The sequence below is a fragment of the Ochotona curzoniae genome, unplaced genomic scaffold (assembly GCF_017591425.1).
Source record: "Ochotona curzoniae isolate NIBS_2020 unplaced genomic scaffold, NIBS_Ocur_1.0 contig_64, whole genome shotgun sequence".
Taxonomy (NCBI): domain Eukaryota; kingdom Metazoa; phylum Chordata; class Mammalia; order Lagomorpha; family Ochotonidae; genus Ochotona; species Ochotona curzoniae.
The window spans coordinates 44619795-44691114 of NW_024466502.1; the positions used below are offsets into that span (position 1 = coordinate 44619795).

Sequence of the window (71320 nt, forward strand, 5' to 3'; positions counted from 1 at the left end):
GACTTTTTAAAGACAGGTGGTCATGTAGGCATCAGGGTGTGGGGTTTGAGGAAATTACATTTCAAGAGTAAGAGGGATTCTCATAATCCACAATTTGTTTGTCCAGCAGGTTCCTTTCCTCAGTCAGTTAATTCCTGTTTTCCCACCTGAGAGGAAGCACCTCTCTTTCATCTATTATCTAAATCTAAAGATTAAGGAGTTTCTTGCCTGTTCATTTCTATATTAACTGCTCCTGGGACCCTCTGGCAGAATTGCAGCTAGCTCTGGCTCCACCTTGGCAAGAGTTCCCAATGTCCTCTCTTTATCAATTCTTTTCCTACAGATCTGATCAATTGTCCTCCTACAGCTGGTATTGTGATGCAACACATTAAGTCACTGCCTGCAATGCCAGCATCTCGTATGGGTGCCAGTTAGTACTGGCTGATCTACTTCTGATCCAGCTCCCTGCTAACATGCCTGGAAAAGCAGCAAAACATGGCCCAAGCACTTGGGCTCCTGTCAGCTAGGTGGGAGACTTGGAAGACGTTTCTGGCTCCTGGCTCAATATAGCCCAGCTCTGCTAATGCAGCCAATCTGGGGAGTGAACCACTGAGTAAAAGATTCTCTCTCTCTCTCTCTCTATGTAACTCTTTCAAAATAAAAAAATCTTAAAAACAGAAAACAAAGAAACAAAAAAACAGGTAGCAAAAGACATTTCAGCAGACAGCTCAGTACTATAGCATAAAGAGCATGACAATTTTGGTGGGGGGCAGCTGATGAAGTGACTGTGAGCTGTGTCCCTGGATACCCTCACACAACAGTCACCCCATCAGCCTCCTCCCATTGAGACTGAGGTGCAATAAAGAAAAAAAGCAGACTCATTCTTCAAGTCACTTCACTGAACTTATTACATTGGCCTAATTTTACCCTAATTATACATAGCATCCTGATTCCTTGCATATTTCAGCTGCATTTAAGGTCCAAGGCTCCTCTCCCCATTACACATTCACTCGCAGTTCTTCATGATGGTAACAGTCACACAGATAATCCTCCCAATGCCCCTCCATGCCATTTAAGCTTCTACAAGATGACCTTTGATTTACACACTAATAAATCACCTGATCACATTTTGGTCCACTTTTCCTGCACCTGTCAGCAGCATCTGACATAAATGATCAGTTTTCCTGAAACACTTCCTGCACTTGGTTTCTGGAACACGAAAACCATCCTGGTTTTACTTTCACCTTTCTGGTTTTTCTTCAATTTCCTTTTTTTGGTTTCCCCGATGCAGTCGGTCTTGGTACCACTTTTTTCTGAACATACTCATGCCCTCTGTGAGTTATTTCAGTATCTTAGATTGAAATATTGCCCATACGCTCATGGCACCCATCACTGCTAACTTCCACAGTACAGATCTCACTGCATTGATCTATTCGTGTGTTGGCGGACAGCTGGATTGTTGCTATCTTTGGTAACTAGGGATAATGCCTGCATAGACATTAGTGTACAAGCATGGGTCCCTGCCATCAATTCTTTTGGACACAGACTAGACATAGGATTACTGGCTCTGATGTCTGCAAAAGGCATGAACACATATAAATGTATGCATACACACAAAAAAAACACACAGATACACATCGAGCATGAACTTAATGGGACATATAAGAAGAGAGAAAAAATGAGGAGTGAGGATCAGGAACAGTGAAAGAACACTGACAATAAGCATCCAAATAAACAGTAAACTAAAAACTGGACCTATACAGCTTTTATAGGCAACTGGTTATTTATGCAATTTGATGTTAACATATATAAATATTATATTAAGACCTTTTCATAAAGACACATGCACATATACACACATACACACACACACAGAGAGAGAGAAAACTTACTGCTGGCTCTCCCTTAAAGCCCATAATAATAGGGCCTACTCAGAGCCAAATCCAGGAGCAAGGAACACAATCCAACAGGAGAGCACGATAATCAGGGGTGGGGACAGGCTAGCCAGGCAAGGCTGCAGTATTCATCAGCATTTGTGTGGACCAGGTCTTGGGGCAGACTAGGCTAGGTCAGGCTGCAGTACCTGCTGGCATGCATGAGAGCCAGGACAGGATGTGGACTGTGCCTAGCTGGGCTAGGTTACAACACCCACCAGCAAGAGCTGAGATTGTACGTGAACCTTGTCAGGCTAGGTCAAAGCACCCACAAGCAAGATCTGGAGCTGGGAACGGACCTGCCTAGGAAACTTTGGGGACTCCTCTACTCAGCTGCAGCTCCACTGGTGAGCGCAAGAGCCTGGGGCTATGGGCAGACTGGGTTGGGCAAGGTTGAAGCACCTGTTGGCATGTATGTAGGCTGAGTTTTGAGGCGGACTGGACTAGGCTAGGGTACAGCACCTGTTGACACTCATGAGACCAAAACGGGTGTGGAGCAGGGCAGGCTATGTTGTGGGCTAGGCAGTAACACCGCTGTACCAGTAAGAGCCGCAATTGATGCAGGCTAGTTGGGCAAGACCACAGCACTCACTGGTGAGTGCCAGGATGGACGGCAGCCATGTCAGTCTGGGTAGCAACACCTGCCAGCACACATGAGATCCACTCCTGGGAGTAGTCTTGGTAAGGGATGTTGGGAACTCCCCTGCTAGGCTGCAGCTACTGCTGCTGAGCACAAGAGCCAGGTCTGGGAGCACACACAGGCCAGGCTGAGCTGTAGCTCCCATTGGCATATATGTGCACCAGGTTTGTGGAAGGAGGGCAGACTCGGCTAGTCCACAGCACACATTAGCACAAATGAGAGCCATGACAGGGCTCGAGTTAGGCCTGGTTAGTACACAACATTCTCAGATTCACGTGAGAGTTGGTGATTGACCAGACTGGGCTAGGCTGCTAGATCTGCTGGTGGGAGCTGTGACTGCGGGTGGGCCAGATTAAGTCAGGGGGTGGTTCTCATTGGCAAATGCCAAGACTGAAGACAGGTCATCTCAGACTGAGCAACGACACCCACTGGCATGTGCTGGGGCTGGGAGTGGGTCTTGTAGGGGAACTGTGGACATACCCCTGCTGGGCTGCAGCTCCCACTGGTGAGCATGACAGCCTGGACTTTGTGTGCCAGGCTAGTCAAGGCAGCAGCATGCACCAGCATATATGTGGGCCATGCCTGGGGGAGTGGCAGACTGAGCTGAGCTGCAGCACCCATGGGTGTGTACAAGAGCCAAATGGGTTGTAAGACAGACTTGACTAGACTGCAGCACATTCTAGCACATGTAGAAATTGGGGCTAGGGGTGGGTCTGGTTGAGGTTATTGGGTTTCACTCTGACTAGGCTGCAGCCCCCGCTGGTGTGTGTGAAGACCAGGCCTGTAGCAGTCTGGACTGGGCTGGGATAGATCACAACACCTATCAGTCCATGTAAGATGGACTAGGAGTGGAACTAACACCTGCATCCAGACAGCAGCATCCACCAATATGATACAGGTGATGGATTAAACCAGATACTGCACTGACTGGCACACACAAGAATCAAGTCTAAGGTCATCCCAGGTGAAGTTTCTTGGTGGATTCCTCAACAAAACTCTAGCCAAAGGGAAAATCACAATATATGTGGTCCAACCTTAGAGTGCATATGTCAAAACTGGGCCTCCTCAGTCGCTGATGTCTGTACAGCACACATGCCCAGATGCATATGGGACATGACAGCCAGATCATCTAGGCCAGCAGAACATCAGTTGCCTCGAGCCTTGTCAGAGAAAGGAAAACAGAACATGTTGGACCACTGCCCTGGCCAAGCTTTGCAGCATGTTGCTAGATCTCTGGACTCACTTAAGGTAGACATGGTCAGCCCATAGTGCCTGGAAAGATTCTCTCGCCAACATTTCAAAACTACCAAAATGACTCAAGTAACACCCTTGGAACACTCTTCCCCACACTGAGGTTTCTAAGGAATCATCAAATGCTGTCTAGATGTTGATATAGGTTTGATAGCAAGGAGTGCCCCTCTCTCCTCCTGGAACACAAGAGAAAAAAAAAATTTTGAAACATTTGTTCTACCCACCTTCCACCATATCTCAACCATCCCCACTCAACAATGTGTAACCCTCTCAACAATGCAATCTTAAAAATAAAAATTAAAAAAATTAAACCTTAGTATAGCATTAACACTTCTGTAGACCTGTTTCTTACCATATTCAACTCAATGACCAATTCCATTTAAGAAACAGAAACAAAATAATGAATGAAGTTGGGGAAAATAATGGATAAATAATACAAGTGGCTAACCCAATGCAGGAATATATTTGAGTATGGATTTAGCAGTTAAACTCAACATAGGACTTTTAATCTGTTGACCTGAAATATCATTTTTAAAATTACTTAAATTTTGAAAGACACAAACCTAGAGATTTGACAGTTTGTCAAATCTAATGTTGCCAGTTAGGTATCAAGTCAACCTACAAACTGTAAACAAGCTGTGTTATACAGATCAGCTCAGGCATGTTCTGGAGACATAGAGTTCTTCTTTAGAATACTGCTCCAGTCTCCTCTATCAGAGACAGGAGAATACCGTATCTTAGACAAATTAAGATGGGGTTAATGTTCTACAAAGGTGGTGAATGTTTGTGAGACTAAACAGGGCATTAACTAGAAATATAGTATACACACACACACATGCGCACACGTGCGTCCTCAGTCTGGTTATTTCATCACCACCATCTATTTCGTAATACCCCAGAGGACAATGATAGAAATAGTTCAGTAATAGGGGACCCCAAAGTCCCCAGAGTCTCCCAGCCGTGAGAGTCAGAACAGCACTACACAAATTTCAGAGGTTCAGGGATATGGCTGTGTTCCCAAGAAGAATGTCCTTTGGTGGTTCCTGGGCATACACGACCTCGTCCTCTCCCAGCTCCTGGGTGTCCTTATGCTCTGGAGACCCAGTGAGCCACTAGCAGTTCAAAGTTCACCAGAGTTAAAAGTCGTGGTACTGAGCCAGTGCAGTGCTGAGCCAGTACACACGTTGTTCCCTTCTGCTTCCCAACACTCACTCAACTGCCTCCTATTAGACGTTTAGGATTAAATATAATGGGAAACTCTTCCTGGAATTCTATCAACTGCTTCTTTTTGCCTCTTCTCATGCCCAGCTCTTCCCTGGCTCAGGCCAAAGCTGCTGTGCTGCATAAGACTTTCCCCAGCACATCATACTGAAATCCCTGGCACGTTTGACCTCTCTCCCTCTCCACACTTGAGCCCCTTGAAGACAAGATCTACGCTCTTGATTTTTGAGCCTTAATTCAGTCTTTAGCAGCTGGTGGGAAATCCAATGCTAAATTAATGAAGAAATTCAACATCAACAAAAAATAACTACTGTTTCAATGCCAACTCTATTCTAGGAGCGTGGATCCAGTGGCAAGCACAAGCCACCACAGCATTATTGCTCACAAGACTGACCTCTATTGGGAAAGTAGACATGAGTTGAATGTACACATTAATGAGTGGCTTAAATGCAAATGTGCCATTTATAGATGAAGACCACAGGTAACGAGCACAGTTGTTTTTTTTTTTAAGATCTATGGCCTATACTGTTTTTTACTCATTTTTCTGTTTTGTTTTTTTTTTTCAGATGGAAAAGAGCTAGAATCATCCAGGTGAGTGGGAAAGGTGAAATATGAAGAGAAAAGAAAACAAATAATAGGCTATACTTGTTGACTGCATAAAAAGAATCCTGTAACCCTGATGGAAGGACTAATCTTGAATGAGACAACAGAGCATCTACAGAAGAGGTAGGGAGGGGGTAGGTTCTGAGAGAGTAAATTGAAGGAAGTCCTATCTAAAGTCCTATCTCTCCCGTTTCTCTATGGAAGAGAATTAAACTCTATATTAGTAGCAGTACAGAATGTGGGACTCAGATATTTGAAGAATGCAGAAAAGATTTGAAGTTTTTGTTACAGAGTACAGGAAAACCAGTTAACAGAAATGTGGCAAGACTGTTGCGTTGTACTAAGAAGAACCTATCAGGTGGTCAGTGCTGTAGTATAGTAAACTAAGCTTCTGCCTGTAGTGCGAAAACTCATACGGGAGCCAATTCAAGTCCAGCTTCAACATTTCCAATCCAGCTCACAGCTAATATACCTGGGAAAGGAGCAAAAGATGGCTCAAGTCCTTGGCCACCAGCATCCACGTGCAAAACACCGAAGAAACTCCTAGCTCCCAGTTTCAGAATAGTCCAGCTCCATGCAGGCTTCTGGTCTCAGACCAGTCCAGCTCCCATCATTTCAGCTATCTGGGGAGTAATCTGGTGAATGAAAAACCTCTGTGTCTTTCCTTCCCTCTCTGTAAATTTGCCTTTCAAATAAAAATAAATAAATGGAGTCAGTGGAGGAGAAGAGGGAAGAACAAGAACAACCCATCTGAGGTTGGTAGTCCTCCCTATATGGTGACAACATTCTGTCTACTGTGCACTTTTTTCCTGACGGGTTCAAAGGCTCAGGGTCACCATAAAGAAAGCATACCAACATGTCCACTCAGCTTGGGAATTTGCCAAATTGCAGTGAGGAAGTAGAAGTAGGTCAAGGGAGTAAAGGGTATTTTACAAGAATGTTATTGCGGCGCCAGTGCGGAGGCACAGCTGGTAAACCAGATGTCTGCAGCACCAACTTCCCTGTGAATGTTGATTTGAATCTTGGCTGTTTCATTTCTGATCCAGGTCCCTGCTAATGTGCCTGGGAAAAGCAGCAGAAAATAGTCCAAGTCCTTGGGCCTCTGTCATCCAAGTGGGATCTGGCTTCTACCTGATTCACCCCTAGCCTTCATGGTCACATGGAAAGCAAACCAGCAGAAGGAAGTATGCTCTCTCCCCCCTGCCCCCTGCTTTCAAATAAATTACGTAAAATTTTTAAAAATTAAAGAAAAGACGTTACTGGAATAAAAGATCACAAAATCCAAGAGGAAAAGCCTGACAGATTAAATGGAGTTGGGAGGAGAGATGCTGGCTGACTGGGGTCCAAAAGCACAGTTGAGAGCGGTTAAGCAGAAGCCAGAGGAAAGACAAGGGTACAGGCAGGGGAAGAAGCACGGCAGAGTCATCTCTGAACACATTCTCCAAACAGTCCTTTCCCAGCAATGCTGAAGACATTATAATTGTGAGGCAAATATTAGAGGAAGTAACATAACAGCAAGGCAGCGAAAGCCAAGACACTGAGGTAGCAGTAAAAGAATCATGTCTCTTGAGCATCCTTGCTGTTCTTGCCTGGCTAACCACTGGCACAGCCCCAGCCACTGCCCCACATTGTCTCCACTCCCAGGTTCTGTCCTCCCAGTGGCAGCCCCTGGCTTGTCCTATGGGGAGGAAAGGCACGCTTACAGATCAAAATGTTCAAATTCATTACTTTTGAAATTGGTGGTTTCAGTTGATGACAAACCGCCAGTTTATCAAACACACCCTCTGGACCAGCTGTGACTATGACCAGGAAAGGGCTGATCTCAGGAAGAGCCAACTTTAATTAAGAGGAGATGAAAGGATGAGGAGAAAAAGCAATTATGGAATAGCCAAAGATATGGTTGAAGAAGTAAGTATCCATTCACGTAAAAGGAGAGGGCGAGTGCCTCCAGGACTGTGCTTTCCCGGTGCGCTGGGAGCCAGCGAAAGCCTGGAATGGGTGTCCTGCTCACCAGCTTATGCTTAGGGCCCCACACTATCCTGAGCAGATAGCAGGTCTTCAGGACATATTTGTCAGAAGTGGGAATGAGGCTTACTTAGCGTAGTAGTTTAGTGGCTAAAGTCCTTGCCTTGCATGCACTGGAATCCCATATGGGCACTGGTTTGTATCTCAGCTGCTCCACTTCTCTTCCAGCTCCCTGCTTGCTTGTGGCCTGGGTGGGCAGTTGAGAACAACCCAAAGCCTTGGGACCCTGCAGCTGCTTAGGAGACCCAGAAGAAGTTCCTGGCTCTCAGCTCCTGATTTTGGATCAGCTCAGCTCTTGCCATTGTGGCCACTTGGGACATGAACCAGCAGATGGAAGCTTTCTCTCTACAAATCTGCCTTTCCAATAAATAAATAAATAGATAGATAAATAAAATTCTTGTTGTTCTAGTTCTAGTTTAGAAGGGATACACAGGGGTGTGAGATTTTTAAATCTCCTTTAGTGGAAATAAAATAGATACGAAGCACAAGGTAAATTCAAAGTCTTTGCAAGTGTCCTTGTCACCCACTATCCAGCGTCATTGTCCTAGAAGAACGAGACACCCCGGAATGCCTCCAGTGCTGGAGTCAGGTGGGCAGTAATAAACTAGGGGAGAGAAAGAAACACTGTGAGAAGGCCTGATGTCAGAAGAGGGTATAACTGTACTCCCTGGAACTCAAGAGAGAAAGTTGGCCCCTAATCACTGTTAGCCTAAGTTTCAAAGGAAGGAGGGAGCCATGCTTAGATAAGGTGCTTGCTAATTCTTAGGAGGACAGGAAAGAAACACAGCATAATGTTGACAGGAGCTTTCTCTGGCTGGTAGAATGATTTTCCTTCTTTGTGTATTTCTTCATGTCAGCATTTTGTATGATGAATACGTCTAATTTTGGCTTTGTAAAAAAACTATAGAAAATATTTATGCCTCTTTTAAACTCCTCACAAGTCCAGAATAGTTATTTTGAGAGCAAAATTGATTGAAAACTAGGATTATAAATTTCAAAAGAAATAATTTCTAATAATTCCAGTGATAATGAAGTAATTATGAAGAATTAACACAGTGCATTTCATAAAATGAAAACTGCTGGAAAACCAAACAACACACAAAACACCAGCTGTGTGACTTAATGTTGCTGCTTACTGCAAAACGCCATCAACAGTACATAAAGGGAAAGATTGGCGCATCACGAAAGCTTCTTGCCTATAACGGGAGAAATATACAAATTTTAGGAAACATCATGACATGTTAGTGAAGTGGAAATAACTAAATAACTATTGTTTTCAAATAGTCTCAAAGTGGCACTAGTCTGAAATTGGAGAACATTTAAAAAGGAGAATTTTTCTTCACTTAGATATCTGCAAGGATATATTCCCTGTTTTAATACAACTAAGAACTAGAAATGTGTTAGTCTGCCTTAGATTGTGATTCATATCAAATGCTCCCCAAAATCTCAGTGGCTTAAAAAAATTCTTATTTTTCATTTATGTCAATATTAAGGTTGCAAGTTGACTGTGACCTTCCTCCATATTTCTCACCCTACCATAAAGGCTGAAGGAGCAGGCTCTGTCTGCAGAGGCCATTGTTAGATCAGGAGAAACAGAGTGAGTTAGTGAGGGGAAGCGAAGACTTTGAAAGCTCTTGCTAGGAGCTGACCCTCAGGGACCAGCATTGTGCTGAAGTAAAGCCACGACCTGCAATGCCAGCACATCATATGAATCTATAGCAGGCTGCTCTGCTTCCTATTCAGTCAGCTCCCTGCTAACTGACCTGGGAAGGCAACAGAAAACAGCTCCACCCACGTGGGAGACCTATACGGAGTTTCAGACTCCCAGTTTCAGCCTGGTCTGGCCCTAGCCATTGTGGCCATTTGGGGTGAGTCCAGTAGATGGAAAATCCTCTCTCTCTCTCTCTCCTTCTCAAATAAATATTTTTTTTTTAAATTGACCTCCTTTGATCAAATGTTGTCCGATGCCTAAGGCAATGATGTATATTACATTCATGTCCATGGACAGGGATGTGTAACCATTTTATAGGGAAAGAAGAAATACAGATTTGGGAATCATAATAAATATATCACAAAGTATATGTTATTATTGAGCATTTATTATAGTGGTAAGCACCGGAAAATTCAGTGAAGATGAAAAAAACTGGTCACTTCCATCTTTAAAAGCTTGGCAGATAGCTACCATACCACCCTCACAACGAGCACAAACTATACCAGATACTCCCCTTAGGGAATCCCATCGAATCCTTTCACTAACTCCATAAAGTGTTCGTGAATATTGATGATTTTTTTTAATTTAGAAGAAAATCGAGACTAGTTCATTTACCAGACTGTTCCTCCACTCTTACATGAGTTGGTAACTGGCTTGCTTTGACCGACGGCATCTCAGCAAATGTAATGAGCTGAGATTTGAAAAGTGCTCATGTTCTGGGCCCAGCGGTGTGGCCTAGCAGCTAAAGTCCTCACCTTGAACGCGCCCCGGGATCCCATATGGACGCCGGTTCTAATCCAGGCAGCTTCACTTCCCATCCAGCTCCCTGCTTGTGGCCTGGGAAAGCAGTTGAGGACGGCCGAAAGCCTTGGAACACTGCACCCGTGTGGGAGACCTGGAGAAAGTTCCTGCATCCTGGCTTCGGATCGACATAGTATCGGCCGTTGCGCTCACTTGGGGAGTGAATCATCGGACGGAAGATCTTCCTCTCTGTCTCTGCTCCTCTCTGTATATCTGACTTTCCAATAAATAAATAAATCTTTTTTAAAAAAAAAGTGCTCATGTTCTGAGGCTCACCCTTTTACTGCTCTTGGAATCATGCTTTCATGGGAACAAGCCCAGGCTATCTGCCTGCTAATGAGTGACCTAGCCTGGCATTCAAGATAGAAGTGAAGGAGTCTGTCCTAGCAATCAATTACCTGCAAACAGACGCGTGTCAGGCCCCAGCAGGGGCCAGCTGGGAAGGCTTCCCATGGAGCCTAACGGAAGTCATTTATTCTGTTCATTTATGCAACATGCATCTGAAAAACATTTTCTGGATGGCTAGCCTGGCATGTATCAGGTGCTTTACTATGTCCATATGAGTCATATTAAAAAGACAGAAATAGTCTCCAGCATCAAAGTTTACAGAATTACGGCATGGGGCAGAAATACAAAACAATACACACATAAATAATTCATTATTTTTACATTATGTTATGTCGTGATAAATACGAAGATAGACAATATAATTACGTTATGTAAATCTGTAGGATGGAAATTAGAAGAATGTTACACAGAATTTTTAAATTTTTACTTATTATCATTTTATGATACAGTTCCACAGGCCCTGGGATTTCCCTTATCCCCTCCCCAAATCCCTCCCCCCACACTGAGTTCCCCTAAATCATTACTATAGTATAGTTCTTCATAAACAGTCATATGTCCATCATTGCGGGTATGGACAACGGCAGAGTCCAGCATCCTATTGTCAAGACATAGTAAACAATTTCCTTGGTAGTCCATCTTTAGTATCGAAGTAGAAATGCATACGCAGAATTTTTTTTAAAAGATTTATTCTTTTGGGCCCGGCGCGGTGGCGCAAGTGGTTAAAGGTCCTCGCCTTGCACGCCCGGGATCCCATATGGGCGCCGGTTCTAATCCCGGCAGCCCCGCTTCTCTTCCAGCTCCCTGCCTGTGGCCCGGGAAGGCAGTCGAGGATGGCCCAAAGCTTTAGGAACCTGCACCCGCGTGGGAGACCCGGAAGAGGCTCCTGGCTTCGGATCGGCATAGTATCGGCCCGTTGTGCTCACTTGGGGAGTGAATCATCGGACGGAAGATCTTCCTCTCTGTCTCTCCTCTCTGTATATCTGCCTTTCCAATGAAAAAATAATAAAAATAAATCTTTAAAAAAAAAGATTTATTCTTTTTATTGGAAAGTCAGATATACAGAGGGGAGAGAGAAAGATCATCTTCTCTCCACTGATTCACTCCTCAAGTGACTGCAACAGCAGGAGCTGAGCCAATCCAAAGCCAGGAGCCAGGAGCCTCTTCTGGGTCTCCCATGCGGGTGCAGGGTTCCAAGGCTTTGGGCCGTCCTCGACTGCTTTCCCAGGCCACAGGCAGGGAGCTGGATGGGAAGTGGCGTCCATATGGGATCCCGGCATGTTGAAAGTGAGGACTTTAGCTGCTAGACTACCGCACCTGGTCAGAACCCAACTACTTTTAGCCTTTATCTGTCTCCCAGCCTCGGCGTTGGCGGGAAGCCGGAGGCAGAGCCAGAGAACTGCAGTCTTTTTGTTTGTTTTTTATCGTTTGACTTTCCAAATTATATGCATTATTACTTGGGTACAGGTAGAAACATATATATATGTTAAATATAATATATATATTAATATATATATATATTCAATTCTCCCCAACCAGAAACTAGTGCTTTATTCTAAATTTTACTTACAACTAGCGCTGCCTTGGTTGGGAAGTGTTTCCTTTTTAAAATTATATTCGATGCAACATGTGCCAACATCCAAAGTCTTACTTCTCGAAATAGGTAATTTATCCTGGTACAGTTTATTGACAAGTAATCACAGCATTTAACACTGGGATGTTTTCCAATTCTACACACTTTGTCCTGGTCCCTAATTTGAGCTACAGGGGGACGGAAGTTTCTAAGAACTCAAGCGTGTAGACGCGGGGCTGGGGGACCCGAGGGCCGGGGTCACTCCGTCCCGCAGGCTGAGGTGCCCGGAGCCGGGGCGGACACCGTCAAGGTCAGCCCCCGCGGCGACCCCGGTTCGAGAAGCACGCCGCCCCGTAGGCTGAGGTACCGGGAGCCGGCGCGGCCCCGCGCGATGGCGCGTCACTTCCGGCCGGCCGCCCCTCCCTCCGGCGCGCCGTGATTGCCATGGCGGAGCAGCGGGGGCAGCGGCCCGGGGTCGGCGTCGGGGTCGTGGTGACCAGCAGCAGGCACCCTCGCTGCGTCCTCCTGGGCAAGAGGAAAGGCTCGTTGGGAGCCGGAAGATTCCAGCTTCCGGGAGGCCATCTGGAGTTCGGGTGAGAAGCACCAGGCCAACCCCGGGGCAAACGGCACATGCGCGGGAGAGACGTGCTCGCGTCGTGCTTGCGTGTGTGCGTGTGCACGTCCGCCCCGACGCTGCGTCACTCTGTTCTTACGCTCGGCCGGGAGAGGGCGCTGTGCCGTGGCAGGGAGTCACCTCGCGCAGCCGCGTAGGCGATGTGCAGAGTGGTTTGTGCGCTGGTGTGTTTTGGTGGTGCTTACACCCCTGAGGAGGACGTGTCTGAAAACGTCCACCAGGGCCTGGTGTCAGCTCAGACACTTGCAGGCCTGCCTGTGGTTCAGATGCAGTGTGTGCTGCTCTCCGGCAGGTGGAACTTCCCAGGGCCTCCGGCGGTTGCTCTTGCACATGGAGGCTGGGCGCAGTGCTCTTTAAGGCTCCGCTTGTGCCTTGGCACTCTGCTGTGACCATATGCCAGACCGAACGCGCTGGAGGGTTTGCTGAAGGAAGCCTGGCACGGTGCTAATAAGTGCATTCTGGAATAAGGCTAAAGTTGCAAACAGCAGAAAGCCTCCGGACCCAGGGCTCTTCCTCTGGTATCAGAATTTTCGCATGGACATCCAAGTGGAGAAAGAGACCCTCGCGCCCCCTCCCACAGAACTTGTTTTTGTTGCATCGTCACTGCCTTTTCCTCCCTTGCCAAAACCCAGATACATGCACACATACTCATTATTCCCAGTCTATCTTAAAAGACATTGCAGATTGCTATCGTTGCTAAACAGACCTACGTTTTTTACAAAAAACACAGAATCACTTCCTGTGTCTGCTGGTTTGCCCTGGCTGCAACAAGCAGGCCTTGGGCCAGGCTGCGTCAGGAGCTCCGAGCTCCTTCCAGCCTCCTTGTGCTTAGGGGTGGACCCAAGAACCCGCTCCCTCGGCTGCTGCCTCCCAGGGGCACGGTAGGCCAGGCGTGAACCAGGCCTTCTGATGCGCAGGGTGGGCGTCAGAGGCGGGGACTTGGCCACAGTGCGGAGTGCCCAGCCCCTGCCTCGTGCACTCTCCAGTACCATCTTCACCGCCTCAGTACTCGTTGTCCCGGTTGGTGGATCTGCAAAATGTTTTCATGTTTTCTTACTGTTTAGTACCTGTCAGGATCCAAGGAAAGGATACAGAGTCTTTCAGTCTAACCGTAACCCTCCTCCAGCCCCGTCCCCCCACCCCCATACATTTAATTGTTCAAGAATTTGATCATTTAACCTTGAACAGTTTCACGTTTCAACTCTTTGTTTTATCAAAGTTCCTACCCCAGAATTTCACAGCAAAAAAAAAAAATTTTTTTTTTATAAAAACCGAATGCAGTTCCTTGATGTGTTTGTGTGTTGAAGTGAAACCTGGGAGGAATGCGCTCGCAGGGAGACGTGGGAGGAGGCGGCGCTGCAGCTGCGGAACGTGCGCTTCGCCTCGGTGGTCAACTCCTGCGTGCAGGCCGAGGGCTACCACTACGTGACGGTCCTCATGAAGGCAGAGGTGGACGCGGCTCAGGACGCGGAGCCCAAGAACGTGGAGCCCGAGAAAAACGAGAGTAAGACAATGAGCCTGTCATAATCCTTGGGGCACAGCCTCTTGCCGGGGATGTTAGATTCTCTTTGTATCATAACAACTTCCCTCCCCCCCACGCACATTATTCATCTGTTGGAATCCCCAGGGAAGGTCCTGGCGAGTGGGGGACTTGGCGAGGTAATAAAGTAAGGAGGTGAGAAACCTCCCACGTGGGTTGAGTGCTTCTAAGAAACACGTGGGGAGAGACCTGTACTGGATGAGTACGCGGAGGGAAGGTGCTGGAACCTGGAACTGGAACCCGGAACAGGCATCCAGTCGGCCCAGCTTCTAGACCTGGGGCTCAAGGGGGCCTTCTGTGGTCCCTCCGCCTCCTAGTTCATGGCAGTCTGTGCCTGCGGCCTCAGCAGACCAGGACAATAGACACATTTAGAGGTGTTTGACTGCAGAGGGCTTTCAGGAACTGGCCTGGGTGTTCGTGGCCTGGTTACAGCTCCATGGCATGGGACAAGTTTCATAACGCTTGGGCCTCTCTGTTCCTGTGAGAGAGCAGTAGCCCCCTGGGATGGGGTGACGTGGCATGGCATGGGGAGCACACGGAACACCCTGTGAGGATTTCTATACAGACCCAAATCACCATGAAATAATTCTAAATCTGCATTTCACCACACCATGAGCTTTGTCAACTTGACTTTATATTCAAAAAGCGTTTTAAGCATTTACCGTTCTCTTAAAATCTTCATCCTAAGTGCCAGGTTGCTTATGTGGCCATGCCAATGCAAAGTGTCACTACTCAAGTTTATCTTTTTAGCAGACATTCACATTTAAATTCAGTTCTGTTTTTTCCAAATCTAGGTTGCCACAATACATACCTTTTGTTTCCTGTTAGCGAAACGAACTGACTTGGCATCTTTCTTGTCTAGGCTGGGCGTGGGTTCCTTGGGACGAATTTCCTCCAGCAGATGAGCTTTTCTGGGCGCTGCGCTGCTTGAAGGAACAAGGCTACGACCCGTTCACGGAAGATCTGGATCATCTGGTAGGGTACAAAGGAAGCCACCTCTTAGATGACCAGAAGATTTCTTGATATCTTTTTTTTTTCCCTTGAAGGACAAAACTAAGGTTTTGTTAGAGCATGAAAAAATATATACATTTCAGAACAACTCCATGGCATCTAAAGTGTTACCTAGATTTCTAGATTATTTGCAGTCTCTTCATGTGCTCACAACCCTTGCAGTCAGTACTGGAGAGAAGGTGCCGTGGAATAGGATGTTGGATCTTATTCACAGAGGGATAGGCGCCTTCCCGTGGGTCGAGGAGCGCCGCCAGCACGCGTGGGTGAGAGCAGTCACATGTGCCGAGTGCATCAGCTCAGACCCCTCAGCGCAGACACGGTCATTCAGACACGGTGCGCCTGGTGCGGGCTTTATCCTGTTTGTTGGTTTTCTTCTTCCCTTTTCTGTGGAAATGGCGTTTGTGGTTTTCAGTGGGACAGCCTCAGCTGGAGACAACAGGACAGGCTGGCAGGGAGCATTTTCCAGGCTTCTTCCGTGGGACTCCAGGCTGAGGGAAGTGAGACAAGTCACTGTTTTTATTAAAATTGGGAAATGTGCATTATGGCTTCTATTTTCTCTACATCAAAGTAAGTGAAAGTGTTAAGTCTGTACTTGCTTCTCCAGACATTGAATTTCACATCTACTTATGGCGTGGATTAATTCTTCCACATGTCCTTAATTCCAAATTCCATTCCAGATTTGCCCTATTATTTTGTTTACCATGTTCACATATTTGGCTTTCTGCATTATAATATTGCTTAATCAGCTTTATATGCAAATCTTCATTTCATTTACCAGAAAAGTGTTTCATAGGCAAAAAGAGCGAAGTAACAGATAACCAAACTTTTCTCCAACTTCACTGTGATCTGATGTTTCCTGCGCTCTACTTTTTCGTAGTGAATTCACTTTATGCCCGTTATTTAAAATAGATATGTATATTTATTTATTTGAAAGGTAGAGTTTACAGAGAAGGCAGAGAGAGAGAGAGAGAGAAATCTCTCCCCTGGTTCATTCTTCACATGGCTACAGTGGCAGGGCCAGGCCAGAATCAAGTCAGGCTCCAGGAGATCCATCCAGGTTTCCCATTTGGCTGCAGGGATCCAAACACGAGCGTCATCTTTGGCTGATTTCCTAGGCATACTGGCAGGAAACTGGATCAGCAGCCAGGACTGGCATTCGTATGTGATGCCAGCTTCACTCGGTATGCCACATAGCAGGCCCTTCCCTCACATTACCTACAGCCCAGAGCTTTGCTGTGCTGCAGCCCCAGTCGCACTGCAGGCCCCAGAGCCTGAGACTTTCTGCATCTGTTGATTTGATGGGTTCCAGACTGAACTTCCTCTGGCATTCCTCTCAGGAAAAGGCTGCTGCATCTGCCACTTTGCTCTAGATTGGTTTTCTTCCCCACACCCGCACTCCCTCTGTCTTGGCCGTTCTGTTCCTTTCATGTGTCTGACTCTTCCCCCATCGTGTTGTCCCAACCCTCTCTCCCCTGGGCCAGGTCTTTACACTGCTCCTCCTTAGCTCAAAAAAACATTTATTTATTTGAAACGAATAGTGACAGAGAGAAGGAGAAACACAGAGTGGGATCTTCCATCCACTGACTCAGTCCCCCAAATGGCCACAATGGCCAGCCCAAAGCCAGGAGTCGAGAACTCCATTTAGGTCTCCTGGGTGGGTGGCGGGGGTCCAAGCACCTGGGCCCCCTTTCATTGCTTTTCCAGTGCATTAGCAGGGAGCTGGATCAGAAGTGGAGCAGCCAGGACTCTACCTGAAGCTTGCTCGTGTGGACTGCCAGTGTCGGTCTGTGTTAAGAGCTTCATCGGCTGGGCCACAATGCTGCCCCTCCTACAGCTTTGAACCTCCAATTCATTGATGTTGATTTTTCATGTGGAAAATACACGTAAAACCTAGCATCTTGACCAACCAGTTTAGTTTGGAAAGCACTTCTAAGTGAGTTCAGAAACACATTTTGTTGTGTTTCTTACCTTCCCAGACTTCAGAAATTGTCCATCGCTTGTGGGTTAACACCCCTAGCCTTAACAGGAGGCCTGTCACCCTTCCCAGCACTAACTTGTACCCTGGCCCTTCCACAAACCCTTCTCACACAGCATATCCTCCACGGCTTCCTCAAGTACCATGCTGTCTGCCACCCTTTGGGCAGCATGCCACCCATGGCTTTTGCATTTCAGCCCTAGTGTCCCTTCTTGTGAAAAACCACCCACACTGAGTCAAGCAGATTTGGCATATCGTACTCAGTGACCTTAAAGTAATGCGTCCTGGGCGACAGTTTTATCGTAGCTTCTGAATTAGTAAGGCTATGGGAAGACTTCTCGCCTAACATGCCAGTAGCCAGACGGTGGCTAGGAGTACTGAATGCCACTACATACTGGTTGAATCGGAAGTGAACTTTCTTTTCCTTCACTGTTTCCTCTCTGGACTAGAATGAGATGAGTAGCATTCAGGATATTCAGATAGAAGAACTGCATTCTGGAGAAGGGCTGGAGTGTGAAATAATCATAGAAGAAAAGCCCTGGCTAAAAGCGGGCACACGGTCCACAACTAGATGTGGCCACTGAACTCCAGTGCCAGCTTATTTCTGGTGAGCATATGGAAGAAGGCAGGTTACCATATCCTAGGGAAATTATTAACTATGTTACATATGTGAAATGTACCTTATAATGGATTCTGTATTTTAAAAGGCAAGTATGAGGGTACTTCAGAAAGCTCATGAAAAATTAAAAGGTAGGGCCTGGCACCATACCTAGTGGCTAAAGTCCTTGCCTTTCAACACACCGGAATCCCATATGGGCGCCGGTTCTAATCCCGGCAACTCCATTTCCCATCCTGCTCCCTGCTTGTGGCCTGGGAAAGCAGTTGGGGACAGCCCAAAGCTTTGGGACCCTGTACCCATGTGGGAGATCCAGAAGAGCTCTTGGCTCCTGGCTTCAGATCGGCGCAGCACCAACTGTTGTGGCCATTTGGGGAGTGAATCATCGGACAGAAGATCTTCCTCTCTGTCTCTTCTCCTCTCTGTATATCTGACTTTGCTAAATAAATAAATAAAATAATAATAATAATAAATCTTAAAAAAAGAAATTAAAATGTAAGCTTATTTTGGTACAAAAAAATGTTGCAATCATACTTAGTGCTTACATACTGTGCATTTTCCACAAACTTGATAAAGATCCTTCATGTGCATGGATTTCAGACTTTTTTTGCACTAAAATAGACTTATCATTTGTAATTTCCATGAATTTTTTGAAGCATCTTCATAATTATATGGCCATGATACTTAAGAATACTCTGAAGTTATACTCTGTTAGCAGGATTCATATATCAAGTCAGAAGAATTAGATACATCTGATTCACAAAATGCCATGAGACATTTTATTCACAAGATGCTGGGGATCCAGAGAAACAGACTCCAGGTAAGCTGCTCTTGGCAGCCCTGCGAGGGAGCCCAGTTGGATGTCCAGCAAGTAGTTGCCATGACCTGGCTCTTCTCACCTTGGGGGAATAGCTGGGTGAACTTGGGCCTTCAGGTTATATGAGGAAGGGTTTCACTTGTCCACTAAGGAGTTGCAGTAAGCTTACGGGCTTGAGAACCGTTGGACACACACCTGCCTTTTTTTTCTCTCTGTGCTATTTGCTACCTGTGAAAATAAACCAAGTGCTCTCAACCACGCTGCTTTGTGTGTGTGTGTCTAATCAATGCTGGTGTGAGAACCCTGGCATGGCAGAACTTGGAAGCAGGTCTCCTGCCTTAACATCTGTATTTGCACGTGTTACCACCACTGAGTGGATTCAGTGGAAAAAAAAATAATAGGTGTCCAACAGGCTCAGCAAAAGGATGTCACATGGGTAAGGACCAGTACGGAGAATTAAAAGGGGTCGGAGAGATTGAACAAGTGGTTTGGAGCCAGAGAAGTGGAGTGGGCCAGCAGGTGAGACTGGAGCTGTGGTGTGAGGTCCTGCACGCTGCCCCTCCTACCCCAGCAACTGTACATGCTGTTTTCTCCACGGCATCACAGGTGAGCAGTCTGGGCGGCTGGCTGGTTGACACAAATGGCTGAAAGTGAGGCAGCCAGGAGCAATAATTGCTAGAACCATGGTACAAACACCAGGAGCTCAGTAACTCGATCTATCCCTTCAGTTTGTTTCACGTAGAATCTGATAGTATAGACAAACAATGTAATTCGTAAGGCTTTATTGAACAGTCTGCTGTACTAAGCAAACAAGGCTACACTAAATGTGTAGCACAGTAGTGGACATATTGGTAATGGCTCTATAAGGATTTGAATCTACTTGAAGGATAAAAATTACGAAAACATGATAGTACATTGAAGTGACCAAATTTTCTAAACTTCTAAAATTATAACATGCACACTGGATCTCAGTTATCATTATACTTCTTTATAATATAAAATGAGCACACTTACGTGATCACCACCTAGAGTAACATCTTACCAGCACCTCAGAAGTATCGTCCACAAGTCCCCACTGTCACCGTCACAGATAAAGGTAGGGTTGAATTTGCTATAAAAAGAATCACATAACACACGGTTTTTGTATCTAACAGCTTTCAGTCAATATTGGTTTTTCAGGTAGTCCACTTTCAGTCTGTGTAGAATCCCATTGTTTCAATATACCCATACCTATGTGGTGTTGATGTTCTTCTGGGTCTTTCCAGTGAGCAATTAGAAATTAAATTGCTGAGTACAAGCTAATGGGAATCAAATCAATAAAATTAGATAAGTCTCATACATTATTATGAAGGTATACACGGCACCCATGGCAACTTATTTCTGTTGAATATAATCCAGGAGTGACAAGGCTGGGTCAGAGTATATATGTCTTTGCTAAAGAAAAAGAAATAGTATTTTTATTTACTTGAAAGGCAGAATGACCGAGAGTGAGAGACAAAAAGAAAGCTTACAGCTGCTGTTTCACTCCTCAGAAGGCTGCACTGGCCGGGGGAGCCAGGGTGGCCAAGAACCTGGAACTCCTTCCAGCTCTCCCAGTGACTGGCCCGCATCCAAGCACTTCCTCTACCTTCCCCCAGCACATTTGCCAAGAACTGGGTTGAAAGCAAAGCGACATTCGAACTGGTGCCCAGATCTGGGATGCTGGCGCTGCAAGCAGCCGTGTGATAATGCTAGATCCTACTGAAGAAATGTGCTTGATTTATAGAGTTGTGCTTCAGATCTTGCTGGGAGTAATTATCTAACAAACAGTATGTAAATACTGGTAACCTTTGAAAATTAAAAAAAAAATTCTGAAATACATTTACAGCCATGTCTTGTTCATTTTTAATATTTATTTTTCATCTCCTTGAAAGGCAGAATAGCAGAGGCTGAAAGAGAAAGATCTTCCATTTGCCAATTCACTGTCTAAACACCCCAATAGCCACGGCTGAGCAAGGTCAAAGCCAAAAGCCCAGAATTAAGTCCATGTCACCCTTGTGTCGGGGACCAAGCACTTAAGTCATCTGTTGCTTTCACAGGGAATGTTAGCAGAAAACGGGGTCAGAAACAGAATATCAGAACCAAAATTGGCTCCCCAACAAGGACTGCAGGCATCCCAAGCAGTGGCTGAACAGGGCTCACCCCAGATCCAAAGGATTTGGAAGAAGGCATGGAACTGAATACAGAAATATAATTTCCTTGAACTTCATTTCTACACTTGATCTTAGCCAAAAGGCCGAGTAGTGATTCTACTTCATTTCTTAAGAGATAAATGGAAAATTCCTACTTTTTCCAATCCTTGTCCCATTTAGGCTCATCAGAAAGAATTTATATATGAATTCCTCTTACATATTTTGCTCTCTGTAGGTTTATTTGTTATATTCAGTCTCTGTTTGTTTATAAATAGAAAACCCCTAGAGAGAAGAGTTAGTAAGCACTGTGCATGACAAGGATGGGGAGGCTCTCAGGCTTCGGGCCGTGCTCGAACCCCCTGTGCCCAAGGCTCCCCGTGGGTCCCCTGGGATCCATCTCTCACAGCCACCTAGGACCAGTCACCAGGCCATTCGGCCATGCTTACAGAATCACCAACATGGCCACTGTGATCTGCACACATAAAACATCTTAAATATGAGCTGTGCTTTTCCTAAAGACAGAGAGATTCACGCCCATGCCTTTAACACTTTGAAATGGACTTCCATGATACAATTTATACTTTATCGAAATCAAACTGTCAGTATACAGCAAAGGACAATCAGTATACTCCATGGACAGAAAAGCTACCTGTCAAAAAAGATTGAGTGGAGGCAATTTTGAAAAAGTTCCATTCTTATGCCACTAGCCAGTGATGCTAGGCCACCGCACTGGGCCCCAAGTCCTTGCCTTTCATGCGCCAGGATCCCATATGGGCACAAGTTCTAATCCCAGTGGCCCCGCTTCCTAACCAGCTCCCTACTTGTAGCCTGGGAGAGCAGTTGAGGACAGCCCAAGGCCTTGGGACCCTGCACCTGCAAGACCTGGAGGACGTTCCTGGCTCCTGGCTTCAGATCGGCTCAGCACCAGCTGTTGAGGCCACTTGGGGAGTGAATCATCAGACAGATCTTTCTTTCCTCTGTGTATATCTGACTTTGCAATAAAAATAAAAATCAATCTTTAAAAAAAAAACTTTTTTCTCAAATTCTTCACTGACTCATACAGTAGCGTCATTTTCAAGAAGGTCCTTGATTTTTTCATTTCTTCAGCAACACATTAGTCAGTAGCATTAACTTCATGGCATTGTATCTTTCATTTCTTTTTGTTGTTGATTTTTTTTTGTGGCTTTTCATTTAAGGTCATGTATAGTAACTGTGTAATGACGTCTACCATATCATATCTAATAGCATACTATTTAACTTTATGGAGTACTAAATTTGCTTTTCTTCCTATTGTTGATTTTGTTTTGTGGCTTTTCACTTGAGAGGACATTACAGTGACTGTGTAGTGGAGACTGTCATGTCCAGATGGGAGGATACAGGACAGTGTGCATCTCTACTTCCAGATCGAGGATGGACTCCTAGTGAAATCATGACAACTGGATGCTGGACTCCATGTCTACAAAAATGGACTTATGAGTAAGTCCATTGGGCTCTATATGTACCATCTTGAACCTGGTGCAGTAGCCTAGTGGCTAAAGTCCTCGTTTTGAACGTACTGGAATCCCACATGGGTGCTGGTTCTAATCCCGGCAGCCCCACTTCCCATCCAGCTCCCTGCCTGTGGAAAGCAGTCGAGGACAGCCCAGAGCTTTGGATGCTGCACCTGCATGGGAGACCTGGAAGAAATTCCTGGCTCCTGGCTTCGGATTAGCTCAGCTCCGGCTGTTGCAGCCACTTGGAAAGTAAACCAGCAAATGGAAGATCTTCCTGCTGTATTTCCTCCTTTCTGTATATCTGACTTTACAATTAAAAAAAAAAAATAAAAGAAATGCCATCTTGGAGTCATTCCTCCCTTGAGCTCTCTCAATATGCCAGCAGACCTCTTTCTCTTAAACAAATCTTGCTTTGCACATTGTAAAAAAAAAAAAAAATAGCATCTCCACAATTTTTTTAATAACATGTTATTTTCAAATTTCACTTTTTTTTTTTTTAAACAAGAGAGCATGCAAGCTCTCACCAGCTGCTTTCCTGCCCATGTGCCCTCAATGGCTGAGCCTGGGCCAGGATGAAGCTGGGAGTCAGAACTCCAGTATTTGAGGCATCGCTTCCCTGCTGTCTCAGCGTTACAAGGCAGCTTGGTTAGCAGCGACAACTAAGGTTTGAGATGTAAGGCATTCCAGCATCTACTCTAAGCACCTGCTGAACGTCTGGATGTTTTTAAAAGAAAATACACAAAAATGCTCATTAACTTTTGATAGCATGCTACAGTAATTTTATTTTCTCCTTTCTGCTTTAATCTGTCAAATGGTCTTATAATAGATGTAGCATATTTGCAACCAGAAAAATAATAGTCTAGAACAGATAAAAGTTGTGTGGGCTTATTACTGAAACATAAACTGAAGATGCTGGGGAACTATACCAAGAGGGAAAGCGAGGGCGAGAGATGGTCACCTCACATTCTAAAACCTTTCTTCTGAGTTTAAAAAATGGTATTTGTTTATCTGAATGTTTCGGAGAGTGAGCTTGTTTGCTGTTTCTCCCTAACTGGCCATAGTGGCTAGAACACGAGCTCCCAGCTCTCCGTATGGGGCCAACGGCCGAGGCATCTGAGCCATCTTCCACTGCTTCACCCAGGACGTTAGAGGGGAGCTGGACTGCAAGCAGAGGACCAGGGATTCCAACCAACACCTACATAGGAGTCTGGCATTGGAGGAATTGGCCTTACCGACTTACACACAGTGCTGACCCTACAACTGAGTCTCGAAATCAAATACAGGGGTTAGCATTTTGGTGCAAGTTGAGGTTCTGTCTGCAATGCCACCATCCTGTATCGACACCAGTTGGAATCTCAGATGCTCTACTTCCAATCCAGCTCCAATCCAGCTCACCACGCGCGTGCCTGGGGAAGCAACAGGGAAGACAGCCCGCATGTCTGCACGCCTGCACCCACATAGGAGACCCAGATGAAGGCTCCTGGCTTTGGCCTGGTCCAGTTCTGCAATGCCACCTTCTGAGGAATGAAAAAGTAGATGGCAGATCTTTGTCTCTTCCTCTAACTATTTCAAATAAAATCATTTTTTAACTTTTAAATTAAATTAAAACCAAACATAACTATGGTAAATAATACAAATTACAAATAAAAGTAAATTTATTTACAAAAATTACAATAATTACAAGTGGTACAAATTGAGACAAAGTCTCCTGTTTACAACAAAAGCTGAGCCTTCATTTTCAAGTGAGGACCTTTCCTTTGAAACCAGATGCACAGTCAGTAATCTGCTGCTTCTGAAAATGCTTTCTAACTCCAGGAAGCCTTTTAGTACATATCATGTCCCTCAAATGCAGTACAAATACAGTACAAACAGAGCACAATGGCATAAGCAGCAGGGAATAATGTGATTAATCCTCAAATATTTGTCTGGTGAATTAGAACTAAAGCCATGGTTTTTAGCTTTAGACAGTCCACTTCAGATTTTAACGGGCTGCACAAATCTACCCTGGATATCCCTTTCAGATTTGTAATTATATTTCTCTGCTATTGTTTAAGAAACAGAATTCTACAGGATTCAATCCTGTATGGTTTCTTCAATTTCTTTTTTAATCAGAGTCACTACTACTGCTTGAAGAGTCCGTTGACATAACCTCTACATCATCTTCATTTTCTTTATTATGCCCAGGAGGTTCCAACAGAAAGTCATTACTGTGATTTGGAGGCAACATGTTCACTGACATATCATTTGACTGCCACGGATACTGAGGCGCAAGGACATCTGCAGAAGAGAGAGGCACATGAGCAATAGACCTACTCAGGAGCAATCAACCTGCTAGTTAGTCTTCCCTTTATGCAAATAAATGAGTACAATTTTTTAGGTTAGAAATAAGAAGACATTTGGCCAAGTTAGTAAAGATCAAATCATTCAATATTAAACCAAAGTATGATGTAGCAGTTTTCTTTTTAATCATACTACTCTCCAAGAACCAATTCAATAGCTAGTTCACCCAATTTTTTATAAGACATTTACAATTAAAAATCTAATGTTTTCTTTGTGTATATATTCTATTTAAAACATAATTACATCTCATGCATATTATACAATATATTAAATAGGTAATAATATCTTTACTACATGAAGTATAATAGATTTGAACAATTTCTTAGGAAAGGAATTGCTATCTTAATGATTCTGTGGCCTGGCATGATGGCTCAACTGGTTAATCCTCCACTTTCAAGCACTGAGATCCCATATGGACACTGGTTCGCGTCCTAGCAAAGCAGCACAGAATGGCCCAAAGCCTTAGGATCCCACACCCACGTGGAAGACCCAGAAGAAGCTCCTGGCTTTGGATTAACTCAGCTCCGTCTGTTGTGGCCATGTGGGGAGTGAACCAGGAATGGAAGATTTTTCTCTGTCTCTCCTTCTCTAAGTCTGCCTTTCCAATTAAATAATAATAAAAAATTGCTTTACATATTAAAAAGAAAAAGATTCTTGTCAAAAAGAAGTTGCCTGACAGTATGTATATGTAAGTGCCCACTTCACATTAGCGCCTGTATATACTGAAAATGAACAGTGCACATCAACAAGTGCGGTGCAGCTCAACACTAAAGGAGGCACATTTCAGAAAGGTCAAAAGAAAAAGCGACAGTACTAACCATCCAGTTACTCCAGTTAGCGTCCAGGCCTGCAGCCCCTGCTCCGTGGCCAGCAGAGGGCACCAGTGCCACACTGCAGAGAAAAGCCTTCACTCTTGAATGGGGTTTTTTCACTTCCCTGGGCCGGGCTGGTCAGTGCACAGCATCAAGTGATGGCACCCCTTAGAGTGGTTTCTCAGCAGCTTTCACCATAAAACCAAAGGCTGGCTTCCCTGGAGGTCCCCCAGAACCCCAGGGGTGAGTTCCTGTGTGCCAGCCCTGGCCTCTATCTCCTGGGGGGCAGGCCAAGGCTACACTTCAAGAGTGCGGTGATGTTAAAGTCAGCTAGAGGACAGGGAGGGCAGGCATCCAGCCTATCCTTCCTTGTCAGCCTGCTTGCTTCCTGACTGTGGGAACTGGACCCCGCATCTATTGCTTCTGAACTTAAGCATTCCTTGTTCAAACTACTGTCTCCTGACTGGCATCCAAGTATAAGCCAGTATAGTCAAATAGAAACATGAGTCATCTGCCTCAGAAAACAAGATGCACAGTGAGGTTCCCAATCTGTGCTCTAGGCAGCTAATAAACTAACTCATACAAAACATACTGAGTAGGGCCTGGCGCAGTAGCCTAGTGGCTAAAGTCCTCGCCTTGAATGCACCAATTCTAATTCTGGCAGCCCCACTTCCCATCCAGCTCCTTGCTTGTGGCCTGGGAAAGCAGTTGAGGATGGCCCAAAGCCTTGGGACCCTGCACCCACACCCACGTGTGGGAGACCTGAAGAGGTTCCAGACTCCTGGCTTCATATCAGCTCAGTTCTGGCCGTTGAGGTTGCTTGGGGAGTGAATCATTGGGTGGAAGATCTTCCTCTCTGTCTATCTGACTTTCCAATAAAAGTAAATAAATCTTTATTTATATGCCCATGCCTGAGGAAGACGGCAAAAACAATCAACAGAGAGAAAGGCAGCTCGTTCTAATTTCAGTCTTGTCTATATTTTCTGGCAGAAAGGAATACACTGGCAGAGTACCTTGCTGTTAGAATGACATGGGGCTGGAGAGTCGCAAACTTGTTAACAGCAGATATCCTATCACTGTCAATGCTAAAAAGTCGGAATCTGCTCACAAACATTCTTCCAATTAGCGTTACCTGGCAGTCTGCCCGCTGCAAGTGCGTCCCCTGGTAAGTGGCCATTCACACCGTTGGCAGAAGGATTGTTCATCTGACCTAATAATCCACTTCTCATCTCCAAATCAGTTGGGTATGGCCTCCGTGGGTCCCCTGAAACAATAAAGACCGCTCTTAACTCCATCTCTCTTGCACACACACATAAAGCAGTAACACTTTCTTGAACTATTAACTTTCCTCAGTACAAATGAAAAGCTCAAACTGCATCTTCAATTTTGAAGTATATAGAAAATTCTCCCCAACTGTTACTCAGAAAATAATACATCATTTTTCAAAATATATGTATATGGAGGTTGGGGTTTACCCTGCTGGTTAAGATGCCAGTTAGGACACTGCAACCTGTATCACATTCCTGGGTTTGTCATCACGTCCCAGCTCCTGGTCTTAGTTTCCTGCTAATACCACTGGTCAGTGGTGTTCCTGCCCCCCATGTGGCAGCTTCCGGCTTCCAGCTTCGGCCGGGCCCAACTGGCAACTGTAGGAATTTGGGGAGTGAGCTAACAACAGATAGGAATGCTTAGTGTGTGTGTGTGTGTGTGTGTGTGTGTGTGTGTGTCTGCCTCAAATATAAACGAAGTAACCTGTGAGAAGAACATCTGTTTTTTAATTTTTTGAATCTCCTGGAAATGATAAAAAAAAAAAAGAGAGAAAAGTTTTGTCATTTTAGCTAACATTACAACTGTCAACTTAAGAATATGATAATCTCATTTTCCTAAATCATCTGCATTTTCTAGTAAGAAAAATGGAGGGCAGGCTCTATAGCACAGTGCGTTAAGTCACATCAGAATGTTGGCATCCCATTATCAAAGCTAGTTTGCTTCTGATTCAGCTCCTGGCTGATGTGCCTGGAAAGCAGATGAGGACTTAAGCACTCGAGACCCTGCTACCCAGACGGGCATCGCTTCGCTTTGCTGGCTCAGCTCTGGCTGTCGCAGGAATTTGCAGAGTGAGTCAGCAGATGGAAGAGTCTGTGTCTATCAAACAAATGTATATTAAAATGAAAGAGAAATAACACAGATATATATACTGAGGGAGAAAGGATCATGGCATGAGATAAAAAGGACTATTTATTGGAAGGACTGTCTAAATCAAAACTTTAACCAATCTCGTATGATCTTGCCATTTAAAGGTTAATTCCTGTAACTTTATGAAGGGCTAGCAGGGTCAGGTAGGATTCATTTGCAGAAGGAAAGCACGCTAACTAGCAGCTGTGGGTTGGTAAGAATAGTCACAGCTGAACCACAATCTGGTAATGTTTCTCACCAACTCCAGGTTATTCACCCCAGAGCTGCAGCTGCCCTAGTGCCCTCAGCGTGGGAACGTGCTCCCTCTGCAGCTGCTGAGGCTGAGGCCAGCTCCCATCCCCCGAGAGGGCCGCTGCTGTACTTTAGGTCTCCCATGTTATCTGCTGTCCATGTAAAAACACGAAACAGGTGTTTCTAAGGGTAAATATGTTCTATATTTAAATCTATTCTTTATGCAGCCAGCTAAAGATGTTTGAAACCACACAGATCTACAACAAAAGAGTATTTTTACCTGGAACCCAGGTCAATGGGGCACACACAGCATTACTTGCACTAATTCTATGTGCATATTTGATGATTTCTTCTGAGGAAATAGCACCTGAGAGAGTTAAAGGGACAGGGTAACATGTTAGTAAGTCTGGAACTACGTTCATCACAATTATACATCACACTTTCTAAATGTCTGGAATTATCAGGAAGATATCCAAATCATCCACTTTCCATAACAATACCCACATAAACAATAAAGCTAAACTGTTTATCGCCAAAATAAAGATGTTTATTCAGAAAAATCAGCTAGCATAAAAAAACAAATTTTGGGAGACTCCATAGTCAATGAATTACTACACCAAACACATCACTCTTCTGAAAGCAACAGTGAATGCAAATAACAGAGAGAAAACAGTACTTCACCACCCCAACAATATCTAAGCTATGAAATCAAAGTAGACAGTTCACACCGTCTCGCCTGATTAACACAGCCTAAAATTCTATCAGGAGGGGGCAACCTTGCTTTCTGCAAAGGGCAGTTTGGGTATCTGCAATATCATTTGTGGACCTTACAAATTTATCAACTTAAATCTATAGGATTTACTGAATTTCAGTCCTGCCTGTGGCTACCTTGTTAGGGCCACACCAAAGGATTTTACACCTGATGTACTCGACCTTAAACAGATCTAAATAAAAAAGATGCCAGGGCCTGCACCACAGCATAGCACATTTGGCCTCCTCCTGCAGCACTGGCATGACATATGAGCACCAGTTCAGGTCCCAGCTGCTCCACTTCCAATCCAGCTTTCTGCTAATGGCCCAGGAAAGCAGAAGACAGCCCAAGTCCTCTGGCACTCATGTTGGAGACCGGAAAGAAGTCCCTGGCTCCCACATTTGGACCAGCCTAGCCCTTGCCTTTGCGGTCTTTTGGGAAGTGAATCAGCCAGTGGAAGATCTGTTTCTCCTCTCTTTATAACTTTGCCTTTAAAATAAAACTGATACACAAATCTCTATAAAAATAAACAAAAAATATCTACAATATATTCATTAGGTAGGAAAAAATTCTGCTAAGCGGCATGATTTTTGCTGTAAAATACATGCACATATGTATTTGTATTTAATATACATTCATGGATCTAGGAAGACACACTAAGGAAACACTGCACAGTTATCTCTGAGAAATAAGAGTGATTCACTTTTTTCTATAAACTTTAGATACTGCTTAAATGTACCAAGGTAAGGTATTTGTGTAGGTAAAATTTTGAAGACTCAAAAAAAGAGGCCAGCTTCATGTCAAGCAGCCACCCACAGAGCTGGCATCCCTTATGGGCATCAGTTTAAGTCCTGGCTGCTCCACTTCTGCTCAGCTCCCTACTAGAGTGGTTGGAAAAGCAGCAGCAGATGGCCCATGTCCTTGGGCCCTGCACCTACATGGGAGCCCTGGATGATGCTCCTGGCTCCAGGTTTCCGCCTGGCCCGATCCCACTCAGAGAGTAAACCAGCAGACAGAAGAACAATCTCTCTCTAACTCTGCCTTTCAACTAAGTAAAATAAATTCTAACAAAACATAATCTAGACTTGAGATACCCACGATCACCCTTCCTAGAGATGTGTCTCCTGCTACAGAAACCCAGTTCACCTCTCAGTAAATATTCACTACTCTTCATATGTAATGATTTAAACAAGGTTCCCAAAGGAATAGGAAAAGTTAGGTTGTAAACCCAAAATGACTAAACTTAAGTCATATCTACAAATTCTTACAAGCAATAAGAAAAATATTCATTACAATTCCCACTTCCAATCAACAGACTAAATGACGTCGCAATATTCATAAATTAAGACTTTTTAAAGAGGGAGTGCAGGGCAGGAAGGCAGGCTGGTTCTCCGCCCGTGACCAGCTCACCCTGGGAGGCTCTAACCCCGCGTGGCTGTCCGATCGATGTTCTTGTTCCTTCCCTCCGCCACTTCAAGGTCCAGTCCCATCCCACCTGCCTCCAGCTCACACTGGTCCCCTCTCAGTAACTTTATAAATCCACTGTCGTTCCCACACGTTTGAGTACAGAACTGTAAGCTGTCTTCTCTCATTGCTTCTGAAAACCTGGCAAAGGACAGGATACTTCCACGTCCCTCACAACACCCACCCGAGGCCAGAACGTGACACTGGACAACGGTTGTGCCCTGGGGTCCCAGCAGCAGCAAGTGATTGCCAGAACCTTTCCCAGGTGCTGGGTACCAGAACTCGGGTTTTTCAGGTCATCAATCTTCCCACGGTACTAACCTTTCCTTGCTTTCTCTATTGACTTGAGTTTTTCTTTTGCTTGATAAACAGCTGTTGCCTAATTTAAACATTAAAAAAAAAAACACTTATTTTCAACTTTATCAAGCAATTTTTGGCATAATTCACAAAATGACTTTTCATACAGGAACAATTTATAAAGCTCAAAAACCTGCACAATTTAAGTTACAAATTAGTTGTCAGACACATGATATAAAGCGAGTCCTTTACACTTTCATGTCTTTCTTGCATCTAGTTCAAGAATAAAATACCTAGGGTTGGTGTGGCTAAAGTCCTCGCCTTGCAAGCATGCACCAGGATCCCATATGCACAACGGTTCTTTTTTTTTTAAAGATTTATGTTTTTATTTTTATTGGAAAGGCGGATATACAGAGAGGAGAGACAGAGAGGAAGATCTTCCGTCCGATGATTCGCTCCCCAAGTGAGCACAACGGGCCGATGCTATGCCGATCCGAAGCCAGGAGCCTCTTCCGGGTCTCCCACGCGGGTGCAGGTTCCCAAAGCTTTGGGCTGTCCTTGACTGCTTTCCCAGGCCACAGGCAGGGAGCTGGATGGGAAGAGGGGCTGCCGGGATTAGAACTGGCGGTCATATGGGATCCCGGGCGTGCAAGGCGAGGACCGTAACCACTTGCTCCACCGAACGGTTCTAATCCACGCGGCCCCTGCTTCCCATCCAGCTCCCTGCTTGTGGCCTGGGAAGGCAGTTGAGGACAGCCCAGGCCTTGCGACCCTGCACTCATGTGGGAGACCAGGAAAAGATTCCTGGCTTCATATAGGCTCAGTTCTAGCCATTGCAGTCACTTGAGGAGTGAATCAGTGGACGGAAGATCTTTCTCTCCGTCTCTAATCCCCTATGTATATCTGACTTTCCAATAAAAATAAATAAATCTTTAACCTCCCCTAGAGGAATAAAATATGTAAAAATTACCTTTTTTTTCTAGTTAAGAAACCGACCTGAGAGTCTAATATGTTTAGAATAGTGGAACTACAGACAATTTTCCCCCTTTTTTTCCCATTTTCCAAACTGATTTTGATAAGCAAATATTGCTTTCCAAAGGATAAAAAGATTGTAACAGAACTGTATTTTTAAAAATTAATTTATTTTTATTGGAAAGGTGGATATAGAGAGAGGAGGAGAAACAGAGGAAGATCCTCCGTCTGATGGTTCACTTCCCAAGCGCCCGCAACGGCTGGAGCTAAGCCGATCCAAAACCAGGAGCCAAGAGCTCTTCCGGGTCTCCCACACAGGTGCAGGCTCCCAAAGCTTTGGCCCGTCCTCAACTGCTTTCCCAGGCCACAAGCAGGGAGCTGGATGGGAAGCGGGGCCGCAGGGATTAGAACTGGCGCCCATATGGGATCCTGGCGCGTTCAAGGCAAGGACTTTAACCACTACGCTATAGTGCTGGGCCCAGAACCGTATTTTTTTGAAGAAGCATCTCCTGTTCTCAGCAGGGTGCTCCTCTCCCGGGGACAGCTCAGGCTTCTCACTCCCGGAAGCCACTGGACACCTCTGCAAGAGGTTGACCAGGGACCAGGACACTAGCAATGCCTGATACACACGGGAACGAAACGCAGCTGCTGCTACAGACCATGACATCATAAGTACATTGTCCGTACAGCAAACTGATGCTGCACACAGGGGCACAGAACAGCACAGGAAATACTAGGGCTCTCAGTGGCTAACTAATCCCACATATTTTGTATGGAAGACATACTTTTACTGGTTTTCAAACTTTAAAAGCCAAGGTTTTAGATGATCACTTAAAACTCAAACAGGGTTCCAAAGTAAGGCAGACCATCTCAATCTGCCAAAAAGGGGAGCAGCTTTCATGGCCTTTAACTTCCTGACAGGATGTCATTTTTATTCTTTGAAAGTTTTTTGCTCTTCAAAATATTGATAACAGACATTTTTCACAAAAAGTAAACAAGCCCCCTTTTCACCTTAGGAACCCACTTTGCCACCTTACCAGTATCTGCTCTGCTTCCTTCAGCTGCTTCTGAAGTTGCTGAATATCACTGTCTCTCTTCTCCACTTCCTTTTCCAAGACCTGCATTTCATGATGGACTTTTCCTTGATTAAGTGCCAGTTTCATCAGCTCTTGAAATTCCCCATCTCTGTGAATCAGTAATTCCAAGACCTGCCAAATAATCAGTTGCATTAGATATGCAAAATGAAAAAGCTAGGTTCTAATAGGCACAAATTCCTACCTGAAATGGCTGGCTTATAGAACATTATACCTGTAGAAATTACTTACAACAAAGATAGCCTACTTAGCAATAATTGTGAATCAAGTAAGCATTAATATGTTCTCTTTATTCTGCTCTCCCCAACACAAAACAAAGCTTTCAGAATCAGCAATAAGACAAAATAGGTTTATTAATTTTTCTGTAAGATAAAATTTTTAAATTTATTCTTAAAGTGTAATGGAAGTTTTCCCAAAAGTTGGTACTTGAGGTGATTTTAGGTGGCACCAAGAACTGAAGGCTGGGTCTCCCGTCCCCAGTCGTCCCCAGCTGCAGCCATAGCACTCACGCTCTGCCGGGGGTCTCTCCACCACAGTGAGTCCTCCATTCCAGCTCTGCCAACCCATCAGTCTCTTGCTCACTTGTCCTTTCTGCAGCTCAATCTTACACTGAAGCCATTAAGATCTTTTCTCTCTCTCTTTTTAAAGCTCTTTTCTAATTCTAGGATTTCATAGAAAATTATGAATTTTCGGGCCCGGCGCGGTGGCGCAAGTGGTTAAAGGTCCTCGCCTTGCATGCCCGGGATCCCATATGGGCGCCGGTTCTAATCCCGGCAGCCCCGCTTCCCTTCCAGTTCCCTGCCTGTGGCCTGGGAAAGCAGTCGAGGACAGCCCAAAGCTTTGGGAACCTGCACCCGCGTGGGAGACCCGGAAGAGGCTCCTGGCTTCGGATCGGCATAGCATCGGCCCGTTGCGCTCACTTGGGGAGTGAATCATCGGACGGAAGATCTTCCTCTCTGTCTCTCCTCTCTGTATATCTGCCTTTCCAATGAAAAAATAATAAAAATAAATCTTAAAAAAAAAATTATGAATTTTCAAAATAGTGGCTATAAAAATACTTAAGAGGGCACATTCATTTCTAGTTAAATTTCAATGAAAATCACACAAGAAATCAACAGTACGAAAATATAAAACACAATTCACAGAACCACTAATCATTTAAAAAAACAAATAACGATTGGTGCTGTTTACATATGACTTCAGTATTGCTTTATCAGTCTATATGCTTGGCTCAGAGCCAGCAATCAGTGAGTAAATAAATGAAATCAAGTTTTGCATTTTGCTTATTGCATATTTCCTTTAATATTGTACTTAATCCCACAGGTATTTACAGAGAATCTAAAATCATGAGTTTTCTGGGGAGGCACCGTGGCACAGTGGGTAACACAGCTGCCTGCAGCTCCAGCATCCCCAGTGGCCACCAGCTTCAGCCCCGACTTGGCCAGTTTCCCTCCGCTCCCTGTTAATTTCCAGGAAAGCAACAGAGGACAGTCCACATGCCCGGGCCCCCTGCTACCTATATGGGAGACTTGGAAAAAGCTTCTGCTCCTGGCTTCAGCTTCGCTCAGTAGTTGTGACTATTTGGGGAGTGTACCAGCATTTGGAAGATCTGTCCCTGCTTCTTCCTCTCTGTTTTTCAAATAAAATAAAATCTTAAAACAAACAAAAAATTACAGCAGTCCTCTTCTAACATATTTATTCCTAGCCTCTTTCTTTTCCTAAAAACAAAACAAAACAAAACCTAATACTGGGCCCGGTGTGGTAGCCTAGTACCTAAAGTCCTCACCTCACACGCGCGGGAACCCATATGGGTTCCGGCAGCTCCACCTCCCATCCAGCTCCCTGCCTGTGGCCTGGGAAAGCAGTCGAGGATGGCCCAAAGCCTTAGGACCTGCATCTGAGTGGGAGACCCCTGGCTCCTAGCTCCGGATCAAGTCGGCTCCGGCTGTTGTGGCCACTTGGGGAGTGAATCAATGGATGGAAGATCTTCTCCTCTGTATAGCTGACTGTCCAATAAAAATAAATTTTTAAAAATACAAAAAAACAAAAACCTTAATATAGTGTCCCTCAAGTTAGCAACTCTTTGCAAGGTTTAGTCTTATCTGACTCCCCCTCCTGTGGTAAGGGGTTAACCCTGAGAAACACAGGATCCCTGACAGTTCTGCGGGAGGCCCTGGGAGTCTCTCCACCTTCTCTTCCCCGCCACCCAGCAGGAGACAGAGCAGGGCAATGAGGGGGAGGATGAGGCCAGGCCCAACACCGTGTCCTCTTCTATCTACAGCATGTTTAAAAAACAATACTCCTTGGGTCCGGCGCGGTGGCGCAAGTGGTTAAAGGTCCTCGCCTTGCACGCCCGGGATCCCATATGGGCGCCGGTTCTAATCCCGGCAGCCCCGCTTCCCTTCCGGCTCCCTGCCTGTGGCCTGGGAAAGCAGTCGAGGACGGCCCAAAGCTTTGGGACCTTGCACCCGCGTGGGAGACCCGGAAGAGGCTCCTGGCTTCGGCTCGGCATAGTATCGGCCCGTTGCGCTCACTTGGGGAGTGAATCATCGGACGGAAGATCTTCCTCTCTGTCTCTCCTCTCTGTATATCCTCCTTTCCAATAAAAAAATAATAAAAATAAATCTTAAAAAAAAAAAAAAATACTCCTCCCAGCGCATTCCCTCAAAATTCTCTTTTAAATTTCTGCAGTAAAAGACAAAAAATTCACTACACAAAATTAGAGCATAAGTAAAGTTAAAAACTACCTGATAATTCAACATCCACACATGAAGACAGCATCTGTGAACTTTTCATTTCCATTCAATCCCAAGCTGTGTTAGGCAGCCAAGCCTTCAGTAAAGAGCTAAGTTTATCAGAATGTAATTTTTTCTATTCTGAATGATGTTTTAATCTCCATTTAACAAGTTCATTCAAGACAAAAAAATCAATGTGTCAGTATAACTAATACCACAAGGGAAAATAGTAATACTGTTAAAGATTGGGCAATTTTTTAAGGATATATTAAAAAAAAAATCAATCCCTAATTTGAAAGGAAGAGAGACAGAAACATCTTCTATCCACTGCCTAAACATCTCACTGCCTAAATGGCAGCAACAGTCAGAACCCAGGGGCTGGGAACTCAGCCCAGGCCTCCCGGGGGGCAGCGTGCGCCAGAGCAGCAGGCCATCGCTGCCTTCCACGGTGCACACTGCTGGCAAGCAGAAACCCAGCATGCTGATATGGGAGCTGTACAAAAATGATACAAATACAAATGTAAAAGCTTTCATTAATGCTAGCACAGTGACGTAGTGGGTTAAATCTCTGCCTGAGGTGCCAGCATCTCGTATGAGCACTGGTTTGAGTCTTGGCCCCTGTTATGGACCGGGGAAAGCAGCAGAGGATAGTTCAACTCCTTAAGCTCCTGCTTCTACACAGGAGACCCAGAGAAACCTCGGCCTTCCGATCGCAGCTGTTGCAGCATCTGGGGAATAAACCAGTGCATGGAAGATCTCTTTCTCCCCTTCTCTCTCCATAATTTCAAAAATAAATAAATCTTCAAAAAAAAAATCTTCCTCATCTCACACAATGTAAATATGAACAGTAAACTGATATAAACTAGTTTTTCTGTATCATGTTTTAAATTAAAAAAGAAATGCTTACCTGGTTTTCCTCTCCAGGCTGTAACAACTTTTGGTTTCTTGAAATTGCCAGCATTTCTATAAGTTCCCTATAAGAAAAGCCATCAAAAAACTCTTTGCAAAATGAATACAATGCAAGCTTTCATCACAGCTCAAACACGGAAAACTACAAACTAGCCAAATCTAAAAGTAAGAGAATTTCAGTTTGGTCTCTGAAAAATTCACATAATTGTGCTATCTCAAATGAAGGGCACACGAGAATCGAGCACACACAACACCACAGGTAGCAAGAAAACCAGCAGAATATACTGCAGACAGCCAGCAACCAAATGACTGAGCAAGACCTCAGACTCTGGGTGGCCCAATGTCACAAGAAGCGCTCACACTGTCATTCTGGGTGAGGACAATCATTCCTGAACTTGGTCAGAAGGGAATATTCAGGGTACTCTAAAAAGCTCATGGGAAGTAGAAGTTTAAAATGTTTATTTGGGGCCTGACAGCGTAGCCTAGCGGCTAAAGCCCTCGCCTTGAACACCCCGGGATCCCATATGGGCGCCGGTTCTGATCCCGGCAGCTCCTCTTCCCATCCAGCTCCCTGCTTGTGACTTGAGAAAGCAGTCAAGGACGGCCCAAAGCTTTGGGACCATGCACCCGTTTGGGAGACCCGGAAGAAGTTCCTGGTTCCTGGCCTCGGATCGGCATAGCACTGGCCATTGCGCTCACTTGGGGAGTGAATCATCGGACGAAAGATCTTCCTGTCTCTCCTCCTCTACGTATATCTGTTTTCCAATAAATAAATAAATCTTTAAAAAATAAATAAAATAAAATGTTTATTTGGGGCACAAGAAAGTTAAAACTCATACACAGTTCTTTCTAATACACACTTATCACACACTTCTTGTCAGCCCTTCATATTCCAGGGTCACTCAGAGAAACAGAAAACTCACACGTTGCTCCGAAAGGAATCTGCCTGAACGGCTCGGGGCAGAGGGGAGAGGTCACAGGTCACGGACCGTACTGAGGCAAAGACTCGAAATTCAAAGACTAAGACCAACCCCCAACCTCGGCCAGCAGCCGCTCCTCCTGAAAGGGCGTCACCGCGTCACCAAGACAACATACAGATAGAAAAATTAGCTGTTACCTTCACACCGCATGGATGGGCAACAGAAACAAACTCTAACAACTTATTTCATTCTAACAGCACCAGCAAGACTGCTCAGCAATGATTTTATTAGGAGACAACCAGATTAAGCCTCTGGATGAAAATTCTCCCAGAAGAAACCCCCCAAGGGACTATTTCAAGAACAATGTGTAGAATTCAGTGAACTGGAACAAGAGGCTCACCCACAACCCACAGGGACCCTCAATCAGCAGCACCTGGCCCGAAGCCAGCGGCTCCCACTCCTGCCTCAGAGCTGCTAAGGCTTCACTGGACATTCTAAAGCTTTGGTTAGGTTGAGGCCACCTTGTTTCAGAAATGAAAATTGCTCCTCTTGAGAAAAGCACTGGGCTAGGCAGCATGTATGGGATGGTAACTTCGAGCTTAGTAACTTAAAAACAATTAGAACTCAGTAAGAACTAAATGAGCATTGAAACAGTTGTCCCAAAGGCAGTAATGTCACACAGAAGGCACACGAATAATTTAACTGAAACATCATACTATGAATATTCTGCCTTGCTAATGTTTCCCTTTTCAACGAAGAAATAATGTGGGGCCCAGTGCAGTAGCCTAGTGGTTAAAGTCCTCGCCTTGAATGTGCCGGGATCCCATACAGGCATTAGTTTTAATCCCAGTGGCCCCGCTTCCCAGCCAGCTCCCTGCTTGTGGCCTGGGAAAGCAGTTGAGGACGGCCCGAAGCCTTAGGACCCTGCACCCACATGGGAGACCCGGAAAAGCTTCTGACTCCCAACTTCTGGCTTCAGATCGGCTCAGCTTCGGCCGTTGCAGTCACCTGGGGAGTGAATGATTGGATAGAAGATCTTCCTCTCTGTTGTATCTGCCTTTCAATAAAAATAAATAAATCTTTTTTAAAAAATCTTAAAAAAATATTAACGTAGATACTGAGAATGAAAGAGGAAATTTACAAGCTTTCCACCACAAACTTCAAAACCAGCAAAGATGGCGAAGGAAGCAGCGCTTGTGCTCATCTGTGTAAACATTCACGCTGACGGCCGCCTGGTGCCGAGTGCCCGGTTCACGGGCCTGACCCTCGGCTGACAGAAAAGTCCCTGTGCCCTGTCGTCAGGCAACTGACGCTAGTACAGAGACAGCAGCTCACACGCACGAGGCACCTAGCACGAGGCACCTAGCTCCGGCGGCGTGTTCCCAGGCTTTTCTTACATCACTTACCACGCTGCTGACTGAAGGCCCACACTGTGGCATGGTGGGTTAAGCGATGGTCAAAGCAGGGGCCTCCCGTTCGGGCCCCAGTACGAGCTCCAACCGCTCCACATGCCACCCAGCTCCTGCTAATGCACCCCAAGTTTTCAGGCCCCTGCATTCACAGGGGGACCAAGAAGCTTCGGTGCCTGCCTTCGCTCTAGCCCAGCCCCAGCTGCTGCGGCCATTTAGAGCGAAGCAGCAGATGGAAGATTTGTCTATAATTCTGATTTTAAAACAAATACATTTTAAAAATACATATATATTGTACTGATCTGGTCACTTGGTAAGTACTGCTATGGCCAGAGCCAATACAGAGAAAAACAGAGCACTGATCTTTAGTGTAAGTAGGTCAGCGTTTACTTAAAGCTTTCAAAGGTTACGTTCCGGAAGATAACGAACTCATTCAGCAAGCTGGAGATGCAGCAGGAATGGCACTACCAGTCATTTGTTATCAAGAACCATGCACACCGGGCTGGCAGCATGGTACAGCCGCTTCATCGGCGATGCTGCCTGCCCACAGGAGCGCAGCGCCCGGGCACCTGGGACAGCAGCCGACGACGCGCCGAGTGCTCAGGGCCCCGCCGTTCACGTGGGCGCCCTGGGTGGAGGTTGAGGCTCCTGGCTTTGGCCTGAACTTTTGGGAGAGTCAATCAGCAAATGGAATCTCTCTGTCCTTGGAACTTTGTCTTCCAAATACGTAACCTTAAAAAAAAATCTGTATGAACTGCACCTGACTGTACTGCTGCGCTTGCACACCAGCAGTGGCAGGCGCGGCCGTTTACACCCGCATCACTTATCACGCACACTTGGTGTGTCCCTGACTGCACTCACGCAGGCTCCAGGAAGGGTAGGGCGAGGCAGAGCGGCGTGGCAGCCACTGCGAGGACGGGAACAGACGCCCGGCTGCCCCGCTAACCAGGCCCGACTGCACGACGGGAGGCTCGCAGTTTCTCCGCAGCAAAGGGACGTGATGCCCTCGGCCGGCGAGCAGCGGCCAGCACGGGACAGGATCAGGGAGGGCCGCGCAGTGTGCAGCAGGGAGGCGGCGTGCAGGGCCGTGATGCCGGCCGAGCCTGGAGCAGAGGGCGAAGCCCAGAGCCACTGGATGAGGCAGAAGCGGAGCGACTTTCAGAGTTCACGTCAGGGGCTGAGGAAAGCTCCGACTGCAAGGCCGCTCAGCCAAGGCCAGCCCGCCTAGGCCTGGTGCCACACACGCTGCCTCTCCTGTCCCGAGGACTCAGCTGCCCACGGCTCCCGCCGGGCCGGATCCCCTCAGTGAGCCCGGATCCCCTCGGTGAACCCGGATCCCCTCGGTGAGCCCGGATCCCCTCGGTGAGCCCGGATCCCCTCAGTGAGTCCTGATCCCCTCAATGAGCCCGGATCCCCTCAGTGAGCCCGGATCCCCTCAGTGAGTCCTGATCCCCTCAGTGAGCCCGGATCCCCTCAGTGAGTCCTGATCCCCTCAGTGAGTCCTGATCCCCTCAGTGAGCCCGGATCCCCTCAGTGAGTCCTGATCCCCTCAGTGAGCCCGGATCCCCTCAGTGAGTCCTGATCCCCTCAGTGAGCCCGGATCCCCTCAGTGAGTCCTGATCCCCTCAGTGAGCCCGGATCCCCTCAATGAGTCCTGATCCCCTCAGTGAGTCCTGATCCCCTCAGTGAGCCCAGATCCCCTCAATGAGTCCTGACCCCCTCAGTGAGCCCGGATCCCCTCAGACAGCTCCCTCGGGAGCCTGCCCTGACCAGCCAGCTTCAGGCCCCACACCGCACTCCTCACACACCGGTCTCTCTCGTCACCTCCCCACACTGCCTCCCCCAGCAGGCCGCGCACTCACGCTCCGGAGACCCCTGAGCCCTCTGCGCCCAGACCCGGCACGGAGCGCCAAGAGGGCCGGGCGGCTGGTTCTGAGAGCAGTGCCCTCCAGTCCAGCCGCAACCAGGCCAAGACCTTTACCTCGACAAGACCTCGAGATCCTCAAGCGCAGACAACAGCCGCTCTCGTGTGCTACTCCCGCCAGCCGCTCCAGAGCCGCCCCCTAATCGTTCCTTTTCCTTCTCACCACTCGAAGACGCCGCCATGCTCCTCAAGACCAGGAGCTGACGCAAGCACAGTTCCGCCCCAGCGGCAGAAGAGGCGGAAGGAAGGGTCACCGAGACGTAAAGGGAGAGGGGCTCCGCGCGAGCGCTGCCTGGGCACTGCGGGCGCCGGCGCCACCTGCCGGGCCGGCTGTCAGTCTGCATGCCCAGGACGCTGCTCCACGAAGAAGCCCTAAGAAGCGTTTTAGCACAGGAACCACAACCATGAGTGACCCTATCTTTTTTTTCTTCCATGATAGCAAAATACATAAAAGGTAAAATTTACAATTTTAGCTGTTTTAATTGTATAGGTAGTGACACGATGTGTATTCATACTGTTATTCCAACAGTCCATTTCCAAAACTTTTGATAAGGGGGAAACTAGGAAGAAAGATGAAGTAGAAATAGTTGAACGGGAATATTTTCTCAGTTTCTGCACAGCCCTGCATTGCAACTCCTCCCCCTTACCTGTCAATCAAATATGCCCACCTTCCCATGATGCATCTTTCTGGTTTCTATGAGCTGGGCCGTCCAGATCCTTCATGTATGAATGGAGTCATACATTGTGCATCTTTTCCTGACTGGTTTGTCTCACATAGCAAAACGTCCTCAAGCTTCACCCATGTTGCAGCACGTGCCTTTCTGAGGTTGCATGGTAGTGCATTACACATAGATACCACAGTTTGCTTTGCTGTTTGTCTATGTGCAGTGCACACAGATGCAACATTTTGCTTCTCCGTTCATCCAATAATGGAAGCTTGGGTTGCTTCCTTATTTTTTTTTTAATAATCCAGCCTTATAACACAATGTTCCGAGTTTTGCTTAGGGTTGAAGATGCTTGTGGAGCCAAATGAATCTGCTGCAGTGTGTGCCAATGGATGAACACAGTTGCAGTAGTTGCCGTGGTACACAATTAAACCAGAGCAGTGCGGTGGGTGGGGGCCATGTCGGCCAGGACAGCCCACACATCCACCCTGCTGAGGACGGGAGCCAAGCTGTCGGCTGAGTTTTGCTATAAAACGGCAAGTGGAGATGGCGCCGCAGACAGCAGCTGGCGTTCGGGCAGTGGTACCTGTGGCCTCGTCGTGCCAGGGTCATGTTTCCTGGCCTGTCCTTTGGGGAGTCTGACTCCTGCCGCTCAATGCCCAGTGTGTCACTTCCTTCTGGGATTTGCGCTAAATGAATGCGTGTATAGGAACTGCTACAGGAGCCAGGAGGCTGATTTATTAAATTATAATGGAAAGTAATAGCACAAAACATATTTTTCCATGGACAAAACCAGACAAGAAGCCAAATTGTCATCGACATGTTGCTTGGTGATTTGAGTGAGAACAAGTACAGATTGGGGAAAAAAAAAAAAAAAAGAATGATGGGGGCCTGACGTGGTAGCCTAGTGGCTAAAGTCCTCACCTTGCCTGCACCGGGATCCCTTGTGGGTGCTGGTTTGTATCCTGGCTGCTCCACTTCCCTTCCAGCTCCTTGCTTATGGCCTGGGAAAGCAATAGAGAATGGCTCAAAGCCTTGGGACCCTGCACCTGTGTGGGAGACACAGAAGTTTCTCTGGCCATTGCCACTTGGGGAGTGAGCCAGCAGATGGAAGATTGGCTGTCTCTCCTCTCTGTAAATCTGGCTTTCCAATAAAGAAAAAAAAGGGGGGGGGGGGGATGCAGTTATGAGGCTGTATATGTGCACTGTAAAGGACGATTTGTGATAAAGTGATCCGCAATGCTTGTATTCATAACTCAGGAAATCTCTCCCCAGAACCCCAGACAATGTAAAAAAAAAGACAAAGACTCCTTTTGTTTCCTGACAATCTCTTCTTGTGCAATTATAGTCAATTCTCCAGCCGGCCAGCCGGCCGGGGGTAGGCTGCTGGGAGCAGCAGTGAAGATGCCACTTGGAACGTCCAGATCCTATCCAAGTTACACTGTTTCCAATCCAGCTTCTTGCTATGAAAACCCTTCCAGGCGGCAGATGATGGTTCAAGTACTCGGGACCCTTGCCACCTGTTTGGGAGTCCTGGATTGAGCTCTGACCCAGTCCTGTTGTTGCAGGCATCTGGGGGTTAGATCAGCAGATGGAGGATGGTTCTCTCTCTCTCTCTCTCTCTTTCTCTTTCTCTCTCTTCCCCCACCCTCCTCTCTCTCTGCCATTCCCCCTCCCCACTTTTCAAGTAAAGTGAAAAGGATTTTTTTGAAGTTCAAAATGTCAACTCATAGCAAAGTCACTAAAAACAATTCTCAGGCAATGTAGCGAATTAAATGTACGCTTCCTCACTCATAATTGCATGCTAAGCATGCCTCCCGGTGCTTTAGTCAATGATTTCTTACATTGTTTCCAGGGTGCCAAACTCCCCCAATATGTTCTGAGTTTGTTTACTTAACCCTCACAGAGTCACCTTGGGCCACATTGCTGGTGAGCTGGGCAATATCATATTCATGAAGTTTCCAACCACAATTTTAGGGAGATTCTAATTAGTTTTTAAAATCACTAATGAGTCCTATTTTGCAGGAAAAAAAAAAACATGTATTGCCTGGATATATGTTTTGTGAGCCTCAGAACTCCTCAGATTTATTGTAAATTCACAGGCACATTGCGGAGTATCTGAACAGCATGTCATCTCAGATCTCCATGGTTACCAAAATCCAAGGTTAGTCAAAAGCTCTTTACATAAAATGATGCAGTAATTACAAATACCCTACCCAATCCTCTTATAGATTTTTAAATCATCTCTATATTATTTGATACTGAATATAATGTTGGTTCTATGTAAATAGTTGCTACATTATTTAGTATAGGTAGTTACAGCAAGGTAATGAGGTGTTCGGTACAGAAGCAATTTTCAAAAATATTTTTACTGGGCCCGGCACAGTAATCTAGTGGCTAAAGTCCTCATCTTGAACATGCTGGGATCCATATAGGCACTGGTTCTAATACCAGCAGCCCTGCTTCCCATCCAGCTCCCTGCCTGTGGCCTGGGAAAGCAATCGAGGACAGCCCAAAGCCTTGGGACTTTGCACCCACGTGGGAGACCCGGAAGAAGCTCCTGGCTCCTGGCTTTGGATCGGCACAGCTCCAGGTGTTATGGTCACTTGGGGAGTGAACCATCGAATAAAAGATCTTCCTCTCTCTCTCTCCTCCTCTCTGTGTATCTGACTTTGCAATAAAAAATAAATAAATCTTAAAAATTTTTTTCTTGTGCAATCCATTTAACCCATGACTATGGAATCCACATAAATGGAGGGCGAATTGTACAATTCTAGCATCTCCCACAGATAGACTGTGTTGTAACTTGTGTATTTTGTGGTATGCAAAAATGTTAATTAGTTTATATAACATTGCTGAATTCACAGTAACATTGGTTAAGTACTTTCTAAATCAATTGATTAAAAATAAAACTATCGGGCCCGGCGCGGTGGCGCAAGTGGTTAAGGTCCTCGCCTTGCACGCCCGGGATCCCATATGGGCGCCGGTTCTAATCCCGGCAGCCCCGCTTCCCTTCCAGCTCCCTGCCTGTGGCCTGGGAAAGCAGTCGAGGACGGCCCAAAGCTTTGGGAACCTGCACCCGCGTGGGAGACCCGGAAGAGGCTCCTGGCTTCGGATCGGCATAGTATCGGCCCGTTGCACTCACTTGGGGAGTGAATCATCGGACGGAAGATCTTCCTCTCTGTCTCTCCTCTCTGTATATCCACCTTTCCAATGAAAAAATAATAAAAATAAATCTTTAAAAAATAAATAAATAAATAAAACTACCTCCTTGTCAAATTTTATTTATTTAACATGTCAGGTACTTTTCTAAGCACTATAAAAATATTAACTTTTCAGGTTTTTTTAGAATTTTTTTTAAAAGACTTATTTATTTTTATTGGAAAGGCAGATTTACAGAAAGAACAAAGTGAGACTGAGAGATAGATCTTCCATCCATTGGTTCACTGCCCCAATGACTGCAATGACCGAAATGGAGCCAATCTGAAGCCAGAAGCCAGGAGTCTCTACCAGGTGTCCCATGCCGGTGCAGGGTTTGGGCCATCCTCGACTGCTTTCTCAAGCCATAAATGGGGAGCTGCATGGGATATGGAGCAGCTGGGACTGTAACTGGTGCCCACAAAGGGTCTCAGCACTAGCAAGATTAGGATTTAGCCACCGAGCCATCCTAACAGCCCAATAATATGAACTTTCCAGAGTTGGTTTGTGGCATACCAGTTAAGTCTCTGCTTGAGAGGCCCAGATCCCATATCTGTGCCTCGAGTCCTGGCTACTTCTCTTCTGATCGACGCAGTGCCCTTCCAGTGCCCACGCTGGGGGGCAGTGCTGATGCCTCTAGCACCTGGGTCCCTACTACTCTCCTGGGCAATCCAGAGGGAGCTCTGAATAGCTGGCTGCAGCCAGATGGGACCCAACTGTTGCGAGCATTAGAGGGGATCTCTGTCTCTCTTTCTGCCTTTCAAAGAAGATGAAGAACGTGTACGTTAAAAAATATGAATTCTTCCCATTTTCATAATGCTCCTACGAGTTCAAGGCCATTATGATCCTCCGTCACAGATATAGGACTGGGGTGAGTTTTGGGTTGGGAACATAGAGAAGTTAAGGGACCAGTCAGGGGCCAAGAGGGGGCATAAACAAGTATTCAGCCTCTGGAGTCTGTTTTTTTTTGTTTTAATTTATTTTGTTGATAATTTTTACATAGTTGATCAGGGTGCAAAAGGTGAAGGGCTAGAAGAAGCGGGTGAGACCATTGTTTTCACAATCTCTTTTTTCCTTCCTGCATCGGGGGAAGAGGGGAGATAAGGGGAAAAGCCACAGCCAGCCTCCCAACCATCCCAAGGTCCCCAGTATGGGGGCCTGCTCCGACGGCTCCGCTCAAGTGGTTTTGATACATCAACAAATCTGTATCGTTGCTGATCTCACCGCCCCAAGCACCATGAAATCTCTCCAGAATCCACTGGCTGACATAGTCCACCTTAGAGTCTGCGTTTGTCCAGGTACTCATTGCCAACGTTTGGCTGGGCTAATATGTTCTGTCCTCTGTCTTCTGTTATGGCACCAGTTGTCCTCTGCAGGTTCCAATGTGCTGCCATATCCTCCATGTGCACCTGGTTGTGCTGTCCACTGCTCCATCTAAGCACCTGAGGAGGCCCAGCTCTGACACATGCACTCCACGGTCAGACCATGGAACCTGCAATATCCTCCATGGTTGGAGTTCTGAATCCAGTGGTTCAGTTGGAAGGATTCCCAAAGAAACTTTGTCTGAGGTAATCCAAGACCTGATTCTTGTGTGTGTATGCCAATACAGGGTCTGGCATAGTCAGTTGCCCAAATCAGCGTACGTATACACTGGTACTTGCAATTGCTAGTTCAGTTGTCTCAAGTCCTGTCTGCTATGCAAACTAATGGGTGTTGCAATCTAGCCTGGTCCTACCCACCACACACTTGGCCTTCAAGCAAATCAGTGGAAGCTGCAGCCTCGTTGGAGCAGCCCACAATAACCCCCAGCAGGCCCGCCCCCACCTTAGTTTCTGTGCTTGCCAGCATGAAGAGCAGACTAGTCTGTCCCACATCCCATTCAGTGCTCATCCATGACGAGGAGCATTGAAGCCTACCCTAGTTCAACCCAACCAGCCCACTATCCAGTCCACACCAGTGCCGGCGGATGCCACTTTCTATCTAACCATGCCTGCCCCTAGTCCTGGTTTCTGTGCTCACCAGTGGGAGTTACAGCACATCAGAGTGTTGCCCACTATTTCCCTAATGGATCCACTCCTGGATCTTGCACTCTCCCGGTGGCTCTGCCATTTAGCTTGACAGCGTTTGCCCCCATACCAGCATCTGCTAGATGATGCTACAGCAAAGCCCAATCAGTCTAACCGTGTCTGACTTATGTATGTACCAGTAGGTACAATCCGCCCAGCCTGGCTTTCACCAATCCAGTTTATATGCACGTCAACAGGTGTAGTCCTGCCCGACCTGGTCTGCCCCCAGTCCAGCTCTCAAACTCACTAGAGGGAGTAGTAATCTAGCAGGGGATTGCCCTACAGCCCCCCACCAGGTTCGCCCACTTTTACCTGGGTCTCACGTGTGCTGGTTAGGCACTGTAGCCCAGTCTGGCATGGCCCACCTCGCCTCGGCATTTGCCAGAGGGTGCTGTCGCCTAGCCTGGCCTGGGCCATCCCTAGTTCCAGCTCACACTGGTGAGGACTACATCCTAGCCAGCCCAGCCAGCCCCCAGTCCCGACCCTAATGTGAACTGGTTGGTTTTGTAGCCTGATCTGGCATGATGCACACACCATTCTGGTTCTAAGATTTGCCAGCAGGTGATATAAACTGGTCCATCCTGGCTTGTCCCAGACCAGAAGCAAAGGTAAACCTGTGGGTGCTGCAACCTGGCCTGGTCTGGCTGCTCCCTTTCTTGGTTCTTGCGCTCACCTGCAAGGACTGTGTCTTGACAGAGGAGTTTCCCAAGTTCCCCCACCAGAACCTCTCCCAGTGCCAGATCTTAGGCACACTTGTGGGTCCATGGGCCAGCTCTACCTAGTCCACCTCCTGTCCTAGCAGGAACAGTAGCCTTTGCTGACTGGCCTTCAACCCGTTTGGATTCTTACTATTGGGTGCTACAGCCCAGCCAAGCCTAGACCAGACCACGCATGGTTCAGAAGGGGTAGAGACCTAGCCTCGCTTGTTCTACGCCTACCTTGGTTCTCATGAGCATGAGTGGGTGCTGGAGTCTAGCCCAGGCTGGCACACCCCAGACCCAGTTCACACCCATGCCAAGGGACACTGTAGCCATGTTCAGACCAGATTTCAGCCCCCACTCTGGCTCTCAAGCTTACCAGTGGGATCCACAACCCAGCCAGGGCATCCCCTTAGCTGCTCAACCAGACCTGACCCCAGCCACAGATGTTGCATGTGCCAGCAATTGCTCTGGTGGCGTCTGTGTTCTTTATCCCTGGTTGTCCTGAAGCTGATTTTATTATTTTTTTAAAAGATTTATTTATTTCATTACAAAGTCAGATATACAGAGAGGAGGAGAGACAGAGAGGAAGATCTTCCGTCCAATGATTCACTCCCCAAGTGGCTGCAACAGCCGGTGCTATGCCGATTCGAAGCGGGAGCCAGGAACCTCTTCCAGATCTCCCATGCGGGTGCAGGGTCCCAAAGCTTTAGGCCATCCTCAACTGCTTTCCCAGGCCACAAGCAGGGAGCTGGATGGGAAGTGGAGCCGCCAGGATTAGAACCGGCGCCCATATGGGATCCCAGCGTGTTCAAGGCGAGGACTTTAGCCGTTAGGCCATGCTGCCGGGCTCTGAAGCTGATTTTAAACATAGAGATAGCTGCATGTGCTGAGAAAGGCTTGGGATCCACTGCCATAAATGTGAATATTGTCAAGTGCACTGAATGCACTCAATTGTTGATGTGGAGGTTTGGGCAAGGTACCACTCCTCCCCCAGGAGCCCTTAGGACAGGGAGTTTCACACACTACATGCCTGTATAAAAATATTATGTCTTATTTCATCAAACAATATATAGTCATCCCCTGGTATGTGGCAGTTGGCAGGTAAGGTAGAGATTCAAGCTCAGGAATTTCCTTCCAAGGGTCCAGGCAGGGAGGGACGGAACACAGTCCCACTGCCTTCATTAGCTCCCTCCCCTGAGAAACAAAATCCCTGGAGACACTGCCTCAAGTGTGTGTCTCAGAGCCCCTCGGCCCAGGTAAGAATAGCATTCTACTCCTGATCAAGTCCGATCGTTTCTAAAACCTGAAATCACCTCCTAAGATGCTACCGCGGGTAACAGATGGGCTCCCAGCAAGTTGTTGCTTTATAACAGCAAGTCCAATTTTAAAATAAATTAGAAATTTAAAATTTCTACTCGAAAAACCTTGAGCCTAAGGAACTGTATCATGAAAAATAAATTTTGAAACAATGTTAAATAAATAAATAGTCCGCTTTAACTGCATTTTGTAAATCAAGCTATCTCCATTGTATCCCATGGGGGCCCTCCCATGCCAGGAGAGTATTCAGGATCTGAACAGACCCCCTCACCTCCTTTGGCCCTCCCACACTAGTCACCCGTGGAGCCCTCATCACAGGACTCCATCCTCCTTTCAAAACATACCACACAACAACAAAAAACTCCCACTGCCCGGAATGCAAGTTAATTAAAGCCACCAGTTTGACTTTAACTCCCTACATTCTTGTGCCTTCCTTAAATAAAATATATCAGGCCCTGAGGCCCCATGTGGTAGCCTAGCAGCTGAAGTCCTTGCCTTGCACTTGCCATCAACCCATACGGGCGCAGGTTCTAGTCCAGGTGGTCCCACTTCCCTCCCAGCTCCCTATTTATGGCCTGGGAAAGCAGTAGAAGACGGCCCAAAGCCTTGGGACCCTGCACCTTTTGGAGGCCTAGAAGCTCCTGGCTCCTAGCTTCGGACTGGTTCAGCTCTGGCCGATGTGGCACTTTTCTGTCTCGGATCCTCTCTGTATATCTGACTTTCCAATAAAAAGAAATAAATCTTAATATATATATATATATATCGGGCCTTGCAAAAAATGGTTCAGTGGCTAAACCCTCCTTGCACATGCCAGGATCCCATATGGATGCTGGTTTGTGTTCCGACTGCTCCCCTTTCCATACAGTTCCTTGCTTGTGGTCTGGAAAAGCAGTGAAGGACAGTCCAAAGTCTTGGGACCTTGCACCTGTGTGGGAAACCCAGAAGAAGCTCTTGGCTCCTGGCTTCAGATTGGCCCAGTTCAGCTCTGGCAGCCATTGTGGCCACTTGGGGAGTAAACCAGCGGGTGGAAGATCTTTCTTTCTGAATCTCCTTCTCTGTAAGTCTACCTTTCATTAAAAATAAACAAGCAAACATTTTAAAGAAATAAGTTAAAAATATCAATGTACATGAAATCTGTCATTCTCTTTAAATACTTTTGGTGTGCTTCTAACATGAAGATCTTCTAGAATGGATCAGACCTCAAAATGATTTGTCCTGGTTTCCAAGCTGTCCAGGCATCACTTATTTTTTTTTTTTTTAAGATTTACTTATTTTATTGGAAAGGCAGATGTATAGAGAGGAGGAAATACAGAGAGGAAGATCTTCTGTCCGATGGTTCACTTCCCAAGTAACCATAACAGCTGGAGCTGTGCCGATCCAAAGCCGGGAGCCAGGAGCTTTTTCCGGATCTTGTTGCCAGCCGCATCTGTATGCACTGGCCACATGCCGTACCCAAAATGGCGCCGGCCAGAGAAGCCACATCTTGGTGTTTGGTGGAGAGTCACGTAGCTTTCGCAGTACTGCGCAGGCGCGGCAGGCACGTAAACACTGGGACTGACGAATCCAGTCGCCCAGAACCCTGCGTAATCATGACGCCGACCTATCATCGGCAGAGGCGGGGCCAGACAGCACATAAGAGCAGAAAGCCTGCCGGGGTTGGAGCGCCCCTTTTCCTCCTCATCTTGCTGTGCACAATAAATTTTACCGCAGAAGACTTCACTCGCGTCTGCGTCTTATTGCTGGGCGGTAAGACATGTGGGCGCGACAGGGTCTCCCATGCGGGTGCAAAGTCCCAAGGCTTTGGGCCATCCTCGATTGCTTTCCCAGGTCACAAACAGGGAGCTGGATGTGAAGCAGGGCTGCTGGTATTAGAACCAGTGCCTATATGGGATCCAGGCACGTTCAAGGTGAGGACTTTAGCTGCTAGGCTACCACACTGGGCCCTGTCCAGGCATCATTAAACACTCACCACTTGTCAGTAACTCAGAAGGAAAGTGCCCAGCATCACTGTCTTCTTTTGACAGATTCATTTGTTCTTCCAACAATATTGGCGCTGTTTCTCACTAGGGATAAACTCTGGGCCCGTGGAGTTGAACCAGACAACTGCAATCAGGAGAGTCCTCCCAGAGGAGGTGGGGACAGACACGCCTCTGACACGAATGTCTGTGTTACCTGTTGGAGGTGAGCAGGAAGACAGGGAACTAAGGAGAGCCAGGAAGCAATACCAGGCAGGGAGAGTGCTTAGACTACAACAACCCCCTTTTATTTTTAGATGTATTTTATTTATTTGGAAGGCAGGCTTGGAGGTGGAGAGGTGGGGAGCTGGTTCACTTCCTCACGTACTCGTGACAACTGTGGCTGGGTGAGGTGGAAGTGGAGAGCCAGGAGCTTCTTCTCGGTCTCCCAGGTGGGTTTAGGGGTCCAAGCCTCTGATGCTTTCCCAGGCCATTAGCTGGGAACTGGGTCAGAAGTGGAGCAGCCAGAACTCCACCCATAAGCAATGCCAATGCTGCAGACAGTGGCTTAACTCACTATGCCACATCATAACATTTTAATTCAGATGTGCAGCAGGAAAGACCCTCATTAGATAAGAGTACCTTGTCCTTGGGTTGCCCAGACTCCAAAATCATAATCTGTTCATGATGAACGAGTCCACCTAAGGTATTTTGTTTCAGCAGCACAAAGCTGACTAAAATGGTTTCTCTTCGCTGTGATCCCAGCCTCCCATATTAGCACCAATGTGAGTCCTGGCTGCTGTACTTCTGAACCAGCTTTCTGCTAATGGCCTGTGAGGGCAGTGGAAAATGACCTGGTGTTTGTGCCCTGTCAGCCACGTGGAAGATCTGGAAGAAGTCCCTGGCTTCTGACTTCTACTCAGCCATATTCCAGCCATTGCAGCCATCTGGGAAGTAAATCAGCAGATGGAAGAGCTGTGCTTCTTTGTAACTCTGACTTTCAAATAAGAAATCTTGAAAACACACACACACAGAGACCCTTCTGGGATTCAAGAACTCAGGCTGGAAGCTCAATACACTTACAAGGCAGTGCTCCTGGCGTGCAGTTAGGCATCACCTACACAAACCAACGTGAGGACAGCATCACCTTTTCCTCATCCAATGGACAAGGAATCCGTGATCAATCTCGCCAAATTCATGAACTTCACAATCGTCCTTATCTCCCTTTAGCTGGCATTCATCAACTAAAAAATGAGAAGATCTGTGGACAAGGAAATAACAGTGCTTGGTTTCATAGAATAATGTGTTTCAATTTGTTCTCATGCGGGTCATGCATGTCTCTTTAACTTGGCGTAACCACCACCTACCGCAGAGTACAGGGTTGGGTATTTTTTGGAAATTGTTAGACTTATCTAGCATCGTAATGTAAAGGTCAATTTTATATTCATTTTAACTTTTTGTTGTCTCCCAGATCAAAATATTTGTGTTGGCTCCCTGAAGGGAGATTTCCCAGAATGAAGTTTCCTTTGTTGTTTCAAAGTTGTTACTAAGTTAGTTCACTTCCTGTCTTGAACTTGGTGGAGAAATTCAGAAAAGACTGACTGTAATCCCCAGGCTCCCGGCTTGCTTTTGCTTTTAATTTCCTTGCACTTCACCTCGGCTTGTTTTTATGTCTTAGCCTCTCACAGATAGATGGATACTTGATAAGCATTTACTGATAGGGTTTAATTTAAAAGAAAACACTTGATGAGCCAAATTATATCATTTAATTGACAAAATAGGCCACAGATGGCCTGGCCGCTGTCTCGACCCTGGCTACAAATGAGTCACAGGATGGCCCCTTGACAAAGACCCAGAGATAAACACGGAAAGGCCAGGAAATGAAGAATTGGAGCCACCTCAGAACTTGCAGATTCCCAGCCCACTCAGCTGGCTCGATAACTATATGGTCCTTACTTCTCTTTTCCCATTTGCTTTTAAACACATCCAAGCTCCGGTTACCTGAGCCCGATCCTGGTCAGAAGATTTTTGAACCGTTAACTGTCGCTGTCCTGCAGCGATGGACTTGGTGCACGGACCCGATAATAACACGCGTGGACTCTGACTGATGGTCAAAAGCCAAAGTTTATTAGGGGCATCAGACTTTATACTCTGAAAGTCCGTATGGGGTAGGAGAGGAAGTATCGAGCTCATAAACAAAACCATCAACTGTTTTCGCACTCTAGATTGGAATTCCTTTTGTATATCGCGCTAGGTCTTCTCATTTACATGCTGTTTACTATCTCCCAACAGGTATACAAAAGGTAGCCATTTGGTTGTTTTCATGCAAATACTGCCCAATGAACTGCAATCCTGTGCTGCTGGCCTTCCAGGGACACAATGTCCTCCTACGGTTAACAGCGTGAGGCTGATTTTACTAGTGAACGATGGGGCGAAAGCTGTGAGGGGAACAGAGGTTTCTGGGCATCTTGGAGGTGGCAGTTTTGTGCTTTCCCTCTCCGGGACCTGGCCTTCGCTTGCTCTCAGACATGGCTGCACTGTAGCCTGTCTGGTCCTCAGACCTCCACGGCAGATTCCCCATGAACAGTGACTCCCTGTCCTCGGCACTCAGCCTGCCCAGTTAGCGAGTCCAACACCTGACATGAAATCTCTCTTCACACACACCAAACTCTCCCACGAGATCTGCAACTGCCTGCTCCGCTCTTTGTTCAGAACTTTTTTTCTCCCGGGCAAACCTTGGCCCAGTGTTGGCTGCGGTTCCCTGCATCCTGGCCAGGCTTTTTATCTCTTCCCAACCAGACAAGCAGAGAAGGCTTCATGCGCTGGAAGACCAGGCCAGGCCTTTCCAAAAGCAGCTTGTACACAGTGCCCCAACCTGGGCAAGGTGCTGTGCAAAGTGCCCCAGAGGTGTTTCTCCGGGCCTGGCAGCTCTACTGTGGCATTCCTTAACAAAGGCCTTATGGTTTCGAAGGGAGTTTGGATAATTTGCTTTTGAAGTAAAGTCAGCAGTATTCTGCCAAGTCTTTAGACTCTGAACCCACAGAGCACTTAATGCTGGATGCAGATGTGAAGTGGCAGAATTGCGAAAAACATGCATCAATTGGCAAATGCCCACGGAGACAGGTGCATAATTAAGTCTGTTTGCAAACTGTACCCTCTTGGCTGTTTGTACCCTTGGGCATGGACCAATTAACTTTCTACCCCCAGAATGAGTGAAGACCCTGGGCCTGGTCTACCATCAAGAGCAAAGAGGAGGGAAATCAGCGATCGTAAAACCCCAAGTCATGTTTGGGATACATTTTGTTTATTTGGGACACACTCCCAGACCAAGGGTGGTTTAGGGTGGCCCCCAGAAAAGAGGGAAGAAAGGTTGCTGGAAAAGGCTGTGACCTAATCTATCAAGAGTTGGGGACAGCCTGATGGTTCAATTGGCTAATTCTCTCACCTGCAAGCACTGGCATCCCATGTGGGCACTGATTTATGTCTTGGCTGTTTTTTTTCTCTTCCAGCTCCCTGAGTGTGGTCTGGGAGAGCAGTGGAGGATGGCCCAAATGTTTGGGATCCTAAACCCACATGGGAGACCAGGAAGAGGCTCCTGGCTCCTGGCTTCAGATTGGCTTACCTCTGGCAGTTGTGACCCTTTGGGGAGTGAACCTGCAGATGGAAGATCTCTCTCTTTTCTTCACTCTATAAATCTTCCTTTCCAATAATAATAAATAAATCTTAAAAAAAAAAAAAAAGCCCGGTACAGTAGCCTGGTGGCTAAAGTCTTCACCTTCTGTGTGCTGGGATCCTATATAGACGCTAGCTCACATCCTGGCTGCTCTGCTTCCCATCCAGCTCCCTGCCTGTGGCCTGGGAAAGCAGAAGATGGTCCAAACCCTGGGAACCCTGCACCTGTGTAAGAGACCCGGAAGAGGCTTCTGGCTCCTGGCTTCAGATCAGCTCAGCTCTGGCCATTATGGCTACTTGGGGAGTGAGGCAGCAGATGGAAGATTGTCTGTCTCTCCTTCTCTCTGTAAATCTGACTTCCCAATAAAAATAAAAATATATCTGTAAGAGAGAGAGAGAGAAGGGGTCAAGGTTGGAGGTGGTCTTGGAAGGGATAAAGACTTGGAGAGGAGTCTCAGGCGAGGGCAGACAGTGCAGGAGGCTGTTTGGTGGATTGAGTCCGTCTTTGCCTCCTTTAGGACTCTGGCTCTAAGGGTGGAAAATGAGGAGGGTTTTGATAGACACAAATCTTGTGCCCAACTCTGGCCCCATTCATACATTCATTCAGCACATTCATTAAACAATTGCTATCCAAGCACTGCTATAACCCTGGCGAGAGAACAGAAAATGCACCAAGCAACTCCATGCCCTCCTGGAGCTTATCTCCCCATGAGCCAGGCAGAAGGGCGCAAGGAAACGCACCAGATTCTGTCACTTCTGATCAATGTTAGGAAGAGGTGAATGCCATCAGCACAGGATGGCCAGAGGCCTCCCTGAGGAAGGAGATGCTTTAGCTAAGGAGACTCACTGGATGAGGAGAACCTGGTGTGTGACCATCTGGGTGGGGGGAGCCTGGGGGTTTTGGAGGAGCAAAGAAGGCCTGGAAAAAGCTCCTGGCTCCTGGCTTCGGATCAGCTCAGCTCCAGCTGTTGCAGCCACTTGAGGATTGAACCAGCAAATGGAAGATCTTCCTCCTGTATTTCCTCTTCCCTGTACATCTACCTTTCCAATAAAATAAATAAATCTTAAAAAAAAAAAAAAAAACTGGCTTGGGTTTGATTAACAAGGAAGATCTTCCATCCGATGATTCACTCCCCACATGAGCACAACGGGCCGATACTATGCCGATCCGAAGCCAGGAGCCTCTTCCGGGTCTCCCACGTGGGTGCAGGTTCCCAAAGCTTTGGGCCGTCCTCGACTGCTTTCCCAGGCCACAGGCAGGGGGCTGGATGGGAAGCGGGGCTGCCGGGATTAGAACCGGCGCCCATATGGGATCCCGGGCGTGCAAGGCGAGGACTTAACCACTGTGCCACCGTGCCGGGCCCAAAAAACCATGGTTCCTACTAAAGAAGATTTCCTTTCCCATAGACCTTGTCAGGATATATCAGCTAGGATTGGAGGTACAGCCATTAGTTATGAAGTCACTAATAGCACCAGTAGAGTATTCATTCTTTCATCAAATAGATAGCAAGTGCTTGCTATGAAGTAGGGGTAGAGTGGTGAGACCATCTTTGCTATTATGAAGTTTACTACCTACCTGAAAACACTGAAAAAATATATGAGATAGGGAAAAATTAGTAATATGGAAGCATGCAGCAACAACAGCAAAAACTCAGTCAAGGAGGGATTCCTGGACATGATGCTTAATCTGGGAGCTGAGGATTAAGTAGAAGGCCAGTTGCAAAGAAAGTGGAAGAGTCTTCCAGATAGATGGAACAACATAGAAGCAAAGGAGAGAGAGAAGATGGTGTATTTTAAGCAATATGAGTAATTTCACTAGGGTTGGAGGCAGAGTACAGGGCTGAGAAGTAAGAAATGAGGCTCGAGATCTATCCAGGGACCAGATCCTGAGTTACATAGTGCAGAGTCTTACTAGACTATTAAAAGAGCCATATTATTTTATCATGATGACAACGGGAAAATATCTGGATGGTGTGGAAAACCAGTTGGGACTTTGAAGAAGATGACGGTTGGAAAAGTCAGTAGAAGACATTATAATAATAGCGATTTGAACAAAATAATAATGTGGAGATGGAGCAATGCTGATTGATTCCAGATATACTTATCCAACATTTAAAAAACATGATCCAGAGCCAATTCTCTTTGTCTTGCTTGCTCGCTCTAGGAAACTGAGCCAACAAATTATAGAGAATGAAATTGATGCAGAAAGAAGCCAAGGAATCTGTGATGGGCCGTGTAAGTCAAATTTATAAAGGAGCAAATCCCATGCAAATGTAGATGCAATAAGCAAGATGAAGGATATGTGAAGTATAGGGGAACAAAAAGGTAATAGGAAGAAAGGGACCAGGAGAAGGGCAGGGGGAAGCGAGGGCCTGGCAGGTCCTAGGGCCGGTCTAATTCCTGGAAACCTTCCAGATGCAGGCTCCTCTTTATTCTGTGTCCTCTTCATGAATTCCCAGGATCCCTGACTCCCTTAGTGCTTCACAGAGAGAGCTTTTCCCTCTCCAAAGAGGAGCCATCTTCCCTGAGTTTTTATTTCTTGCAATGTAAAGAATCTGAATAAAATAGTAATTATTTTCCGCAAACCAACAGCTTAAGAAAACACTTAAAAGAATGCATGTAAAGTTATAATGTACAACATAATTTCTGAGCAATCGTGACTGCCCATGTCCACAGACAAACTCCTTTTCAATACACCAAGCCAAATTACAATGGTGATGTGGTTGGGGGAATGTAAATTCAAAACAAAAGGTTTTGACTGGCCATGATGTCTGATGGATCTGTCTCCAATTCCTTTTCTGGGGGCTGGTGTTCAGCCATAAAAAAAACCCTCCTTTGAGGCCAAAAAGCACAAACCAGAGGCAACTATCCAAATAAGATGAAGGCGGAAACAATCAGCCGACTTGGCTGGGAAGTGCTCCAGTATATTCTAGAGATGTCTGGTCAAACAGTAAAGAGGAAATAAAGGGTGCTGGGAACCCAGATGATCAATGATGCCAGACGTCAGAAGGACAGAGCAGAATAGGGTAAGCAAACGGAAAGGGTGGCAGTTGGAAGTTCAGAGTGAGTATGTTACAAGAAAATTGAGCATTGAGCAATCTATTACACGTTCCAGGCTTTGCACAGAGCAGAAACAAAAAGAAAGGCCTGGTCCATGATCTTTTGGGTGCAGTGGGATAGCCTAGTGACTGACGTTCTTACCTTACATACTCCTAAATCCCATATGTGCACCAGTTCATATCCCGGCTGCTTCCCATCTAGCTCCCTGCCTGTGGCCTGGGAAAAGAGTCCAGGAGGACCAAAGCCTTGGGACCCTCCACTCATGTGGGAGAACTGGAAGAAGCTCCTGGCTCCTGGCTTCAGATCAGCTTAGCTCAGCTCTGGTAATTGTGGATTTTTTTTTTTTTTCCTGGAAAGTCAGAGTCATCAAGAGAAGGGGAGACAGAAAGATCTTCTGTTCACTGGTTCACTCCCCAAGTGGCTGTAATCACCAGAGTTGAGCCGATTTGAAGCCAGGAGCTAGAAACCAGGAGCAAGGAGCCTCCTCCAGGTATCCCATGGCTTTGGACCATCCTTCATCACCTTACCAGACCACAAGCAGGGAGCTGGATGGGAAGTAGAGCAGCCAGGATTAGAACCGGTACCCATATGGGATCCTGGCACTTACAAGGCAAAGCTTTTAGCCACTAGGCTCCCCTACCGGGCCCCATATTCTTTAGGTTTTATAGTCTAATGAGAAATAGAGTCACACATCCATAGTATTAAAAGATAAGCTTTGACACATACAATAAAAATTTTAACAGCCGACTTTAGAAGATGAAATTGAGCTCTCCATAACAGAAATTTGGGGCTCTACCAAAGCAACATGAAAGGAAAGTTAGGTTTTTGTTTATTTATTTTTTTTAAGATTTATCTATTCATTTGAAAGGCAGAGTGTCAGAGAGAGCGAGAGAGACCTTCCAGTTGTCTACTCCCCAATCTTTGTAGTGACACCATGATCCAGATCTTCCACATGGGCAGCAGGGGCCCAAGCATGCAGACCATCTTCTACTGTTTTCCCAGGAGCAATCCTAGAGACCTACCAGGACTCAAAATAGCATTCTGATATGGAATGCCAGTAGTTGTCTAATCCACCGAGCCATAACACCAGTCCCAAAGAGAGACATTTTTATAAGACGAATGTGGAAGTACAATGAAGAAATTGTTTGGTTAAGGTTAGAAAGATTGCCTTATTTGTATAATATCTGCAATAGGTTCTTGAAAATAAATATGTAACAAATGCTCTGCTGACCACCTGTGATTGGCTGAGGTTTCATTTTCTGCTTGCAGCAAGTAAGGCTGAATGGGTTTTGGCTTGCTTACATAGGAGTCCAAAGATTTACAGCCAAGTCAGTAATAGGTTCCCGTTTAGTTATCTTAACAACAGACAACATTCTGTGTCAGAAGACGGGTAATAGGCACAGGTGCTACAGTTTTACAAACAGCAAATTCAGCTTAACCTAAAGCAGTTCAAGATACAGTATCTGGACTCAGACATAAAAGATCATTCATAGGTATGAGGAGTTTCAGAAACAAGTAGAAGATATTAGGTATATTTGCAAGGAGTTGCAAGGAGTTGAATACCAAAAGCAGGCTGGATGATAAGGTAAATTGAGAGGTAGGGAATAGCAGAAGAAAAGGCTGTGGAAAGCTAAAGAGGCACCATATCCTGAAGGGCATTTTTATTACCAAGATAGAGATACTGGATTTGGTCTGGTCAGAGGTCAAAGATATTTTTCTTTTTTAATTTGACAGGCTGAGATGGGCCCGGCACAGTGGCGCAAGTGGTTAAAGGTCCTCGCCTTGCACGCCCGGGATCCCATATGGGCGCCGGTTCTAATCCCGGCAGCCCCGCTTCCCTTCCAGCTCCCTGCCTGTGGCCTGGGAAAGCAGTAGAGGACGGCCCAAAGCTTTGGGACCCTGCACCCGCGTGGGAGACCCGGAGGAGGTTCCTGACTTCGGATTGGCATAGTATCGGCCCGTTGCGCTCACTTGGGGAGTGAATCATCGGACGGAAGATCTTCCTCTCTGTCTCTCCTCTCTGTATATCCGCCTTTCCAATGAAAAAATAATAAAAATAAATCTAAAAAAAAAAAAATTGACAGGCTGAGAAACAAAGACAGCCAAAAAGAAAGAGAAAATTCCCATTCCCCAGTTTACTTTGACAAAATCCCTCACTGGCTTCCAACTGGGACCCAAACCAGGAGCTGGGAACTCAATCCAGTTCTCTCACAATGGTAGTAGGAATTCAATTTTTTTTAAAAGTTTATTTATTTTTTTATTGGACAGTCAGATTTGCAGAGAGACAAAGATCTTCTATCTGTTGATTCACTTCCAAAGTAGCCACAATGGCCAGAGCTGAGCCAATCTGAAGCCAGGAGCCAGGAGCCAGGAGCTTCTTCTGGGTCTCTCATGCAGGTGCAGGGTCCCAAGGCTTTGAGCCATCCTCGATTGCTTTCCCAGGTCACAAACAGGGAGCTGGAAGGGATGTGGAGCAGCTGGGATATGAACCGGTGCTAATAGGAGCTCAACTTCTGAAGCCATCTCTACTGCCTCCCAGAGGCTGCATTAGCTAATAGCAGGAGCAGAGGAACGTGTCAAAAGCAGGTACTTGGATGTGGGACACAGGTATCTTAACCACTAGACCAAACATCTGCTATCCACCGAAAGACTTTCTGAAAGCCTGGGGACCCTGCACCCATGTGGGAGACCTGGAAGAAGCTCCTGGTTCCTGGCTTCAGGTCGGCTCAGCTTTGGCTGTTGAAGTCACTTGAGGATGGAAGATCTTCCTCTCTGTCTCATTAGACAGAAGATCTTCCTGTCTCTCCTCTTCTCTATATATCTGACTTTTCAATAAAAATAAATAAATATTTTTTTAAAAAAGGAGAGTAGCCTTGATTTAAACATCTGCTATGTGCACTAGGTTGGGGGACAGTTCAGACGTCCTTCTTTCTCCGTCTCTGTCTCTTTGTCGTGTGTGTGTGTGTGTGTGTGTGTGTGTGTGTGTATAAGAAGGTGTGTGGGAGTCAGGGCTGGGACTCAGAAGAAACCAGGGTGGGAAGCAGAGAAGAAGAATGCTACAGAGAGTGCTGTAGTCTGGAAAGGAGTTTAGGCTCATCAAGATGGACAGAGGGTGATGTGGCAAAGATAACATCACTATGGCACAGTTAAATCATGGGGTCTGACATCAATTAAAGTCATTACAATTAATTTTATCCTCTGAATTTTTTCCAAGAGCGTCTCCATATACTTGTTCAGATAATTGATATCAAGACAATTGAGTTTCAGGAGAGACTTTTATCCAACATAGACACACAGAGAAAGTCTTCCCTTATGCTTTCATAACTGAGGATGAAAGGGCTTTGGTTGTTTGAAGGGGCTTAGTAAGTGTTGATTACGATGACTTAGAAAATCCTTAGGGAATCACGTTGAGGACACAGCACAGGCCTTCTTGGAGAGAATATTTAACTTTTACTGCTCAGAGGACAGGTGAAACAGAGGGCAAGAACAACAAAGATCTGCCTGGGTCATGGGAGAGAAAAAGAGAACGAGATCTTCCATCCACTGGTTCACTCTCCAAATGGCTACAACATCCAGATCTGGTACAATCTGAACCCGGCATCCAGGAGCTAGGAACTTCTTCTGGGGTTCCCACATGGGTGCAGGGACCCAAGCACTTGAGTCATCTTCTGCTGCACTCTTAGGTCACATGTGTGAGGATAGGGGCCCAAGTATGCTACACTTGATCTCAGCCAAAAGGCCAAGAAGCGATAGTAGGGGTCCAAGTATTTGGGCTGTCTTCCACTGTTTTCCCAGGTGTATTAGCAGGGATCTGCAAGGGAAATGGAGCAGCCAGGACTCAAAGTGGAAGGCAAATGGAATGCTGACACTCAGGACAGCTTTATTTGCCTTATAGTGCCAGCCCCAGTAGATATATATTTAAAACATTTTATAAGCATCACCTATGTGCATGATACTGCTCTGCTCACCTTCTAGAGTTACTTTGAGAATGAAACAAAACAATGTGTGTGGAAATACTTAGCATGGTGTCTAGAATCTGTTAGATGCTGTATTTGTTTTGTATTAGTTTTTCTATCCAAGAGCTTTTCAAACTGGAACAAGACAGCCATTGGAGTTGCTATTGGGTCAGGCCAACAATAGGCCAAAACACTTGGTGCTACTCATAAAAATCAGGTGTCTGCCAAAGGGAGAGAATGACTAGAGCAGGAAAACAGAAATTAAAAGACTTAATTTAATAATATAATTGTGAAGCTGTAAGATGAAAGGCAAAATGTTGTCCTGGGGAAAGTGAAACAGGTGTATGTCAAGGTTAATGTAGGAAGTCTGCAGGGGGTGCAATGAAACAGCTGGGCTATTCCAAGCAAAGACACATTGGAGACATGAATATCCTTACTGAGCCTAGAATATCAAGAAAGAACTAGAAGGTAGTTCAGAGTCAAGGGGGCATGATAAAATAATGTCTTTTGGAAGCATTTTCAACAGTAAATTCTGTAATGCATCCACTGGAACCTGGAAAGTGAATTTGCAATTCAAAGTAAACATTCTGACTTGATTGGATAAGGACTCTTACATTGCAGACATTAGCATTCGCCAGTGTTTCAAAATTTGTTTTTAAAAGGAAGGAGGAAAACCTGACTCAAGCTGGAAAGCATGCTTTCTCCCATGTTGCTGAGATAATATTTTTGCTTCTGACGGGAGTTGGTAAGGGCTGCAGTATTTTCCATTTCTCTTTACAGTCGAAGTTTAGTCCAGACCCTAAAAATCCAATCAAATTTATCGAAAGTCACAGTCAATGGGATGTCAGACCCTCAAAGATAGAGGGAAGATGTGACTGTCCAATACTCAGAAAGGCGGTAGCATCCTTTGCTACAATGGAGGGTCATGGTTTACTTCTCAGCTTTTCCAATAGGCCACAAGTCCTTCAGAAACAGAGTATGCCTTATGATGGTTTTCAATCCAGTTGCTGGAAAAGCCACTAGCAGGAGGTGCTCAGTCAATGCTTTAGAGTGGATGACTCAATGGGTAGCACAATGAATGGATGGGTGGATGGCACAGATGGGTGGATGAATGAATGGATCCTGTGCATGAAGAAAAAATCAGTACCATCAACAAAATCTGAGACTCAAGTGAAAGGAGGGAAAGACTGATTAACTTGGACTCAAAGGAATCACCAAGGAGGGAATCTAATTCCAGAATCATTGGACGAAAGAAAATTTGGATCAGTTTTTACCAGTTTCTGCTAATCTAGTTTTCCAAGAGGGTACCCTGTACTTCATGCAGAGAAATCAACCATTGAGTAAACACAGCTACCTTAGAGGACCCAGAACAAGTTTCAAGATTTTCTGAGAACAGAAGGCCTGCCTACCTCATTGCTGCCTGTGGAGTTGGAACCATGAGACAGACAAAGTTTTGAATTTCTTAAGTCACTGAATAGTCATCAACAGGGTCAGACTTTGGGAGAGTCAGAGTGGAGGAGCTTGGGGGTGGAGTGGGCCTGAACTTGTTTGCAGATTTCAGAGTGGCAGTGGCTGAGTTCCAGGGGACTACATTTGTTAACCTGGGATTTACTTAAGTCAGTGGCAATAAGCACCAGCACTACAAATGCTTTTGCTCCCAACACATCCCAATACTAAGGCAACAGCATCCATCAATTCCTCCCCAAGATAGGGAGAGATTCCCTCTAGAGAGCACCTCTGTGGATCTGCTTGCAGCAAGGAGAGGGCAGCCTCTCAGGACAGCTTGCTGGTGTGAGAGCAGCCAGGAGATGGGAAGACTGGGGAGGACAGAGAGATGGTGGTTCCTTTTCCTAAACCCTGCTGACTCAAGCATCTCTGAGAAGAGACTGAGTCACGGGAACCAACATTAAAGAACTCAGTGTTTGCCATTCTGCTGAAATTAGAGGCAGTCTCTGAAGTAGCTACCTGGAAAACAGCCCCAGGGCTGCCCGCACAGGGGCACCTTTAGTCCATGATTATCGTGGATATTGACGGTTCTGATCCTGTAATTCATACTTTTGCTAAAATGAAGTAGGTTGGAGGAAAAGCAACAAGCTTACTGTATACAAAGAAAGCTTGACTTTTACAGAAGACAAGTGGCAGTTGCCTTTGTTTAAAAGACCTTGGGCACTAAACTGTGGAACTGAATGCCCGAGGTTCCTATCATGGCTCAGTTTCATTCTACTCTGGGACCTGGAACAAATTTCATCACCACTCTAAGGGGGATAATAACGAGAACTAATTTAAATAATACAAGTGGTACCAGCACATAATGAGTGCCCAATTAATATTAGCACACATATAAAATATGACTTGAATTGTAAACGCTGAATTGGTTCACATTTGCCCAAGCATATGCAGGTTTCCTGTTTATCTGCCAGTAGAGTAGTAGTTTGTCATGGATGGTGACTGGAGAAGATCAGCCAGGTCACAAATCAAAGGTATATAATATGGTGCATCCTTATTTTCTGAGACTCTCAAAGATCCCTGTTGAACCCCTTTAGGGAACACAGTTTTTATGGAACACAGTTTGGAAACCATATTATTGAGGGCAGGGGGAAGAAAATAAAATCTGTACGTCCAAAAATCAAAAAGAAAAAAAGAAAAGAAAATCTGTACCTCCAGTGAAATCAAGTGCTTTATTCTGTCCCATTTGTGCTCAGCCATAGGTAAGTGATAAAACTTGTCCCACTGAGAACATTCCTTCTGACATTTCAGTGCCTATGTGAATAGGTATGATCTAAATCCGATTTGAAGGGTACATGATTGACACCACCAAGGAAAACAGTTAACAGGAGACATTTAAGTAGAAGAAATACATTCTGTTGTATGAGGGAGTACTATGAATAGACAAATAATCTTTTAAAATTGTGTAAAATAAAGCATTGGTGAGATCCAAATAAAAAAAGTTTAAGTGCTTACAAACTACAAAAAAATATAAAGGACGTTAACCTTGATATCATTGAGCAGGTATAATTAAACAAAGGCTGAGAGCTGAACTGCCATCTCAGATTTTTCCATTGCTATAAGAAAAACTGGTCGGTGTTTCTGAGTCAAATTATTTATGTCATTTAAGACTGTGACATGAGCTACAAGCTAAGAGATAGTCATTCTAGCATCACTGGAGCTTACATGTAGAATCACTGCCTTTTAAGCCCTGAGATTTTAAAATAGTCCCTCTAGGGAGTAAAGTCTGGGGACAGGCCTAGGGGGAGGTAGGCTCAGGACTTTGGGAATTCTCTCACATCCACTCACTCATCTGCTCTGTCTTTCCCTCTTCCTTACCTTTCCTCTCTACTGTGCAGTACAAGGTTGGGAGTTGAAGTTCATGTCTTTAATTACACGTGCCTGGAAGCAGAAACATCATGACAGAGCTATGATCAAGCGGCCATGCTACTAGAGTGGCTAATTAAGAAGGATGAGTAAAAGTGAACCGAGTTTTGCTATTTCACTAATGAAGTGAATATTTTACATCTTTAATAACATAGCGTCTATAGGATTATGCAGATAGGCCATTAGGCATAATTAGCCAGCAATCACATACATAGCTAGTGTGAAAATGTGAAAATGTTGCCTTTGAACCTTCAGTCTTCTCTCCTTGGGTCTGCCTCACAGCAACATCAAGGACAAGCGGGTTGGAATGAGAAGAGAACCTGAGTCAGAAGTCTTAGGAGAACAGAAAATACATTTTTATTCATACGGCCTGCATTGTGGTGACAGGAAGCCTTGGTGGACTGTGAGGGAAATGCAAAGGACGCAGGGTGACAAAAACAAATGCTGTCCCATTGAGGTAGGAAGCAGCGAGACAGAGATTTCGTCAGCATAACTTTTTCTTTCTTTTTTTCTTTTTTCTCTTCCCCCCCCCCCCTTTTTTTAAGATTTATTTATTTTCATTAGAAGGGCAGATTTCAGAGGAGAGACAGAAAGATCTTCCATCTGCTAGTTCACTCCCCAAATGGCCTCAACAGCTGCAGCTGAGCTGAAGCCAGGAGCTGGGAGTTTACTCTGGACTTCCTACAAGGCTCCCAAGGCTTTGGGGCGTCCTCCACTGCTCTCCTGGGCCACAAGCAGGGACTGGATGAGAAGTGAAGCAGCCAGGGCAGGATGCTGGCATTTGCATGTTGGAGGATTAGCCAGTAGAGCCACTGTGCTGGCCCCCAGCAGTCAGCATAATGGAAGGCAGAAGGGAGCCTTCTGCTCAGGTAGGTAGACCTGCACTGGCAGAGGAGGAACCTTCCAGAGACTGAAGCAGATTTCTTTTGGAGGCTATTAAGGGTCACTGAAGCTCTATCTCCCACTTCCACCACCTGCTCCAGCCACATACGGTACCTGAAATTCCTTCCATTTTACAATGAGGGACAAAGCTTGACAATCACACTAGTTGGTAGCAGGAATATGAAACTTTTTCTTACTGAATGTTATGGTTGACAATACATCCTTACTGATTTAATAGGAAGAGGCATGGAGAGAATGGCAGGCCCTAGCAGAAGAGGGCTCTCCAAAGATGGAAGGGAGTAATAACAGAAGAAGCTTTTACTGAGCATTTAGTGTTGGGTCTGTTCCAAGGGCTTTACACCGGTTAACTCATTCAATCTCCACAGCATCCTGGCTGAAGCGCATACTGCCATAAATCCATCTCTCACAGATAATGAAATCATCCAGATACAAAGTCATTTGCCCAAGGTCACAATAGTAGGATCAAGGTTTGAGTTCTGACATTTCCAAACCAGGAGTCCACATTCTTGGATACAGAAAGAGTGGCCCTAGGGCAGGCATTTGCCTTCACGGTTCAGAGGCCAGTTAAAGGGCTAGTGTCCCACACTAGAGTACCTGGATTCATTCCTAGGCTCTAGCACCTATCTAATGCAGACTCTGTGAGGCACTGGTGATGGTTTAACTACTTGGGTTCCTGTCACCCACATGGAAGACCTTGGTTGAGTTTCCAGTTTCAGCCCTGACTCAGGTCAGGCTCTTGAACGTATCTGGAGAGTAAATCAGCAGATGGGAGTATACTCTCTAGCTTTCAAGTCAATACAATTCTTTTAAAATGTTTTAAAAGACAAAGGCTCGGCAAATTGGCCTAGTGGCTAAATTCTCACCTTGCAAACACAGGGATTCTTCATGGGTGCTGGTTCATGTCCCAGCTGCTCCACCTCCCATATGCTCTCTGCTCATGGCCTGGAAAAGCAGTAGAGGACAGCCCAAACCTTTGGGACCCTGCATCCACGTAGCAGACCAGGAAGAAGCACCTGGCTTTGGATCAGCTCAGCTCTGGCCTTTCCGGCCACTTGGAGAGTGGACCAGTGGATGGAAGATCTTTGTCTCTCCCTCTTTCTGTAAATCTGTCTTTCCAATAAAAAGAAATAAATCATTTTTTAAAAAGTTGTAAAAGACAATTGGTCTAGAGACAAACTGCATTACATACAAAACTGGCATTTCCTGAAAAGCTTGTTAACTTGCAAAGGGCTGAGGATAAAGAGAGAAGATCCAGGGGTCAAGGTCTTGGTGGTGACTGGAAGAAGTGCTGGCGCTGATGAGCTTACCGCTACGGTTCTCCGGGCTTCTGACACCTTCTCGGCCTTCCATGCACGTGGCTTTGCTGCCTCCATGAACGATCATGAATGATCCTGTCACATTTTGAGGTGCTCTGCACCTCTGATTCTAGTTTCGGAACTTAGTTTTGTTTGTAATTGTCAGCTCCCTGGCACAGAGCAATGCACAGAAAGCCAAGAATGGATACACACAAAGTGTTTAGAGCTACAACCAAGACAAATGCAACTTCTAGAGAATATCATGATTTGACAATGGGGTTTACAACAACAGAGTGACAGAATGTTTTCCTAGGACTGTCTTTAGACGTTCTTATTTCAGCTGCAGGATTACCCTTTAGTGCCGCAGCAGTTGGTCCACTATGCCTATCCGAATTCTTGTCTGGACTTAAGAATGTGCAACTTTAGGGTCCACCACAGTGGCCTAGCAGCAAGAGATCTAGCCTTGCATGCATCGGGGTCCCATATGGGTGCTGGTTCTAATCCCTGTGGCCCCGTTTCCCATCCAGCTCCCTGCTTATGGCCTGGGAAAGCAGTCAAGGATGGCCCAGAGCCTTGGGACCTTGCACTGCGTGGGAAACCTGGAAGAGGCGCTGAATTGGTTCGGCTCCAGCCGTTGCAGTCACTTGGGGAGTGGAGAAATTTCTCTCTCTGTCTCTCATCTTCTCTGTATATCTGACTTTGTAATAAAAATAAATAAATCTTAAAAAAAAAAAAACTGTGCAACTTCCAGAAAGGAGATCTGTCTGGGAGACTGAAGAGATGCCCACATTGTCTGGGACTGTCCAAACATTTAAAGATAAGAATTTCTAATTGAAAATGAGGATCATTAAGTCAGAACTTTTGAAAATAGCTGCTTATCAAAAAAGATTAAAAGAACTGGGCCCACTCCAAGGAAACTTTTAATTTAATAGTGAGCATCTTACTTTAGCATTTAATTCCAATGATAGTGATCTGGCTGATACTACCAAGGGCAGGGTCAATTGTAAAGAGTTGTTTTTTTTTTTTAAAAGAATGATTTACAAATAGATGTGGAAAAAAAACTTGCCTGAGACAAAGAGAATGGGGAATGAAGGAGAGTTGGCTGTAGCCACAATTAAAGACCAGTGGGGGCCCGGTGCGGTGGCGCAGTGGTTAAGGTCCTCACCTTGCACGCCCGGGATCCCATATGGGCGCCGGTTCTATCCCGGCAGCCCCGCTTCCCTTCCAGCTCCCTGCCTGTGGCCCGGGAAAGCAGTTGAGGACGGCCCTAAGCTTTGGGACCCCGCACCCACGTGGGAGACCCGAAAGAGGCTCCTGGCTTCGGACCGGCATAGTATCTGCCGTTGTGCTCAGTTGGGGAGTGAATCATCGGATGGAAGATCTTCCTCTCTGTCTCTCCTCTCTGTATATGCGCCTTTCCAATAAAAAAATAATAATAAAAAAAAAATCTTTAAAGACCAGTGTACACAGAAAGAAATAAAAAGACAGTTTTTTCTTTTAAGAAAAGATATAAAAACAATGTGTCTGATTAATGCATGCTAACACAAACTAATTGAATGTTCATTCTTTTCTTTTTTTCTTATTTATTTATCTGAAAGCCGGAGAGATGAACAAAGAGGCAGTGAGAGAGGGAGAGAAATCTGCCATCTTCTGAATCACTTTCCAAATGGTCACATAACCAGGGCAGGGTCGGGCTGAAGCTGTGGAACCTACAACTCAGTCTGGGTCTCCTGTGTGGGTAGCAGCAACTCAAGTACTTGAGGCATCACAGGCTACCTTCCAGGATACACAATAGCAGGAAGCTGGAACCAGGAAGAGAGCACTCAGAAATAGGATGCAGGTATCCCAAGCGGCGTTGAACTATTAGTCCCAAAGCCTACTCCCACAATATTTTCAGTCAGGGACCCACGTTATTCAATTCAATAATTTCATCTTGTGTTCATGTCTCTCAAAGAACAAAATCCTATCTTGTAGCACTTTCGTCCCTGCAGCTGAGACAGAATGACCAGTGAGATCCACGGTGGAAGCTCCAGATTGGGGCCAAGGACGAACTGACGGGGTTTGATGGTAAGAGGAAACTGACAATCAAAGGAAGGTGGAAGCTCGTCAAGACAAGGTGGCAGCATGAGTGAACCATAAATTCCAGGAAGGAACACAAACACAGATTTGTTGCTGTGATTTAAACAGCTTCAAGTAAAAAGCCTGATGCATTTCAGGAAAATCTGGACATAAGAGACTTGATTCTTTTTTTAGATTTATGTATTATTTCCATTGGAAACACAGGTCAAGTTTACAGAAAGAAGGAGAGACAGGAAGAAAGTGACCACAATGGCCAGAGCTAAGCCAATCTGAAGCCAGGAGTCAGGAGTCTCTTTCGGGTCTCCCACATGGGCCCAGGGTCCCAAGGCTTTGGGCCATCCTCTACCACTTTCCCAGGCCACAAGCAGGGAGTTGGCTGGAAAGTGGAGCAGCTGGGACAGGGACCAGCACTCACATGGCATCCTGGTACTGGTGAGGATTTAGCCATTGAGCCATCAAGCTGGGCCCAAGAGACTTGATTTTAAGATTTAATTACTTTCTTGCCTTTTAAGCTCTCATAGTTCCTCAACTGCTGCTGGTGATAGACATAGTGTGAGCATGAAGCAAGGCTTAACCTCTCTAGGAGTATCTAAAAGCTTCACCTTTACCTGGGGAGGACATTTCGGGTCAAAAACTCATGAAGAAGGTTTGAGCACCTTCCTGATGTTCCTTCTCTCACATCTCACTAAGGACTATCAGCTTTTCCCATGCGCTTCGGTCACATTTATGATTCGGTTGTCTGGTCTACAAAACACATTGTCTTTGCCTAGAATGAAAGCAGTTCTTTTGATGAAATGACAATATGATTCATGTCAGGAAAAGGCCACAAATTAAGCTGGCCTTTAGCCAGTAAAGCTACTGTCCGCCATATCTGGGGTATAGTGGGCAATGATTAGAGTTCTCACTGATTTAGGTCCCACTAATTCAGCTCCCTAATAACGCACTGGAAAGCAGCAGAAGATGGCCGAAGTGCTTGCTTGGACTCCTGCACCCAAATGGTTGCGGCTCATGGTCCCAGAAGGCCTCATTCCGCCTCCTGCTATTGTGGCCATAATGAACCAGCACACAGAAGATCTCTCTCTTCCTCTCTTTCTCTGTAACTCAGTCTTTAAAATAAATAAAATAATTTGGGGGGGGGAGGGAATAGCCATGAAGGTAAGATTCTGTTGTAATATTTTGTTCTGTCTTATCTCTGACAAAGTCACAAAAAAGGCTTATGATTAGAAAGCAGTGTCCGGGAGGCCAAGCATCCTTTGGAATCCCATTTCAGTGAGAAATGTTTGAGGTGCTGGCTGCGAGGGTGCGCCGGGGCTGGTGCTCCTGTGTTCATGCCAGAGCCTGTTTACAAGAGGAGAAGGATGGCTTCCTCCCTCACTCGGCCGGTCGCCCCACCCTTCTGTGGACTCAATAGAAGGAAGGGTGGAGCAGGTACACAGAGGTTGGACAACACTCCAGTTCTTTGTACTCCAAATATTTACTGAGACAGGTAGTGCTTCAGAGAGACCAAGCCTCATGCTCTAAAAGCTGGCTGAAGAATAGCAGGATGAAGTACTGCTGTCTGGTAAGGCTCTGTTCATTGTGACTATCACAAACACAAAAGCTGCTACATGCACATGCAAGAATTGCCTTACACACCCTCTTCAAGTGATCATCCTCTTGAAATTGCAGCTGCCAGGAAAGTAGCCTGTGCAGCCCTCCCGCCCCCTCCCGGCCCAGCATTCCTGGGGCTGCAGGCGGCTGTGGCTTCCTTCTCGGCTAAGGCCTACCTATTTTTCTGATTTCTCTCCAGCCCCCTCCACATCCCACTTCCTGCAAGGAGCCGCTCCCAGTTCTGCCCAGCCCACAGTCATCCCTTTGTTTTTTGGCCTCCTACGCTGCCCGCCCCCGGGTAATCATGGGGCATTTATCTGCTGATCTGTTCAGCTCCTCACTCCCACCAGCAGACCTTGAATGTAAACAGTCAACCTTCACTACACAGGCCTACTGGCAAGGGTAAGTTATTACCATAGAGTGGTTTAGGCATGCCAAGCTCAAGTTGATGTTTGTGTACTTTATAAACTCAAAGGAAAATTTTCCACAGGCAGCTTCTTGAAATGGAATAAATCCTTAATGGTTAATCATTTTCCAAGTATGGAGATTTTATTCTAAGGCATAAGGAATAGCACCCAACAATTCTGTGGTGAAAGGAAGAACAATTCACTGAGGAAAGAATAAAAAATGGGCCTCACACAGTATGAGCCCGCATGGATGTTACCCATTTTTCTAGCTGACCTGGGACTTTCCTGTGTTTAACCTTGAAGTTCTGCATCCTGCACAATCCTACCCTTGCCGGCAAACCTGGAACTGTGGTCACCCTCCCACGTGACAGCAAGATGCCACACAGCAATGCTGTTTGTCCAACTCTCTCCATTCTGAAGCCATCTCAGGCTTAGAAGGACAAATGGTCAAGGGAAAAAGCATTCAGCCAAGTTCTCACCACACAGAAACTCAAAGGAATATTCTGAACTGGAAACATGACCCTCCTGGCACTATTCCAGAGAGGAAAGTCAAAGGCAGAGCCTTTGGGAGGCAGATATCCAGGGTCCATGGGAACGCTGACTTGTCCCAAACCTTCCGCCCCAGGCCTACTCCTGGCAAAGCTCACAGCGTCTGTTTCCACAATGCGCTGCCCAGTGGACCGAGTCCCT

General features: G+C 46.0%; 2 protein-coding genes across 2 annotated transcripts; one reads left to right on the plus strand and one right to left on the minus strand.

Moving 5' to 3' along the window:
• Positions 1-5447: 5447 nt before the first annotated feature.
• Positions 5448-15320, plus strand: NUDT15 (nudix hydrolase 15). The gene is made up of 5 exons (XM_040991078.1): positions 5448-5506; positions 5592-5616; positions 12441-12676; positions 14025-14221; positions 15120-15320. The coding sequence occupies exons 1-5, from the start codon at positions 5448-5450 to the stop codon at positions 15278-15280; spliced, it is 678 nt and encodes a 225-aa protein (XP_040847012.1). The 3' UTR covers positions 15281-15320.
• An 8952-nt stretch (positions 15321-24272) lies between these two features.
• On the minus strand, positions 24273-40612 carry MED4 (mediator complex subunit 4). The gene is made up of 7 exons (XM_040991411.1): positions 40452-40612; positions 36140-36206; positions 32441-32611; positions 30456-30513; positions 28200-28286; positions 26625-26756; positions 24273-24617 (listed from the first exon to the last, which is right to left on the minus strand). Exons 1-7 carry the CDS (start codon positions 40574-40576, stop codon positions 24445-24447), a joined length of 813 nt encoding a protein of 270 aa, XP_040847345.1. The 5' UTR covers positions 40577-40612; the 3' UTR covers positions 24273-24444.
• Between the last annotated feature and the right edge of the window lie 30708 nt (positions 40613-71320).

What these genes read in the sequence shown, in the direction of transcription:
- NUDT15 (XM_040991078.1), top strand. Translation starts at nt 5,448, where the DNA reads ATGTACACATTAATGAGTGGCTTAAATGCAAATGTGCCATTTATAGAT. An exon ending in TTTATAGATGAAGACCACAG is followed by an intron (nt 5,507 to 5,591) that starts GTAACGAGCACA and finishes TTTTTTTTTCAG; the next exon opens with ATGGAAAAGAGCTAGAATCA. An exon ending in GGAGCCCGAGAAAAACGAGA is followed by an intron (nt 14,222 to 15,119) that starts GTAAGACAATGA and finishes TTTCTTGTCTAG; the next exon opens with GCTGGGCGTGGGTTCCTTGG.
- MED4 (XM_040991411.1), bottom strand. Translation starts at nt 40,576, where the DNA reads ATGGCGGCGTCTTCGAGTGGTGAGAAGGAAAAGGAACGATTAGGGGGC. An exon ending in AATAGAGAAAGCAAGGAAAG is followed by an intron (nt 28,287 to 30,455) that starts GTTAGTACCGTG and finishes TAACTCTCTCAG; the next exon opens with GTGCTATTTCCTCAGAAGAA. An exon ending in CCCATTGACCTGGGTTCCAG is followed by an intron (nt 26,757 to 28,199) that starts GTAAAAATACTC and finishes TTATTGTTTCAG; the next exon opens with GGGACCCACGGAGGCCATAC.